Genomic DNA, 68657 nt, shown 5'->3' on the forward strand with positions numbered 1-68657 from the left:
ATAGACAGTAAACACCAGCTGATTGTCTCCAAATACTGCCTGCATTACTGCATGATTGCATTTCATCTCCCTCCAGTCCCTCATGATCACGTATTTGTCTACGTCTGAACCGAGTGCTGCGCGTCCGTGCGCGGATTGGCTGACAGCGTCATTAAAATTTCATGGGAGCCAGGCGACCAATGAGAGCACTTCAGAGCATATCAAATATTAATATGTAAGTACCCCGCGTTAAGTAATTAAGTCCCAGCGGCGTTTGTAGGGAGCGAAAATCAATGAGCCCCTCGGTTTAATTTTTCACTTAATTGCTTAGGTTTTTAGAGGGCCACACGGCCCGCTGCGCGTTATTTATGACCAAGCGTTCATTATAGCTGCAGCCATTTGGTCGCAGGATGGAAATCTCATTTGATATAAACAAGCTACACAAACAACAGCTATCTGCCGCATTCCTCAACAGGCTTGAAATCCCAGCCTTTACAGCCATTCACCCTGAACTAATCCGTTGGTTCCAATTCGGGAGAAAAGACACCAGAACAAAGCAAACCCACGTTTGCAGCCGTGTCATCCCTCTGAACATGAATTAATAATAGCGTCAGATCCGCAGCATTAAGAGCCGCTCATTTTTCATCTGCGCACCTTGGACCATTTTAGCCCATTAGGCCCTTTTATTGTGAAGGTACATGAAATCATATAAAATTGCTCCAAATGGTAGATTTTTAAACACACTATTTTACTGTAGCTTTACTGTTTGTTCAGTTGTTCGTATTTCTTCACCCATTGGGTTTATCAGCCTTCTGGGATAATTAGTTGTCCTTTCGGCTTCATAAAATGTTTATGCCAATCAAACTTTTTTCTTTCTTTCTTTCTTTCTTTCTTTCTTTCTTTCTTTCTTTCTTTCTTTCTTTCTTTCTTTCCTTTATGCACTTTATTCAACTTTTTATCAATTTGTCCGTGTGATATTGGGACCGACAGAAAGGTAAATATTCAGCCAATGTTGCCTTTTTCCAAATCCGTTGGAATGTAACTATTTCTTAGTGAAATCAGTATAGATTTTTTTTTTAAAAAGAAAGAAAAAAAAGCTGACCCATTACTCTTCCGTATTTATCAGAGGGCTGGGAGGCCTGAACATGGTGGGAATGCGAAGAAAAGGGGTTAAAAAAGAAACTTGGCAAGCTGAATGCCAACCCGACGAACTGAGGAAAAAAAGATTAAATGTAAATGAAAAAGGCTTGAAAAGTCACTTCGAACGAAAGAAAAATGTCAGACTATGACGGGAGGCGTTATTTACTAAAACTAATAGTGTTTAAAATGTCTTCTGTGTGTGTGTATGGGGGGGGGGGGGGGCGGTAATAGCTTGTGTGTTCAATTAAGGCTGTGAGCAGCTCCCTCTGACTTTGCAGGCCCTGCAGAGTGGGATGTTAATATTGCGCTCTCTCCTTGGCAGCTTGATTGATGAGCCGCACAGCGCAGGGTGGGCAGGCCACGGAGCGCACACAGAAAGACGCGCTCGGCGCTCCCCGCCGCCAGATAACGAGCGGCAGGTCCAGCAGAAGAAGCACGAAGGAGCCGAGGGAGCGCCGCGTGGAGGAGCATCGAGCGCCATGGATCACATCGGGATCCTGGGGGCGCACCTGCAGCAGCACGCTCACGTGGAGCCCATCAACTTCGGCATCGATCAGATCCTCAGCAACGTGGAACAGAGCTGCATGCTGGGCGCGAGGATGCACGAGCCGGACTACGGACTCCCGGCCTACGGCAACAACGTTGGAGGCGCGGGAGGCTTCGCGTGCGGCGGCGGCGGATACAACGGAGCCGCCGGCGGCTCGTGTGGAGTGGCATCGCTCGGTGGAGCTTATCACATGAACATGAGCGTGAACATGAACGGGACTAACATGAACTCTGCCGGGGTCATCCGCGTCCCCGCGCACCGGCCTCTCAGCGGAGGGAGCTCCGCGGGGCCGCCAGCCGCGAGCGGCGGTGTCGGCAACCTGAACACGCTCACCTTCCCGTGGATGGAGAGCAACCGGCGCTACACCAAAGACAGGTTCACAGGTATTATTATTATTATTATTATTATTATTATTATTATTATTATTATTATTATTATTATTATTATTATTATTATTATTATTATTATTGTTGTTGTTATTAATAATAATTTATTGTTCATTTATTCTTCTTCTTATTATTATTATTATTATTATTATTATTATTATTATTATTATTATTATTATTATTATTATTATCAGTAGTAGTACTTCAGGATGAATAAAGACAAGTCGCTGCAATAGCAGGCCGTCGTTCAACTTATTTTTAATTAGGAAAATTAAAATAATTGCAAGAGTTACTTTTAAAACACAAATGAGGAACATATTTTTTTATTAGTATTATGATATTATGATTCGACGATCTCACACTTTCATTTGTTTAAAAATATGTTCGCGCTATACAGTCCGCTATTATAGAAATGTTTACAGATGGGATTTTTTTAAGGTTATTTTTCAGATGACATGTAGTCGCTGTGCTTTCTTGGAGCTGCTGCTTCTGGGATCTTCTCTGTCCTGCTCCGTCTGCAGAGCCGCCTTTAGTTCCCAGCTGCTTGTAGGGCCGCAAAAACCCGAGAAAACGTCTGAGCCGGAACGGCCTTGGAGGGGATGACATCACTGGCTAATCTGAAATGAAATAAAAAAAAAAATACAGAAAAGTGTCCAAATCCCACCCAAAACACGGAGAATTTTTTTGGAAAGAAATAGGCCAATTTGGAGGAATTTGTGCAACACAGCGATGGACCAGCCTGTTGGCACAGGAGAAATAAAGGGGACGGAATCATTCCTAAACATGGGCTAGATTTTTATCAATATTAATACATGAAATAATTCAATAATTGAAATTTTACAATTTGAAGATACAAACAAATGAAACGTCAGCTAATTAAAAAATCCCACTCAGCTAAATAAAAAAAAAACACAGAAGAACCATTGGAATTAAATGTAAACTTTAAAAGTATGCCAATTAAGGCATAATAAATTCTTTTTAATCAATAAATTCTCCCTGTTGATGTTTCGTTGATCTCCTGGTTTCTAATCCTACTGCACAGGTACCTAAATTCTCCTCCACGCGCTTAGCTGGGATTAGGAACTAAACTGAAGAATCTGCCACTAAACGTCACTTTTCTAGCTTTGATGAATGGCTGAAGTTGAGCGCCTCCAGCATGTCTCTGTTTGTCCTGTCCAGCTCCTGCCGTGTCCGCTGCTGCTGCTCTCCGCTCACCCTGTCTTCACCCTCTCTCCATGCCCCGCTCTCCTGTCCATCCCGCCCTGTGCAGTCTCCCTCTCACCCCTCACTGTCACACGCCGTGTAGGTCACCCGTACCAGAACCGCACTCCGCCGAAGAAGAAGAAGCCCAGGACGTCGTTCAGCCGGCTGCAGATCTGCGAGCTGGAGAAGCGCTTCCACCGCCAGAAGTACCTGGCGTCGGCGGAGCGCGCCTCGCTGGCCAAGGCGCTCAAGATGACCGACGCTCAGGTCAAGACCTGGTTCCAGAACAGACGCACCAAGTGGAGGTGACTGCTCTTCCTCTCTTCTCTAAGATTTGCTCCAAACTCAAGCCCTTTTGAGGTTGCCGCATTCGGAGGCCATAAGACGGGTTAATGCTTTCCAAGCACATGGAACACAGTCTGGAGCGACTCTTATCTCCCCAGAACCGCCCCAGATAACCAGGACCCTGTAAACCAGGTGAAGCCTTTCCGGGGATGAGCTCAGATCAGAACCCAGCCTTTGTTTTCACACATTGGGCCAGAGTTTCCGTTTGGGCCCAGTCTCGGGATTTTCGGCCAGACGTCAAGATGCTTTCATCCCATTTCCTTTTTTAAAAAGGAAAAAAGCTATAAGGACAAAGAGTAACGTCCTGTTTTCAGTACCGAATGGTGCTGTTTACCGCTTCGGGCTGCGTTATTTCGTACCTGCCTAGCGGATGTTTCGTACAGGCTTTTACGGTCGATTATAAGCCTAATTTTAAATATTTGTATACAAATTTCTTTATTCATAATGTATTATAATATTAGCCTGTATAATAATATATTTTCTGCTGTAAGGACCTGGGGTCGTGTGGCTCTAATAAATGCAGCAGGAGGGGTTCCGATTATTTCAAAGGAAATAATCGGAATCATTTTCTAAAAAATTTACAAAATAGGGATCGGAAGCTAAACACGTGGGAGTAGTAGCCTAAATTACAAAAGTTTCGGAGAATAATCTAGGATTAAATGAAAAGTGATTTTTGCGCCATTTACGTGTATTAACAAGCCTTTAATTGATTTATTATTTTTAAAGTATGTCCTGCCGTTAGTTTAACATTAGAATTAGTGGAAAATAAATAATATCAGCTACAGGAGCTAATGCCATATCCTGAATGTAGACACAATAATTAAAATTTATAATAAATAAGCACATTAACACGTAGCAATTTTAATTGAATACATCATCTTACATACTTCCCCCTCTTCAAATGAAACGTCTTCATTTTAAAGTAAAATAGTAGGAAAAAATGCATTAGTGTTATTAAACAACACACTACAGTGCACTGATATGGTTTAGTTGAGAAATGAAAATAGGAAGAAATGAAATGGGAACGCTTAGGTGCAAAACTGAGTATTAATTTGTGAAGAGGGGAACTGAGCAGAGCATGTATGTTTAATTCTCTCACTATATTAAAAATTATAATTATTATAAATACTATGGGTATTCGTTTCAAACTCTTACTAACTTACCTTGGTTACATTATTTTGGTTCGGATCCTTATTAGGTCAGGTCAGCTCGGGGTCTATTCAAGCCAATGTTACAACATTTTCTCTCCACAAATAATCAATGACACTTTCAAGAGAAATAAGCTAACATGCAAAGATTTGATTTTACTATGGCAAGTGGTTCATTTGCAGAACTGGCAATATTTTTGTTCCATTCAGAAATAATAAAATGTATTCCTTACGGAATAGGAAAAAATATTTCCTTAAACAATGTTTTAATAATAATAGAAAGTTGCTTTTGTAAACTGTAAAAATGACTACTGTGATAGATACATTTTAAATTGTTTTAATTCTGAGTTTTCTTGGTTTTGTAATTATTATTTCCAAAGACAAAGCAGAGTTGTCTCTCAGCTCCAGTAGCTCCAAACGTCTGGACTGATCTTTGAGCAGAGTGGACAGTTCAGACCCGATCATTTATGTTTTCTAATACATTTCCAAATCATCATGTAATATATAGCAAAAACAAACAAACAAACAAACTTTATTTATTTGGAAGAGTCAAAATAACAAATCAACACAGAGTGTACATTTTAGCATCTGTTTTCTGCCTAACATTTTATTGCAACAGCTTGCAGGTTATGAACAGACCCAATATATTAAAGTTGCTGTCAATATTAACCCCACTTCTAAAGAACTAGTTAGCCGATCCCTCCTTTCTTCCTTTGCTCTGGGTTTTCCAGCGGTCCAGGTATCATCAGTGTTAAATCCCCCTCCGGTCTGTGGGCCCTGGCTTCCCACAGCGGTCTGCTCTCCCTCAGACTCTTTGCGCTCTCCTTGCAGGCGGCAGACGGCAGAGGAGCGTGAAGCGGAGCGGCAGCAGGCCAACCGGATTCTTATGCAGCTGCAGCAGGAGGCCTTCCAGAAAACCATCAACCAGCCGGTAGCCCCCGACCCACTGTGCCTGCAGAACAGCTCCCTGTATGCCCTGCAGAACCTCCAGCCCTGGAGTGAGAACACAGCAAAGATCAGCAGCGTGTCAGCCTGCGAGTAGACCTCAAAAGCTCTTGGTCCCAGCTGGGTTCTCCGTCAGGATCAAGTGACAGCTGCCGCTCAGAGGAGCCGACTGATGCCGGCTGCAGAGGTCCAGGTGTCGGACGCTGTTTCATGGCCTTGCTCTTTCTATCCCACAGACACCGGTGCTGTTGCTGATGGGCTCTCACAGCACTAGTCCCATCAAATGGGGCCAACCCAGTGACGTGTATTATTGTTATTAATATTATTTACCTCTGAGGGACTTTTAAAAAACATATTTTTATAAAAGTTTATATGTCTGGCTGAAGAGGACTTTGTCCCTGGGTACCATGAGTATTTATCAGCCTTGTTAATGGACTTTTTTAGTCGACCACAGAATAACAAAGCACTTGTTTGAACAATCTTTGAAAAAGAAAGTTATGAAATTAGATGAGCAGTCCAAGGAGATTTTCAGTCTAAACGAATGATGTGGTTCATTTACCAGCTCAGTCAAAACTCCAGCCTGGAAATGCTGTCACATTCACCCGAAACATGTCCCTCCGTGTCACCCTGTAGCTCAAGACTCTTAGCAATATAAACTGTGACCACAGTAACTTTCTCAGCATGTTTTAAAGTCAAGCCCTGCAGCAGCATCTTCACCAGCAGAGGCTGGATGGTTTCATGTGAGCCACTGATTTAATAACATGCAATCTGCCAGAAGCAGGAAAACAGGAGCCCACTGCAGCCTCCCGCAGCAGCCATGTTGGAGTTAGAGGTAGATGGATGTTTGAGTTCCCAGTCCAGAAAATCAGATGAAACCTCCACCAAAGTCAGCATTTTGACCTTGAAAATTGGAGCCCATCAAACCTGACCTTAAAATCCAACATTGCTGCTGTGTGTACAACATGGTGAGAGATCCAGAATGAAACTTTTTATTTGTACTTTTTATAGTTGCTAGCTCATCAAATTACTCACCATACCGGTATTGTAAAGCCCTAATTGTATGTTACTGCACTGGTTCATTTGAGTAAAAGCTTAGAATTTATTATCATAAGTAGCTAATAGCAGTTCTCTTGGTCACCGGCCTGAACAATTAGCAAATCCAACTGATTTTCTGACCTTTAGCTGGAACACAGTTACACTAGATGTGACCTCATTCCCCAATTTGAGTTTTAACTTCCAAGGTAACTGGAACGCCATCAGGAAATCTTAGACTTTCAATATCAACTTCAGGGGACATTCCAGTCGATTTTTCCAGATTAGATCATGGAAACTCCGGCTTCCCAAAACAAACAAAACATGTCATAGAAAGTAAAAAAAAAAATGTAAATGGTGAAAATGTAGCAAATTCCACTCTGGCTAAAAAATACATTCAAATGCAGGTTACCACCATCACTTAAAATTGTTTCTTTGCTTACCCTTCTGCTGTGTGTGTGTGTGTGTGTGTGTGTGTGCGTGTGCGTGTGTGTGGGGGGGGGGGGTGGCCTTTCATCTGCATCATTTGTTGGACACTTATTTACATACAGTGCCGTCAAAAAGTACCCCCCGCCCCCTGCAGAGTTTCTGTTTTTGCTTTTTTTCTCACATCTTAATGTTTCAGGTCATCAAAGAACATTTAATATCAGAAGTGCAGTTTTTGAAGTAATGACGTTGAAATCGATCCAAACCAGGCATGTGAAAAACAGAAAAAAATTAATGATCCAGTTGTTCAATCATGACTGAACTATATATATATATATATATATATATATATATATATATATATATATATATATATATATATATATATATATATATATATACACACATATATATACACACATATATACACACACACACATATATATATATATATATATATATAGTGTGTGTGTATGTATAAAGTGCCCCGGTCAGAGCCACTGATGAGACAAAAGTGGAACTTGTTGGAATGTGGTTGTCCTGTAACATCTGGTATAAACAGATATGACATGTTAATACCAAAGCAGAATATCACACATACAGTCAAGCATGGTGGTGGTGGTGAGATGGTTTGAGGCTGCTTTGCTGCGACAGGACCTGGGTTTGCAAATTGCTGTTATTGATGGAACTCTGACTTTCACAGAAAATTGTGAAGGAAAATGTCCAGCCATCAGTTTGTGACCTAAAGCTCAAACCTGTGGGTTCCGTGATCCAAAGAACTCCAGCAAGTGAAGCTCTAAATGGTTCACAAACAACTGAAGGTTTCAAAGTGGCCTAGTGAAAGTCTGGAGTTAAATCAGATTGAAAGGCTGCACAGTGACCTTCAGCAGGCTGGTGATGCTAGAAAACCCTTTGAGTGTCTGATTTAAAACAATTCAGCAAAGTAGAGTGGGTCTAAATTCCTCCGCAGTGATGTTAAAGTCTCTTTAGCAGTTATCACAAACAGTTGATGGCAGCTGCTGCTGCCAAGGGTTGAACGGCCAGCTACTGGGTTTAGGGAGTAATCACTCCATCATACAGCCACATTGGTTTGGATAGATTTCTTTCATTTAATAAATGATATCATTTGAAAACTGCTTTTTATATTTAGGTTATCTTTGTCTGATATTTCCATTAGTTTGAGCCAAAACATTTAACTGGGACAAAAAAACAAGAAAGCCGCAAATACTTCTCTACAGTGCTTTATGCCACATGCCATTTTTATTACGAGTATTCAAGTCACGGCATATTTGGTCATGACATCATTATTTTAAATTTGACCATGTGAACACATGTAAAAATGATGAGTGAGCCTTTCAGCACAGTCTTATAAAACCAAGGCTGGTTAAGGTGGACCAATGCATTCTTATGTCTAAATAAACAAGAGTTCTATGTGTTTCCATCCTGTAATCCTCAGTTGTAGTCTGGCTTGGTTTTGCCAGCTGTTACAGTGCCTCACAAAACTGTTTCTACCCTGTGAACTTCTCCACATTTTGTCAGGTTGCAACAACAAACCTTAAGACATTTTATTGGGATTTCATTTGATAGATCAACAGGATGTGGGTATCTGGAGTATAGCTTCACACTCTTTGGAAATATAAAGACCAAAGTTTCTTTGCATGATTGCTCTAGCTCAGTCCGATTAGATGGAGAGCATCCGTGCACATAAGTTTTCAAGTCTTGCAACAGATTTTCAAGAGGATTCAGGTGTGGACTTTAAACGCCTGAACATACTTTGACTGAAACCTTCCATCCAGCTGTGTCTGAAGTCTTATTCAGCCTCTCATCTTCAGATCGTCTCTGACCAGCTTCCCTGTGTCTGCTGAAGAAAAGCCTCCCCACAGCACGATGGTGCCACTGCCATGTTTCACCATGAGTCATGGTGTTTTCAGGGTGATGACGATTGGAAGTTTTTTGCTGCAACAACGTTTGGTACATAGGACAAAATGTTTCATTTGTCTCACCTGAACAGATCACCTTCTTCCACACGTTTACTGTGTCCTCTTGTGGCTTGACAGCAGATTCCTCCATCCATGGCTTTCAAATAGTCTGGCATTGACTGTCTGCTAAGCTTCAGTGTCTAAAGGCAGAGAAACGGGTGCAGGAGGATCTTGATTGCCACGGTGGTGGAGAACGACATGGAAGGCAAACAGCTGAACCAGAATCGTACCAAGTGGAGCAGTCAACAGATTTTCTTCCTGAGCTGTGGAGCTCTGAAGCTCCCCCAGAGTTTGTGTGGGCCTCGTGGCTGTTTCTCTGACTAATGCTCTCCTTGTCAGTAGGTGGACCTCCATGTCTTGGTAGATCTGCAGGTGGTCCGTCTTCTCTCCATGTCTCTCCATGTCTCAGTGGTGACAGAACAGCTGCTGTTAGGCTCTGGTTCTAGTCTGCACAGCTGGACTCTGGTTACTGATTAAGTTACTTCTGAATGGAAAATGTATTTAGGGATATGAGAGTGAAGGAGCCTAATTCAAATGCATGTCACACTTTTCAGTTTTTTATTTGTAAAAATAAGTTTGAAATCATTTCCCTTCCTACTCTTTGTGTTGGTCTGGCCAGAGCCAGCTCAAGCCATTTTACTGCTCTAGGTAAGATTATGGTTACACAGACTATGAAGATACAGCAAACAGAGAACTAGATGAGTTCAACATGACAAATGATCCAGTTGAAGTTATGGATTCATGAAATAAGAGGTTATGCCGCACGCAAATAGTTTCACATCAGCTACAGTATGTACATCTGCATTACTAGGCAACAAGGCCTTATTTTAATGAAGCTAGCCTTACAAACACACAACATGAAACCAGACCAGAGCTGCAGCATGTTTTACCTCCAAACAAGAGAAATGACCTGACAAAGATGGAGATGTTTCTGCCAAACAGCATTTAGAGCAGCTCAGTTCTTCACCAGCAATACAGACACAGTCCAGTCATTTCATTTCTCCAAAATATTTAAATTGGGTAAAAATGTTATATTAAACCAAGAACCTGACAAATCACAAGAGACTATTTGTGAAATATATGTAAGATAAAACAGATAAGAGAGAAGGGGAAAGGCTTCATCTTGACTATTTTATCCTTTCCAGTGCTTTAAAACTGTGATAGTGTTTCCATTTTAATGTGGCAGAATTATCTTTATGTAACTAACTGACATTTGAACTATAATCACATTCTCAATTCAGTTCAGAATTTAGAAAAAAGATCAAATATACAGGATGTTTTGGTTATTTCACAATTGTGTGTTTGATCCATAATTCTACTTTTGAGTCATAGTATTGATGTCGTCACTATTTATCTGCAATGTAGAAAGCCATAAACATAAGGAGAAGGCATCGAATGACAAAGGAGACTCCAAACTTTCGACTGGTAATGTATTTCAATGTGACCTGTTGATTTTTTTCTGGCAGTGTCCTGGAAGATAGGAAGGTTTCTCTTATGGCATCTCCATCCACCAGACGCACATTGGGCAAGAGCTGAGGAAGTCCACTAATATCTGTTGACTCAACAAGCTGCAATGCAAATATCCTATTGATGCAAATTTTTTTCAAAACAATACTTCCTTTACCTGAAGATGTCTGCCTATTGTGTTATCTGATCGGTGCGCTGCAACACTGACGGTGTGGGGAGCAGCGAGCCTCTTCTACCACTCTCTGTATCGCTGACAGCTGGACGACCAGCTACCTTAATAGCTCTCGCTGCGTGGAATCTTTTTTCTAAATCATGAAATGTTGAAACCGGGGACATTCTCGGGGACAGCACCCTGCCACTGACAACAGCATATGCCGTTTCCACAAACCCCCTGAATTTTTACTTATACAGGATAAGTATATGCCTTTGTTGTCAGACTGGCAGGCACTATGCAAATTTTAATTTCTCCTTATTGGTTGGAATATTATAAACTGACCACTAGAGCAAAACAAAAAACTGGTGCTTACCTGCCTAGGAGAAACTTTTTTAATTCTGCATCCGTTTTGAAATAAATTAGGTCTCTCAGTCTTCTCCATCTTTCAAACAAATGACATTTATTAATGCTTGTTTTAGCCCACCTCGGGTCGTTTGCCCTTTTTCAACGATGCCGAGGCTTCTTAGGTGTTGTTGAGACTATTTCTGGTCCACTTCTCTTTCTGGCTTCCATGTTTGCAGGCTGTTGCGCTTTTGCCAACATAAAATACAAAATGCTGCATTTTGTGTTGGCACCCCTGGGAATACTATGATTGGCTCAGGAACCAGGAAGTAAACAACTCTGAACCGATGTTGTTCTTAAATGTAGACAGGGGTTCTGCCTCACAGACTGAAACTGTAGCTCATCATGAGGCATTGCTGCAAAGTCAACAATGCTATCGACTCTCCGTTGTCACTACATCAGAATCAAAATAAATTTTATTCGGCAAGTTTGTGAGTACAAACATGAAATTTAACTCTGGATTCAAACACTCACATTGTGTAAAAAAAGTGGCAGACAAGTAACAGCAAGCAGAGCAGCAAACTACAATCTTTAACAGAAAAAATAATTATTCTGGGAAAAGGTGAGAACAGGCTTGTCTAGGAGGAGTGAATGCTGCAGAATGTCAGCGACTCGATGTAGTCTGCTGGGTTTCCGAAGATAGAAACCTTATAACCAAACTGACTTATTAACTTAACTCGACTGTGGTGGATCAACTGGAACGGATGAAACTGACTTGAAATCTGTAATCTGTCTAAACCCCTTAACCCTGAGCTGCTCCAACCTGATAGCAATAAAACCTGAAAACAGAGAGCGGCTGAGGCAGAGATTTTTTAGTGTCTGTTTTCATATCCTGGCTGGATATTAGCTTCATGTTCACCCCAACAGCCCTGGGTTTCATGCTGTATAAATATATATAGTATTTTTCAGACCATAAGGTACACCGGATTATAAGGCGCACTAAATATCCCTCCAAGTGTGTAATATCACTTCATGTACACAGCTCTCTCCTGAGAGAGAGTTATCGTCTCTGTCAGAAGACAGAGTAGTTAGACTACACTGCCCTGTTTCTAACATTAGGCCAAAATAAATGTAACCTTTATATTAAATTAACTTACTAGGTTTATTGCTGCTAGCGCGTACTCTGGGTGTAGGCTGCCTAAAGGCTCTCACATACTCTGGCATACTGTCTGCGTACTGTGAGCTTGGTGGACTTAGCGCAGACTGTCCGCAGACGTTTTACCCTTCATAGTCCAGCGTACTGTTGCCTACATTTTTCTCGTAGCAGATTACTACAAATTCAGCAGAACAGATGGTAAAATGTGTGATTATCTAGCTGAGCACCCAGAGCCGTTTCTTTTCCACCGCACACCTGTCAGTGAGAACAGAGAGGGACTGTGATGCTGCGCGTCTTTGTGACCGCCTGCTTGGAGCAGCTCAGTGTATCAAGCTCAGCGTCACATATAAAACTGTTTAGATGTAAAGAATTCTTGCCTCTGAGAAGTTTATAGTCTGACACGTACCTGAATGTGCGGAGTCCTGCACAGAGTACACCTCAAGTATGTGTGGACCTCCACAGAGTGAACTAAACCTAAGTATATGGGGGCCTTTACATGAATGCACTTCTAGTTTAGACATTACTGTCAGGCAGTCTTGTAGACAGCTCAGGGGTCTGATCAGGTAGTGACACAGTGTACCGTAATGCTCAAAATATCCATTGAGTGGAGCGGCTTCATTGCCAACCAAAGTCATACTTACACATTTTAACACATTTTGAGCACATTGTAATCAGTAATTACATATAAGGCACATCGGATTATAAGGCACACCATCAATTTTTGAGAAGATTTAAGGATTTTAAGTGTGCCTTATAGTCCGGAAAATACGGTACAGAGATTGCTTATGTAATGAATGTGCTGGGGCCCAACAAAGTTGAAAAATATTCTAGACGATCCAGAATCCTGGATCCGCTCTTCTCCTCTGCTTAGCATAAGGGTTTTCTGCAGGATTTGGGTCTATAGAAAAATATACTGTCATGGAAGAAGGTTGATTTCCTGTCTGGTGAACCATTGCTTATTTGGCCATTTTCTTAAGATTGTTATTCTGCTGCCTTCAAATGAAAACCAGTTGTGATCTCAAGATGTTCATTAACTTTGTCACATGTTTCAGCCTCTGTGACCACATTAGCATCCTTCTTGGATTGTTGATCATGAGACTTCAGTTCTGGTTCAGAACAGATCTCTGATGGCATTTAAAGCTGAGCTGCTTGCAGCAGCTTCCCTCACTTTGGCAATTTTATTTCTCAGGCCAAAGGTCTGATTGGATGAAAATGCTTCAGAATCAATGTTGGAGTCAGTTAAATGTCCAGTATAGTGTTTACTAAAGCCAGCAAATTAGCCATAAGTTTGCTTCTTTATGTCAACCCTATTTATTTCCAATTCATCTGGCTTTTCTGACAAAAATACATATTTTGGTGAAACCTGCTTTGAAAAACCATAATTTTTCTGATAGAAGCTGGTCAGTTGTTGAAAAGTGTCTGGCCTCTTATTTAAAAAAAAAACCCACACTGATATAAATTCAGTGGTCAAATGCGTTTTTTTCCCGCTTTATCAAAAATAAAGCCTATTGTCTCTAAATGCAATTTTGAGACGGTAAACCATGTTGTTATTTCTCTTTTGGAAACAACCAGACTGCAATCACTTCTTTAGACATGTGTGTGAGGAAGTCCAGGAGGCTTCAGAGTAGCTTCACTCTATCAGTCCGGGGCTGACAGTTCTGAGTGGATGTTGAAACTCTCCTTCAAATGCCCCCCACCACACACACACACACACACACACACACACACATACGCCAAACACCCACCACCAACACACAAACACATCCTTCTTTTAAATACTTACTGAGGAGCTTGTCTTGACTTCCATTGACTTTCAATCGTTTTCAACTCTTTCTATGGCATTACCCTGACCCTAACCCTACGTCTAACCTTTACCAGAATATACCTAACCCTAACCTAAAAACAATTGGCACCTTACTCCTAAACCTAACCCCTAGCCCAGAGAAAAACAGAAAGAGGTCCTCACGTTACATCGAAGTCCTCACTTTATTAGTAAAATGTGCAGAATTGTTCTCACTCAGCTGCAAGTACAAGTATTCAATTCAATTTTATTTATATAGCGCCAAATCATGAAACATGTCATCTCAAGGCACTTTACAAAATCAAGTTCAATCATATTATACAGATTGGGTCAGATTATACAGATTGGTCAAAAATGTCCTATATAAGGAAACCAGTTGATTGCATCAAAGTCCCGACAAGCAGCATTCACTCCTGGGGAACCGTAGAGCCACAGGGAGAGTCGTCTGCATTGTACATGGCTTTGCTGCAATCCCTCATACCGAGCAAGCATGAAGTGACAGTGGGAAGAAAAACTCCCCATTAACAGGAAGGAAAACCTCCAGCAGAACCGGGCTCAGTATGAACGGCCATCTGCCTCGACTGACTGGGGGTTAGAGAAGACAGAACAGAGACACAACAAGAGAGACAAAAAAACACAGAAGCACACATTGATCCAGTAATCTGTTCTACATTAGATGGTAGTAGCGGGTGAGCCGTCTTCTCTGGATGATGTCACAGTTAACAGAACGCCAGACCAGGTGTACCTACTGGTACACACACACACACACACACACACACACACACACACACACACACACACACACACACACACACACACACACACACACACACACACACACACACACACCTCATGATGGAGAGATATTGGAAACCAGAAGTTATTACTTAAGGAAACTATTATCTCATAGCACAGTGACTGTGCAGCTGTTAAATATTACTGCTGTTATCGTGAATGTCACATGTTTTCAGACCTGAACATATGCAGATCACTGCATAGCTCCTGCGACAGGATTCACATAAGGCACCTGCAGAACTCTGGTCAACCTGATCAGTCACAAAAACTAAATTGGAACATTTTCAAGTCCAACAAGCTCTAAAAACCATAACAAGACAATTTTATTCATTTTTCATCACATTTATTCCAATGGGTTGGTTAGATTTAGGATTTTTTATAAATATCCTGTAAATGTTAAATAATTAAACTTGTACATTTTAAGCAAAAGGACCTAAAAAGAACAACCTTCATCCTTTGTTAGTTTGTACAGATCAGGATCTAAAAAACTTAGCCTGGTCTTCAGCAGGTCTTTAAATATTTCAATGAAAACAGACACACCATGTAAGAAAACCTTAACCAAAACACAGAATCAGTGAAAAACAATCATGTGTGCAGCAAGAGAACTGTGAGCAACATATTCATCATCCCTTACAAACAATCAGCAGAAATGAAATAATGATGCTAGAACTGCCAAACACTTTGCATTCAAACACTTTAGCCCTCTCAGCTTCACTCTGAATCATCTTGTTATTGAGAAGTGCTATCTAAATAAACTTGCCTTGCCTCTTAAACAGTTTTGTGCAGCAGCATATGATCAGCACAGGGAGGTCATATCTGGGGAAAACCCACAGATCAGGTATGGATAGTCGACAACGATGTAGTTCTGGTTACAAAAATATATATGCAATCCTTGCATGATCATGATCATCATCATCATCATCATCATCATCATCATCACATTAGTGTTTACTCAATCGTTCATATCACTGTCACCTCTCTGGAGTGCTGTGTATAGTAAAGACTGAATAGATTGGTTGATTGACTGATTAATTAATTGATTGAAAACTACATTAAAAACCGTCATCTTGAAAAGAGTGGTATGATAACAGTAAGGCGTACACGCATAATGAATGAATGCATGATGAATGAAAAGGCATTTTACACTGAAATATAGTATTTAGAATTCATGACAATAATAATGATCGGAAAATAGATTCTAGTAAAATTTGTCCTCTGCACTTAACCCATCCCTTAGGTAGCAGCTGGCTACCATTGTGCGGCAGCAGGCCGGGGAGCATTCTGGGGCTGAGGGCCTTGCTTCGGGACCCAGAGTGTCAGTGGGAGTCAAACCTATAACCCTTGCTGCCTCTCCAGGGCAAAAGCGCCCAGCTCTCTAACCACTAGCTCACCAGTCCTCCTGGGATATCAACGTATGCCATATCTTAAAGATAATTTTTACTCTTTTTGTTTCATTTGTTTGTATCGCAATCGTTTCTTTCCTGTTTTGTTTTTGTGAGTCCCCAGCAGGGGGCTTTGTCGCCCCCTGCTGGGGGCTCACAAACATCGCACCAAGTCGTCGCATTTTGATGACCGGGCGGCTATACGTAGAAATCGCGCTCCGACACAAACACAACAGTTGTGTAAGAGTCCTCCGAGCAGTCTCACTGGAAGGTTGGTTGTGGTTCGGTTCGGTTCGGTTCTGTCGTCTAACATGTCATTCCTGAGGTTATGCGTGTCAGCGAGTACACGGCTCGTGTCTCGGACCGCGGCGGTGGACTCAGTGTTTCCAGGTTGGTAATGGGTCCGGGTCCCTGGCTGGGGAGCCTTTTCATGCCAGCAGAAGGTTCGGGTGGTTCTGCTGTGAACATGCTGTCTTTGTCCAGGCTCTGCGCGGTCAGCCAGCGGAGCCCTGAAGGACCAGGAGCCGCTGAGGAAGCCCAAAACCCCGCAGGGCCGGTTTGACCTTCCGGAGGAGAAGAACAAAGATGTTCTAGAGAGTAAGAAACCGACCGGAACCGCTCGTTCTGCAGAATAACAGCAGACAGAGATCATTGGCTCAATAAGATGCTTACCATGCAGCAGGAAGATAAAAAGCATCAGTAAAATGTTATAACAACATATTCTTATTGATTAATTATTAAATCGGTGTGTATATATATATTTTTTCCTTTTTTGTTTACTTAAAATTGTTTAGCAGTTGAAACACTGATATAAACCCAGGCCATATTTTATACATTGATCATTTGTATCATATTTGTTGGCAGAGTACCTATTTTATTGAGGGATTTCTGTATTTATTCTGCTGATGTTGACAATTCTGTCCTCCATTTAATACAAACCCAACATTAAGTCAGTCAGTCAGTCAGAAAATTAGAACATTACATCAGAACATTAGAAATATGTGTAGTCCAGACATGTGGACCTGCTGTTCAGTATCTGGACTCAGTACTGGTTCTCGGTTATTTCTGCATGAATCCAAGCAGCATGAAGGAGTTCAGCCTGTGGCTCTGTGGCCTGTGGTTCTGCTGGGGTCTTCAGGAAGCCCAGGGTGTTTTAATTATCTGCATTTTTGGTTCTGGTGTCTCCTCTTCTTCCTCTTGACAACATCCCACAGATTCTCTAAAGCAGTGTTTGTCAGTCCTGGTCCTCATCACTGTCTGTGGGAACGTCTCTCTGGACTTCAGGCAACCCGGATTCTGGGCCTCTCCATGCTTCCTCCAGACTCCAAATAAAATGCGAACGCTGCTTTCATCTTAAAGCAAACCACATCTGGTCCAGGAGGGGTTTAACACGCGGACTGTGACAGTTGTTGTCTGTGTTCTGGATCTGTCTATGTGATGGATCTTGAAGTTCTGATTTCAGCTGCTGTCCACTCTCTGTGGATCTCCGTAAAACTTTAATGGCTTTGGCCTCATAATCCACTCAGTTCTGCAGTCGTCCCTGTTGCTTGTGTTCCTTTTTCTTCCACTCAACTTTCTTTTGTTATGTGTGGATTCAGCAGTCTTTGAGCTGCGTCCTTAGCAACAGCTTTACGGGTGCCTTCCTCTTTTCGTGGAGGTTGATGGTGACTGTTAGCTGAACAACCGCCCGGTCAGCAGTGGTCTCCGTGGTTGTTTAGCCCAGCACAGAAGCTGTCTGTATTAAAAAGACTTTTTATTGGTCTAATCTCATATTCTAATGTTCTCGGAAACTGAGTGTTGCATTTTTTTTTAATTAGGTGTTAGCCAGAATCACCTCTTTGTTTCTAATGAAAACATTGTACCTTCTCTATTTGTTCATTTAAACAGCTAATTTAATAATAAAAAAAAAAGATCTTTGTAGCCTATGAAAACTAAAGAAAAGATCAGGTCCTAAGAATGAGTAACAAAAGCACGACATGAATGGAAGAGATCTTTACTGGCTTCTTGTTTTTCTGCAGAGTTTCCTGACAACATAAACCCTGTAACCAAGGAGAAAGGTGGTCCTCGGGGTCCAGAGCCCACCAGATATGGAGACTGGGAGAGGAAGGGCCGCTGTGTGGACTTCTAGTGAAGTCCTGCTTTTTTCCCACATGGCGTGTGATCCTGTGCAGCGGCGTCAGAGAAGACACTGATTATCGCATCAGAAGATGAGACTGAGACAGTGTGTAGCTGTGTAAATATTTACTGTATATGTGTACATTCAGAAGAGTGAACTAACATGAGGAAACTGGTGTCCCACATGTAACTAAAGGATGATTCTGTCCAAACTTCACCTGCTTCAAGCATTTGTTCTGACTCTGGCTCATGTTAACAGTATAATCTGTGGTTAGAAGCAAGTCTACAGCACGACAGTGACATGATTCAACTTTATTACCTGCGATGAACAGTTCATTTTAGCCTTCCAATCCATTTAAGCTCATTTATTTTCATTAAGACCCAGGAAGTTACCATCACACCTTTTAACTAAGATAAGGCGAAGCCATGACCAAGCTGAGGTCTTGGTGAGCTAAAAGTAGAAATCAAATGGGGGTTCTTCAAAAATCACAAATTTCCTATAGTAGATATTTATCAACAAATTTAAATTGTTTTTTTTTTCAAAAGGTCATGTAAAATTTGAGTTTTTATTTAGCTAGACTGGGTAAAAGTGGCTCTTTGGATTGTAGCGGTTGCTGACCCCAGAAAAAGCAAGAAGGACAGCTGCTCTGGTGAGTTCAAATGAGAAACTGGTTTCTATGGGTTATGCAAATTAACAAATGTCCCAAAATTACAAAAAAAAAAGTTAACAGAAAACAATCCTTCCAGCTTCCCAGCATCCAACACCAGAAGAGAAAGTCTTCAAAAATTATATATCTAAAAAAAAATAATCATGGAAACAAAGCTACTACTCCAACATGCAGCCACCACGAGCAGCTCAGTTCTAGAATTATACTGCTTAATGGTCTGATGTGCTCCAACTCAAAGATAAAGGTCAGCTAAAGGTTTTGTATAATAATGGCGTTCTGATCCAGGAGAGAGTGAGTCCTGGTGTCCTTTATCATCATCCCGTCCTGTCAGCCCTCATGAAGAAGACTAGAGGTTTTACCAGGGTCAAGGTCTGGATAAGTTATTTCATGCACTAAATGTTTTCCTTATATTACATTTTTATATCCAGTTTGCACTAAGACGCCTGCATGGATTCACTGATAATCCTAGAAATGTGTCTGGCTGTGTGGAGCACATAGAACAACAGCTCTGCCCCTCCCTCAGCTGCTGCTGCACACTGCCGGTCAGCTGACACAAAGAAGTCTATTAAACCTTTCTTTGGCTGACAGGAAACTACAAATTCAGCTGAAAAACGTGGACAGACAGCTTTTAGTTTATCACTCTTCTAATTCCCATTGTTGGACATTCTCTACATTCCTTGTTTTGTCCACAGGGGGGGAGTAAAGAGTCGGGGCTCCTTGATAAGAATCTAAAAGTGCATTTTGTTTTCCCGTCAGTTAAAATGACACTAGCTCTAGCTGCCAGGGCCGTTCCCTCCATCTAATGTATCTGATCGAAAGGAAAAGTTTTTCATTTAGTCTCCGCGGTAGTGTTGTGAAGAGAAGGCTGCTGGAGAAAAAGGCGGGTGTGTAGGCGGACAGCGGCAGCAGACAGAGAGAGACGGAAGCTCAGACACGGAGCTGTGGTCGGACTGGAGGAAGGAGGCTGAGCGCCGACATCTACCGGGAAGAAGAGCGCAGCAGCCGGACGCCACAGCAGGTAAAGAGCCGGGCTGGCTGCTGGCTAATTAAACATGGCTGCTCCTCCAGCTGCACTTTCTCCTCTCCGGCTTCTTCTTTGTCCACTTCTCTGTGCGCTAACAGAGGACATGATGAGACTTCCGCTGGACGCCTGCCGCCGACACCGCAGCGTCAGATAACTAACTTCTAAGCTCAGATGGGACCCAGATGAATGGACTTGCCGGGTTTATCCAGACCGAGACACGGATAAATGTCCAGTCTTTGTGTTAGCGGTGTCGCTTGGTACCGTGGTCCCGTCTCCACAGGGTGGGTTTGTGGACAGGAACAAAGCCACAGTTGGTTCTGCAGATGCATGAAGGCGGACTGGTTTAGACAACAGACATGTCCTCGTCTTCTAACAAGCTTCTGTCTTCACTTTCTACCCTCTAGATTGGATGTGATGGAGTCTGTCAGAGAGTGCAGCATAAAAACAAATGGTTTAAGACTTTTTTTTTATTTTTACAAACAGAAATCTGAAAAGTGTGGCATGAGTGAATTCAGGCCCCCTTTAATACCTCTGAGTTGAAGCTGTAGTTGGTTATCCTCGTGACACCATCCTGATCTCGCGAGCTTTCAAGGTTTCACTCGCAGATCAGTCTGGCTACTTTCCGTTAAAGAAAATTTGGAGCCGTTCACCAAACGAACGTCCAATCAGCGTTGGCTTTGAGGCGGGTTGAGGTGTGACGCAACGAGAAGCGCGACAGTTCAGTCTAAAGAACATGGCGGCTTCAGCCGATGAAACTAGCGTTAGCGTGGCTATCGAGCAAGTTTTATCGGAATTACAGAGTATTTCTTTGCTGAGCTAATGAGCCTTTACCTGCAGCAGCAAGAGTAGCTTGGCTTGTGGTTGTGTTTTCGTTGTCGCTCGTAACAGAGCGACGACGAATCTGATTGGTTTATTTGGCCCGTCTATCACCAACATAGGCCAATCAGCTAACCAGCATTTTCGCCCCTTCCCAAAATTACTTCAACGGAAGGTTTCCAGATGGATATGCGGAGCAAATACATCTGGCGGAGTCAGGTAAGTAGTTGGTGGTCCTGTTTAGAAACACTGTTTATTATGCTGGATAAAATGGCCTTTCATCCTAAAAGTAGTTAATACATTATGTATTCACAAAAAGGAGGTGAAAACTGTTCTCTGTGGGAGCTGCAAACCTGTAAAGACTAACCAATCTCTGCCGTTCTGTCCAAAGTACATGAATTTGTCAGTTTTGTTCCTGTTCTCACCCATATACGTTATATACTCCCCCCCCCCCTGTCCCTTATGTGTCAGGGGAATCACCTTGTCCATTGGTTGTCCCTCATGCCAATCATTCTGACGTGCTCACGTCACACCATTGTCCGTGCTCTTTCCTTCTGAGTGTCCGCTTGCTGGCTGTGCATGCACACTTCTGATGTTTATGTATCCAGTTAGCTTAGCGGCTAGGCTAGCAGTTAGCCGTTGATTGTAGCTCTGCTGCTCTCACCGTATACTTTGAACATGGCTGAGAGTCACAAGAAGCGATCGATATATAGTGTTATTAAATTATCGCCCAGCAAAGTGTGCGCTCTCTGCTCTCTGGCCATTTTTGTTAATTTCCATGAGGTGGGCTTTGCTTATACGTCATGTCACACAAAGGATTGTGGGATTGCTTATACCTCCTTAGACATAGCAAGGGACATCGCAAGGTTCTTATGCTAAAGGAGCAATGAGAGGAAGCATACAGGCTCCTTTTCCTACCTCCTTCCTTACTAACTGCACTATTCGGACAACACTGATCATGGCAAGTGTTGACACACTTCCGTTTTGGCTAGAGTCCTTGCCCAAAAGACATATTCGGATGGAGCCGGTTCTTCTCCGAGGTGGATCCCAAAGCGTGTGGTTCATGTGGTTCTCTGATGAGCAGTAGATTCAGCTGTAACAGCCATAGCAAAGCCAACATTTGCCTTAGCATTAACACAACACAGAACGGCACCATGTTTGTTATTTGTGGGAGTGAGGCGCATGCAGGTTCAAGAGAGGATGGCGACACTACAACGTCATCGCCTCAGAAGACACGTGGCTCGCATTGACACACAAAGACATGAAACCAATGCCTTGAAAGTTTTCCACTCAAAAATGATTGTTCATAAACTCCTTGTACACCGGATCCATGTGGATTACAGCAAAATAACTTTGCATATACACCTCATCTGGTCTCCGTGTGGACGGGGCCCAACCAGGATGCTGGCAAACGCACCGCAACAAGGTTCCTGCTTTTCTGCAGTGCTTCTGCGTTTTAGTGCCAAACCTAAACAATCGTTCCCGCTTCTGGGCATACCTCTGTGTCCTTCATCAGCTGAACCAGTTATCTAGTTAGTGTCTGGCGCCACCTTCTGACTGAAAGTATTATTGTCCATGCCAACGTAGCCCCAAGATGCAGGGCTGCATCCACAGAGACCCTAAGCAGATCTCTGGCTACAGATGGCAGCACCCATGTCACACAGGCTTTGTGGGCGAGCAGACGGAAGAGAGGAACGCAATATTTAGCCCTGAAATGGAGCGGTCCAGAGTTTCACGGTACGAACTGGAATAGAATGCTGTCTACGACAAGCCATGGCCCCTTGGTCACCTTTCCCAGAGTACTTCAGATCTGGTCTGAGCTTCTTTGTTTTTGGTGATCGGTGAGCTTGAATGGTGAAAGGCTAGGCTCAGATTGATGGTGGGATTATGTACAAGTAGGTAGTTCTGAAGAGGAGGAAGCCTTTAGGTCAGGGGTCTTTTAATCATTCACCACAGGCATTGCTGGGGGTCGGTTCTGTTTACTCTGACACAAAAGATCCCAAATACTTTTAAAACGCCCCCCACTGGGCGTCCTCCAATGCTGCAGGAGTAGTGAGCATGACCCATGTACACATCAGTCCTCGACACGGCTGACCTGGGTTCGATTCCAGCCTGAGGTCCTTTACCTCATGTTTTCCGCCCTTTCTCAAACCCCCTTTCCTGTCAGCCTACTTTGAAAAAATAGTTTAAAAAAACGTACTTGTATCTATAAGAAAATTGGCAAATATTAAGAAATTAACAGAACATAGTCTGACAGGAAGATGAGCTAACCTTGACCAAATAAGGCAGGAAACAAAAGGGAAGAGGAATGGAAACCAGCCTGAATTTTATGAGAGGAGGGGGCACCAAACCCATGTACCAAACAGCAGTTTCATACATCTGGATGGTGTGTGCTTACTGCCATTTAAACGTACATGAGGTCTCTCCATGTTTGGCCATGTGGTGTCCGTGGTTCTGAGCATCCTGCGGCTGCTAGAACATGCCCTGGGCAAACATTAGTCTTCCTGGGTGGTGCAGTGAACACAGTGGCTTCTACGCATGCACTTTTAATGAGACTAGTCAGGTGAGCAGCAACATATCATTACAGCGCCTGGACCTGCCAGGAGGCTCCACAGGCTTGCTGCTTAGTGACCCAACAGAAACAAAGACGCTCGAGGACTCACTGAGCCACCAGACAATTCTGACTGCAGTTTATATCCCAGCTGTGTTTGAAACATGGAGGCACCACATCCTAACCTCTGTAGGATCTCCGGCTGCCAGCTTGGATGCAGATAAAATCAGTGGCCCTCAGGGAGCCATGGGAGTCCGCCATGAGATGGAATAGAAGGGGCCCCTGTGATGGACTGGACCCTAATCAGGGTATACCCGGCTCTCGGCCAACGGCCCCTGCAGACAGGCAGCAGCACCCATAGAATGCTCAGTGTCCTCAAAAACAAACCATCAAACAATATCGTGTAGCATTTTTCAGATTTTCTACTGCTGACCAAAGCTCTTTTTGCATTGGCTACAGGAGCCCCCCCCTCCATTTCTGCTCTCGGATGAAAATAGCCAGGGATGGAGGATGCGTCTCTCAGCATTTAAGCACAGCAGCAGATTCTTAAGTTTGACTGCAGAAGCCGATGGGACGGACACAGCTGAGGCAAGAGGCGATGGGCAGCGCAGTAAAAACGTGACGATAGCCGCCAGGAGCCGCTGTCTGACGGACAGACGTTACGTGGAGAGGAAGCCGCTGTTCACCGAGGAGAGCCATGGGTCCATTTTAAAGAGCCGGCCCCAGAAGCTTCCAGAGAAGGTGAGAGAGAGAAAGGGCTGTTTGTTTTTGTTCCTCTACGGGTCATCACCGTCTTTGAGTTGGAAACACTTTTAGGGTCAGTCTTTTCAGTTTGATGTCCCACCAAGGTCCCCCGACTGAAAACACTGTTTCCTGAGATTTTTTTTCCAGGGTACGCTTTTTGAGAATCCTCTAGAACGGTAGAGACAGCGAAGGTAAGACGCAGGGAAACCGCGAGCCCCAGCCTTCCATCTGATTCCTGACTTCCAGCCTGCACAAACGCCTGAAAAAGTCCATTAACCCGATGTTAGACTTTAACTTGACGCTTTGTTGGGGAAAAAATTTGAATCAGAAACAACTTTATTGGCCAGGTTTGTGAACACAAACAAGGAATTTGACTCAGGTTCCACTTTGCTGTCAATGAAGGCATTTAAATGTAAATAATGGAACAATCTTTGGGAAATAAAAAGTTTTTTTTCCTTGTTAAAATCTATATAAACAGTACTGTGGGATCTTAGAGATGCTGCAAAGGTTGCCGGTTATAAATCCGGTCCGTCCTGAGCAGGACCCCTGGCCACAGATTGCTCCCCATGTCGGTAGCACGCTGCTCCACGAGGGATGAGTTAAACACAGAGACAGGTTTCCCCTCTGTGGGGCTAGAAAGGGAAAGAAATGAGGAAGAAATGGGTGCAACTAAGCAGGGCATTGCAGAAATCTTTGCTGCCTTTTTCTGACTCTAGACCTGTATGGAGGGTAGGTCCTTGGACCTGTCCTGTTTTGCGACGAACAAAAGCACACAGTGATAGACGAACACCAGACAGCCTAAAGATGGCCGTGTAGAAGATGAGCGGCCGCTCGCGTGGAAGGTTGGATTCTCAGGCTGCCGCAGGAAGTCCAGTCTTGGCCGCTCTTTTCAACTTTTCTCTTGACTTTCGCAGACATTAGTGTTAGTCATTCTTGTGCAGAGGTTCTGCTGTGCCTGGAAACAGCATCCTGCTGCCCCAATCATCACCTCTACACCAGCTAGCTTCCCAGCTGCTATGAGGCGTCGATGCTGAGTTCTCCAAACATGGAGCTTTTCTACAGTATCTCCACGGCAGTCTGGGAAACCTCCTGGTTTGTTCTGAAAAAGAGAACATCAGCCATGAAGGATGCTGCCAGGTGCTGTTGTGCTTGTTTTTTGTTTTAAATGGGCTCAGCCCACAGAATAATCCGGTCCTGGTGATGTCCCAGGACAGGTGCTCAAAGCTGGAGGCAATGAACTGGCTGATGTTCTTTAAGCTTTAACGTCTCACACAGTTAGGCCATCATTCCCAGACGCTTCAAAAGCTCTAATATTATTCTGTTGACAACAAAATGTGTGATGGCTTAATCAGATAATTAGTTAATCACGTAAATCCAACAGAACATCTCTGGGACATCATGTTAGGTTATACTTTGTGACGCCTCTGCGTTGTTTTTCCTGCCCTTTAGGAGGAGCCTTCAGGAGAAGACGCCAACATGAGGCACCAGCTCCAACCAGCGCAGACTCTGCTCCCAGAGAGCCATGGCCTCTCTCTAAGTGACCTTTCACCTCCCACAGCCTCTGGAGAAGAACCCAGCTCACCCTTGACTGTTCCAGAACTTCAGGCCCGGCTGTGCCACAGAAAGCCCACTACAGGATCGCCTTTTCAATGCAGATCAGCTCAGCGAAGCTTCTCAAGTTCGGTTCTTGAGGTCCAGAGTATAAATCCTCCTCTGAGGCCACGGCTGACCTCCACAGTCCTTCATCCGACCTACACTCCACGCTCACGGCACCCCAGACCGAGCCAGACCCACTTCAGACCCAGTGAAGGGAGTGGTGTGGAAGGGGCAACGCCAAGTTCTCCCGGGGGGAACTCTAAGCAGAACGCTGGGTGCTCCTTCCAGGTAGACTACTGGGCCTGTGCCATTCCTAAAGCCCTGCCTCCTTCTCCAGACAGGAAGTCCGCTGCTTGGAATCCAAACAAAGAGTATGAAGCGCTGCTGGACTACACGTACCCTCTGAGGCCGGGACACGTCACCAGTGAGTGGAACCGCTCCGAGCTACAAGCAGACTCTCTTCTAAGGAGTGACCCGAACACGAAGGACTCAGGGATTGAATTGGACCACTTCTGGAGTTCTGCCAGCCTGTCAGGGTTGGACGCTTCTGACAGCGGAGAAGGAGTGAGCCGAGACAGAAGCTCCCTGTGTGCCGAGTACAGGACACCAGACCGGCAGCTTCACCCCAGAACCTCAGATGTTCCACCCTGCAGTACACCACTCTCCCTTTCCAATGGCATCAGTTTGTCCCTGGACAGTTTGGACTGCAGGACGGACAGAGCTGGGACCAGGGATGGCTATGATCATCAGCACCATGCAGTGGCCTCTTCCTTTTCCACCGCTTTCACCCCTTCCACCACCCTTTTCCCACGGCCCAGATGGGTTGGTGGAGACGTGGATGAGGATTTCTGGCCTCTTCCGGAGCAGCTGGATGAGCTGCAGCAGCTGTCCAGACAGGTGGGTGCAGCGGATAGTCACGTGTACCGCTGTCCTGTGGGATGATCGGGAGACTGAGCAGTTCTGGTTGTTAAGGAGTTAAACTTCATACATCCACCATGCTGCCAGAACGTATCTGCCCTCTTACTCACCTCTTCCGTTTTATGTCCCGCTTTTAGATAATCAAACAAGTGTTAATATGAGACAAAGATAACCCGAGTAATTACCAAATGCTAGTTTCAGATGTCATTTGTTAAGGTGAAAAACTATTTAGAGGTAGAGGGCACGACCCATGTCCGGAGGCCTCAGTCCTCGACGTGGTCATGCCGGGTTCCAGACCGTTACCACATGTCTGGTACATCTTTCTCATCCCCACTTCTTCATTTACTTTCAAAGTGCACCAGTGCCACAAAAAAGCAAAAAAAAAAACTATACGAACCAAACTGAAAGTAATTACTTCCCCATCCCTGTTCTTGATTTTCCAATGTCTAGATATACACTTCCTTCCTTCCTTCCTTCCTTCCTTCCTTCCTTCCTTCCTTCCTTCCTTCCTTCCTTCCTTCCTTCCTTCCTTCCTTCCTTCCTTCCTTCCTTCCTTCCTTCCTTATTTCCTTTTCTGTCTCTCCTTTCTGATGTTCTGTAGTTCCTTGTTTCCTTCCTCTGTCCTACATTCATTTGTTGCTTCTGTCCTTGTTTCTTTATGTCCTTCCTGCCTTCCCTGTCTCCTACCTATATTCATGATATTTTTTTTCTTTGCTTACATAACTCACCAGGCTGGCCTACAGACAAAGACACAGGGGGGTAACTTATATACGGGTTTGTTGAAACTATTTACGCACAATATCAGTACTAACTTGGCACAAAATAACCCAACTAACCAAACCCTCGGTCCTGCTGGGCTGTTTACAAAATCCTCCGCCCTTGGCCACGCCCTTTTTGTCCAGACAGGAAGCAGCCAACTTCCAAACCAGATGGCTCAAAAAAGGAGAAGCATAATTATTATAATAAAATACGTTTTATAAGCCGCACAGTGCTATTGTGTTCATGTGTTATAATAACATTGTTAGGTTTAATTAATAAATTGATTAATTCAATTACTTGTGCAGATCCATCACTGTGGGATATACATCGAACAATCAGGTCTGCAGGGGGGAACATTAACCTTCCTACCATCCAGGATTTGCTTAGTTAGGAAAATAGCATGTGATACACACTGGGCCCTAGTGGTAACTTTGTCCAAAGTGATCATTTCTAGGAAAAGCTTGGGCCCTCGATGGGAGACAGTTATAAAATCTCTGTGCTAACACTGGGCCAAAAGAACAAAGCTAAAAGGATCAGAAACAGTAATACATAATTAAATCTACAAGCTGTACACTGTGAGGCGCAACCAGCCACAGAGATACCGGCCACTAAGTGTAACTCACCCCCATGTAAAACGATAATCCCGCCCCTAGGCACATTTTAGAAAATGCCACTAAGTGGCATTTTCCCCCTCAGAGTTTGCTAAGAAACTCTGAGGGGGGGATGGGGGGGTCTAGGCTCAGGACGATGGGAAAGTGACCTGTTGAAACATGAAGGGACCAGGGTGACACTGGTTCTGAAGTCATTACACTGGCTCTCTGTATCTCAGAGAATAGACTTCAAAATCCTTCTGTTATTCTATAAATCCCTAAATGGCTTAGCACCTAAATACATCACAGACTTGTTATCAGTGTATCAACCCTCCAGACCACTCAGGTCTTCTGGCTCCAGTCTACTCCACATACCTAGAACCAGAACTAAACACAGAGAAGCAGCATTTAGTTCCTATGCTCCACTTATTTGGAACAAACTTCCAGAAAACTGTAAAAGTGTGGAAAGCCTGAGTTCCTTTAAATCAGGATTAAAAACATTTTTGTTTAGATTTGCCTCTTAATGTTCTTCTTAAACTGTTAACTCAAACACCATTAGTTAAAGTTGTAGTCCAACTTTTCCTTACCTGCTTTTATTGTGCCACCTCAATGTACTTTCTCTGTTTTTCTTTTCTTATGTTCTGTTCATGCACAGCACTTTGACTTGTCTTGTCTCTGAAATGTGCTACAAGTAAACTCACCTCGCCTTACCTTGGGAGCAGGTCAGGGAGGTGACGGCCCAGCTAAGCCCACCCAGCTGGACATCTCTGAACCGGGACACCTCCTCCATCCTGTCCTCCGTCACCTTTCCCCAGAAACCTGGTGCAGGAGGGCAGACTAAAGAGGTGGTGCAGGACAAACAGGATTCAAATGAGAGTGTGCAGAGAAGTGCCGCTCACATAGGTATTTATGTACTTTCAATAACTGGCTACACACATGCTTCTTATCATCGCCCATCCGTTCTCCTTGTTTTGCTTTTGTTTCTCAGCAGCAGGCGGGGTGAGGGACTCTGAGACTTTGAGGAACAGTGTTGGTGCCGGTCTGGACCGTGAAGGAGGAGGACTGTGTCTGGCTGGACTCAGGGAGTGTTTGGTGAAGCAGCTGTCCGGCCCCACCCTGCCTGGCAGCCAGGAGCAGAATGACTCCCTGATGAAACACATCCAGGTAGCTGCAGTTCCCCAGCCTCCCTTTGATTCACTGAGCAATGATGTACAGCCGCGCTAGGAAGTCTGTGGACCTTCTCCAATAAGTCTTTAACTGTGGGACAGCATTTAAAATAATTGGGCCTAAAGGAGTCTGGAGAAAAAGCCAATAGATTTGAACTCTTTTGGTTTATAATCTTCATTGTATATATGATAGAAAGTGTGCAGTGAATGCTGTGTATGTTCCAGGTGTTCTGTTCACAGCTGGAGCTGCTCATCCAGCAGCTGTATGCCCTCTCAAAGAGCATGGAGGAGATTGCGGCTCCTGCTGGGGACATAGACAGTGTGAAGTCCTCTCTGGCTGACTATCAGGTAACTATTGAGCATTCAGGAAACGGTTAAAAACATACCTATACATCATTGGAATGTTGAAGAGGGGAATATTTCAGTCTGTACGAGGTAGTGTGGTTCTGCAACGTTCTATGTGGGATTTAGGGACAAAACGGTTCCTCATAGAGTTGGGTTTTCTCATCCAACGCTTTACATGAGTTGTTCTTTGGGGTTTGAAAGTATGACGTAACAACCGCACTGCATTTTGGGATACCTGGGCATCGGCAAACAGGCTTCTGTTTGTTTACACAGCCATCATCCATGACGCTGTGTGTATTTTCTGTTCTTTTGTTTTAAAAAAGTTAAAAACATGGTGCAAACATTCTGTAATTAAAGGCCGCTACATAAAACAGACAATTTGTCTCACTCGCGCAGCAAATTATATCATTTTGTTCTCTTAGTCCTGTCTTTGAGGTGTCTCCCTACTTGTTCTCGACACAATGTCTGGGCAGAACGTTTTCTCAAACCGACTACTGTACTGTGATTGGACAGGATTTAGATGGCCGCGTTTAGATTGGAAAAGCGGAGATGTGTCATGCATTTGTGGAACCCCAGTCCTGCAGTTCAGTTCAGCTCAGCTCTGGTGGTTTAAGCGGTCGAACGTTTTTGTAAAATCACGTGACGAAGCAGGGCGGAGAACAACACCTTCCTCCTCCAGAGGAGACGCTCTTGTAAACTTCAGATCTTCAGCATTTGGACTAAACAGTTGTTCTGTTAAAGCTACAGGGATGTGGAACTCCTTACCATTGACTATTGGAGAGAGACTCACTCTGCCACAGTTTACATTTTTGCTAAGAAATGGTTGAAGGATGGCCAGAATTGTGTTAATTGATAAACAATATTGTTAGTTACCAGTTTAATGAGTCAACAAGGTTCACAGATGTAGAAGCTAATAAAAAAAATATATATATTTCTAAAACATGTTTGTGGCTCCTTGAGGCTGGAGGAGAGTGAAAGATCCCGAGGCTTTCAGCTGATAACAGGAAGGCTGAACAGAAGTACGGCAAAGATGCTCGGGTTTTCCTTTTGATGTTTCAGCCTCTAGGCTATAGAACATGCTTCATTTGGAAAGGAAATACACAACGGAGTCTGCCTATTAAGTAACGCTAGCCATGCTAACTATGCTAACATACTTAAAGCCAACATAAGATACTGAAGACAGTTTAAAAACTCTACTCAGTAATTGTGTGTTTTAAGAAGATGGTAGAACCTTGTTTTATAGCATCTGCTCTCTCATAGATGCAGTAACGCCTCCTCTGAGCCTAATACAACTAATAATTGGCCGCTGACAGCAGGAAGGCTCAGAAAAAAAATCATTTGAATGTCGTTCTTTTTCATTTCCTCATAATGTGGTTCTTAAGGACAAATGGGAATTAGCCAAAATTAGCACTGGCTGGTTAAATCTTTACAAATAACAGTAAGCGAAAATTGGCCACTAAGTTCTGATCTGGTCCATCTCTAGTAAAAAACCCAAATAAGAAGGATCTCACTTTGCAGAATTATGCCAGCAACCCCAAGTTCCAGTTTCATGCGGTTTCCCAATGTGTTTTTAGAGCTTTCAGAAGGAGGTGAGCAGCCATCAGCCCCTGACCGCCTGTGTTCTGCATGCTGGACAGCATCTTCTCAGCTGCATCAACGGCACCTCTCCCTGTGAGTGCTGTACACACAGTCTTTTCAACTACCCCTGAAATAAAAAGTGTTTTAATTAAAGGGTTCCTGCAGCGTGTGACTGGCTGGTCTTCTTTCTTTCCTTGCAGTTTTAAGAGACACACTGCTGCTCATTGAGAGGCAGTCTGGAGCTCTGCAGACACACTCAGACCACCTCTTCTCCTCCATCCTGTCAGCTATGGACACCCTGGACCTGTCCACTCACCACAGTTCTGTTCAGTCGGGAGAAGAGCAGAACTCTGCTGGAACCTAAGAACTCCGGTTTGAGGACAGACCTTGAAAGGGACAACTTTACCTGTTTTCTGACTTGTTTCCAACAGTTCTAATTGTTCTCTACAACATGCTTTCAAAGGCACAAGTGACATTTTTATAATTCAGGAATCAGGACCGATACACGGCCCTAATTACTCCTAAAGGACTGTTTGTTTTTTAAGAATTAATCTGAAAAACGGGGCCTCATGGGAATGCATTTTTAAACTTAAGGAATATGCCTGCATAACCCCCCTCCCCCAATGTCTCCATGGACAAGCCTAGAACACCTCAGGAGGCATTCTAATCAAATGACCCTGAACCACCTCATCTGATTAAACAGCTTTACTGTTAACTAGATTTCCTTATATCATTTCATCACGTGGTATTGTAAGATATGTTATAATATTTTTTTTTAAGATGGTTCATTTATATTTTGAAAGAGAAATAGCCCACAGCCTCACAGATCCTCCACCACACCTAACAGTGGGCATACGGAGCTTTTCCACATATTTATAGTTTATTTCACACCAAACTCAGCTGGAGTCTTTGTTACTGAAGGTCTTCTTTGACCAAAGCTCCCAGTTCCAGGTAAAGTCTTTAAAAAAAACAAACGACATGTTTCCACCTGGGTTGGTAGGACAGAAAAGGCTATAGGCAGTCCTAAACAACGGGTTGTCATGGAAATAGTCTAATGGTTGTCATGGAGACTCCAAAATGCTGCTCCTTGCTGCAGTTCAGCAACAGTGATCTGCTCACTGAGCTCAGTGGAGGATAAATATGAGTCCTTGTTCAGCCCAGTGGTCAGTGGCTTACAAGAATCCAGATTCACTTCGATTCACTTCGATTCACTTTAATTATATGGCGTCAATTAATACAAAGTGATTCAACAGACCTCTGTGTACCCTCATATATGTACCCCAGGGAAACAGGCAGTTATGAAATACTATCCAGAGGCTCCTAGAAACCCTGATCATTTAAAAAAGTAAAGGATGGATTTAAAATGCTTTGGTTTCATTTATTTTAAGAGAATTGCTTGATGTATAAATAATTGCTCCATCACTGATTTTATTAAAAGCGCTTATTTAACATGGAATTTTCCCCACTGACCAGATGTCCTGAAATAAAAGCCAGGGTTTTTCTTTTCCTGTTCAGAGTGAGATTATGTTTCTGCAATAAAATACACATTTATTTGAATCTTTCTTTACAACATTTTAGTTTTAGCCATAGGTGGAAGACATGCGTTGCTGTAAAAATGTTTTCCCCCTTCCTGATTTTGTCTGGTTTTGCCTTTTTAAGCATGTTTTCAATCATCAAATGAATCTTAATATTGGACAAAGATAAATCAACCAAATATTACTCCAGGAGCTCAACAATCGATTGATCCAGGAGGTCACAGAAGAACCTAGAACATCTACAGCGATGCAGGCCTATTCAACAATAACAAGACAAACTGGTGTAAGTGTAAAAATGGCCTTCATGGGAGAGACCAGAACCTTTGCTGACCCAAAAGAACAAAAAGGCCCAAAAACATCTTAGCCTGTTGGTTACATATTTGGTGGACTGATGAAACAAAAGTGGACCTTTAGAAGAAGTGTGTCCCGTTACATCGGGAGGAAAACTAACAGCGTTTCAGAAAAACATCTTCCTGGCATCCAAACGTGGTGGTGTTAGGGTGATGGTCTGGGATTGGATGACTTGATGCAACCCTAAATTCTGATCTCTAACTGAAAATCCTGAAGGAGCATGACCAACCATCACTTTGTGACCTTAAGCTAAAGCTCACTTCTGCCGCAAAGCGATGACCCAAAGCACACGAGTAAGCCCATCTTGACTGGTGAAAAACCCCATATGAATTCTGGACTGGCCGATTTAAAGTCCAGACCTAAATCTAAGTTACTGGGGTGTAACCCTAATCAGGCGGCTCATGCCAGTAGACCTAATGTGCTCGAATGAAATCAATTTAGTAAAGCAGAGCAGGTCTAAATCCCTCCACAGTGATGTTAAAGATTCATCAGTTATCATGAACACTTCATGGCAGGTGCTGCCATGAGTGGAGCAGCCTGTTATTGGGTGTGTGGTACTGATCAGTTGAAGAATGGTACAAATTTGGCTCTCCAGCAAATGCAGGTATATGGATCTTTTGTGTATCTTTCTAAGGATTGGCTGTTTTAACGACAAATGTGTTAACTGAGTTTAACTTTTAGGTATGTTTTTTTTTCCTCTTTCTTTTTATGCTCTTATTTTAATAAGTAAGTAAGGCCACAATCCACACATTAGTGCACTGACTCATTAAACTTAAAAAAAATAAAGATAATAATAAAGATAAAAAAAATTATCATTTATGGCCTCTGAGGACTTTCAACTTGGTGATTTTGGCCAAGGTGCACAAGGTTTGGACACCCCTGGCTTAGGGAGTGATTACTTTTCCACAGGTTGATTTGGATAGCTCTTTTTCCCTAATAATTGAAAAGACCATTTGAAATCGCATTGTTCCATTTAATCAGGTTGTCTTTGTCTGATTGTTAAGATTGGTCTGATGATCTAAAATATTCAACTGTGAGGGGGGGGAAGAAATGTGTTTAGGGGTAAATACTTTTCCACAGCCCTGTATGGTGGATGTCAGACATGTATCGCCGCAGGGATCCAGCAGAACGTGTTTAATGTGAAACAGGCCGTCAGAGTGGAAGCTTGCGTGAACCCGTCCACGGACCCGCGGGTCAGCGTGACTACAAGTCGGTGGAGTTTGACCGAAGGGTGGACTCCTCAATAAAAGCGCTCATTTAGTCTTTTATCGGGCAGGAAGAGCAGCTCGTCGGGGTTTAGGTTGAAGTCCAGGACCGGAAGTAGTGTAAGAGGTGCAGTTTGCCTCTGCGTTGCCACGTTTCACTAAATGATGTCATCTCTCCGGTCAGACCCGGGGCTGAGCTGAGCTCGACCCTCCGCTGCTGCAGTAAGATCGGAAGCTGAACCGGGCCAGCACGCGACTCATCTCCTCCCAGCCGCGGCTTCCTTCAGCCGAACCACCCCGCCAAACAACCACCGACACGTCTGCGCGACACACCTCGAACCAGATCAGGCATTTGGCTCTGTCTACCCTCCTCCTCCTCCCCGAACAGCTGGCTGATGTTAGCCGTTTCCTGGTTCAAGCTGCGGCCATTTTGGATTTTTCTCTGAGAAAACAGGCAGCCGGATCGCGCTTCGGGGAGCGGTACAAAGCTGGTCGTCGCCCCCGTTTTTTCTCCCCAAGTAGACAGCGCTGGTTGTGTGCGGACGGCGACGCTACGAGTCGACCATGAATCCTGAATAGTAAGTACGCCCCGCGAAGCGCTGCTAGCCGGGCTAGCTCGGCGCTGGCCGGGTAGCTCGGGATGAGGCTGGGGAATGCGTGAGGAGCGCGGGGGGGGGGGGGGGGGGGGAGGACGTGGACCGTCAGCTGACCGCGGCCTCCGCGGACAACACGGCTGGTTCCCGGTGGTCCTGTGTCTGCTGTCCGCTACGAGCGGCTGCAGGCTGCCCCTGGTTCTCTCCTAGGGCTAAATGCCGAACCAGAGCTCCTCCAGGCTGGAGTCGTGTGGTAGGAGCAGCTGGCGTCTCTGCTGGGTTTGATCAGTTTTATCAAACCGCAGCACAGGAGTGTGAGGGGAGGGAGCCTCCGATCGGGCTCCTATGTGAACCTGAAGCCCCTCGATCAGCCCTGCCGCAGCAGCTAGCCTAGCCTAGCATGATCAGACCTGGACCGGAGGGGCGCTCACTCGGAACAGGTTCCTAGAAAACAAAGTTTCTGGTTTCATCAGCTGGAGGTGGGAGTCAGCTGAACCTCCGGGGATCCTCTTCGATCGATCAGTGACCTAAAAGTCAGGCGTGTAGATCCAAAGTAAGATCTCCTGCACCGGCTTCCGGTGTGTGGTTGGCTGAGCCAGCAGCAGGTACTGTGAGCTGGCTGGAGACGCGGTGGGATGCTCTTAGTGTCTCTTTCCCGTGACCCAGTCCCCGAGAAGTTAACCTGGAGCCGAGCGGCCGGGAAGAACCGCATCGGTGCTGTTCTAGTGAAACCCCAGAGAACATTTTCAAATGTTAGCCAACCTTTACAGGTCAGGTGACGGTTGGAAACCTGAGCTGCCAACCTGCCCAGACTGGACCGGATCGTGTTTGTGGTTCCACACTCTTTAAGTGAAATGGGCTGAGCTGTGTGAGTTTTTCAGGGAACTCCGGTCTCCCTTAACATCCCCGGGCCTTGGACCGGTCAAACCTGTACCGGATTGTTTTGAAACTAAAGCTGGATCCTTTAAAACTGTGAGATAATCCAGTTCAGGTTCAGCCTGTAACTGGATCACAGTCTGATCTAGTCAGGTCCAGGTTACAAAGCTAAGCTCAGGTTCTGTAGGGTTCTAGTTGCCTGGGCCGGTTGTTGATGGGGGACGCTCATGTCAGTGCTTTCCTTACGCCCCTTTGGTCCGGTCCAGCAGGTTTTGTAGCAGCAGTGCGGCGTTTACACCAGGATTACTGGTTCTAAGCTGTGTGTGGTGTTGTAAAGTGATCCGTGCTCTGCCAGCACTCAGGCAGCCTCTCCTCAGCCTCCAGTCATGTGTGGGTCACATGTCACAGGACAGGCCCTGGATTTCCTCACAGCAGTGTTGAGTAACCGCTCGGTTCAGCTTCCTGTTTCTCTGGGCTGCCATTCATAAAGGTTCTGGATGGACGGAGAAGTCCAAAACACGTGACCTCAGCAACTCTTCTGCTGACGGTCTGCCTGCTTTTACCCCACGTGTTTGAAGATCTGGTCCAGGATGGTTCTGAGGCCGAATTAGACGAGAACTGACGCCGAGCAGAGAGCGACGGCACGCACAGAGAAGGCGTATAAAAGAAAGTCTGGGTCCAGTTTAAACCCAGATTCCCCTCAGTCTGCTGTATTTGCTCTTTGTGGCTTGGTTCCTAAGGTTCTGTAGAACAGTGAGTGGTCAGTACTGCATAGGAGCAGCCATCTTTCCCAGGTGATGGGCTCCCAGGAGAAATGGGCTTAGTAGCAGGCCTTCAGCTGAACCGTGTGCTGTTCAGGTCCGTTTGGTGCGTCCCCGCTCATCCTCCGCTTCACTGGAACAGAAAGAGGAAACCAGCAGGTTCTACAGTTGCACGTCTGGCATAAAGTCGGTATTAGGAAAGAGCCGCTTCCTGTGTGGTCCCGCTGGTAAACGGCTGTTGGCTGCAGGGCCTTGCTGAGCCGGGACGGGGCCTTGGGCGGCCGGGTGGAGCGGGAGCGGTGGTCATGTCGACCCCAGGACGGCAAGATGTGAGAAAATGTTAGGGAGACATCAACGGTTGCCCTTTACCCGTGTTTTCCTCACTCCTCTGCTTCTGTTGCCGATCAGAATCAGGACAGACCCGAGGAAAAATTAAGACTGGATCGATCAGGAAACGTCTCCTGTTTTAGCGTCCAGGTGACTAAAGTCTAGTCCGGGCGTGGGCTTGCAGGGCCGTATGGGTCCCTGCAGCGGCTCGGGGCTTTATTGGCATGCGGGGAATGCACGGCACTGGGAGTGTTGTGACGTGTCGGCGCTGCACGCCATGACTGTACGACAACCTTTGGCTGCATTGTGACGCCCAGCCTGTCCACTGACAGGCGGAGCTGCTGGAGCGGTTCTGCTGAGAACGTTCAGGGCTCCTTTGAGTCAGCAGGCTGTGAACGGTACCAGTGGGTACTGGACAGGCTTGGGTGTTCAGGGCTGCTGGTCTCACTGGGATGGGTCACAGAACCGCTGTAACTGTACGGTCACATGACCCCAGTAAACAGGACCAGAGGCGGATCCAAAGCGGGCTGCTTCTGTCTCGGCTGCCCCGGTTCTTTCTGTTGTACGGTCCGCTTTACTGGACCTGCTCTGGAAAGGGGTCATGGCTCCGTAGAGTTCAGCTGCAGGGGAGGTTCTGTTTCCCCGGGTCAGCCGCTCTGGGAGCTGACCTGGAAATGAAAGGGTGGGTGTGTGACTTTAAGAAGAATGGCTTCAGAGGCTGCTGGCAGCAGCAGGTAATGTTTAACTAGCCCAGCCAACACTTTGGGAGGATCTGCTAACCGCTTCTTTGTCCCCTCCCTCACAGTGACTATTTATTCAAACTGCTCCTGATCGGTGACTCTGGTGTTGGGAAGTCTTGCCTCCTCCTCCGATTTGCGGTGAGTTTTCCACCATCCCACCTTCAGAGCATGTTTGGAGACTGAGAGCAGGAAGCAGGATGTGTGAACCGTGTGACTGATCCCCTGTCTCTCTGCAGGATGACACATACACAGAAAGCTACATTAGCACTATCGGTGTGGACTTCAAAATCCGAACCATAGAACTAGATGGGAAGACCATCAAACTTCAGATCGTAAGTAGCCTCCCGCTTTCCTCTGGATGTGATTGGCTAGTTCCTGTAGCTCATCCTTTCTTCTGTTTAGCTGGAGGCGGCCATGGAGGAGTTTTCCACGATTCTACACAATTTCAGATGGTCTCAACAGGAACTTTGCCGTATTTACGTCACAGGCCGTTTCCATGGTGACCAGTGTACCGTTTCTCTCTCGTCAGGAACATGTTCAGTTTTTAGCCAATTACAAAAGGCCCCAGAACGTTTACGATCCCACGCTGTGGCCAATCAGAGCGTCTGTCTTTGGCAGAACTGTAAAGAGAAGAACGTGACGTTCCACCTCCTTCCCAAAGCCAGAACATGGATTTAATGACAGCAAGTCCAGCTTCCCCTATAGAGAAGCAGTAGGGGTTGCCACAAGTGACCAAGCTAACTCCAGTTAGCATTGCAAGCTAACAGCAGCAACGTGTTCCTCTGCCTTTAATGCATCCAAACCCTAAAGGAACCGGTTCAGGAACAGGTTGGACCAACCAGCAGAGCTGCAAGTCAACCCTGTGTTGCTGCTGTTGAGGAATTTCTGATGTCTGTACGCTGATGACTGATGCAATTGGGTTCAAAATGACCCGCACCGTTGGCCTATTTCCATTTAACATCAGTTTCTTTTAACGGTGAAGCTGAGTATGAGACGAGCGTCTCTCAATACATACAAATGTAATACGACGGAAGTATCTGTTTTAAAAAAAATTAAAATAAGTTGCCTGCCTCATTGAACCATCAGCTTGTAGAAGCAGAGCAGCTGTCCCACCGAGGACCCGGTTAGCAGGCCTGCAGGCCGGGGTTAGCTGTCAGCTAAAAGCCGGCAGATGTTCCCGGTTAAAGGCTCCCAGCAGTACATGCTCACGCATAACTCTTCCTAAGTGCTTCTTTCATTTCATCTCAGTTGAAAAGATTAGATATCTATTGCTCGTGATGAATTGCGTGTGTGTGGGGGTGTAAGGGTGAAAATATGATTAAACTGATGAAAGATCATAACAGAAGTAGCAATGTAGAATATTCTGCTGAGTCATTAATCTTGCTAACTCCGCTGTTCAGTAATTACACTTTGGACTCAAACTGTTTGTGTCGTTTCTGCTCATTTTTGAAAACATGGTTCTAAATAATCTCGTTTAATTAGAATTTTATCATGTAGGAATCTAAAGGCTTGGCGTGGGCGTGTTGAAACATTTTATTGACGCATTATGTGAAAGGCTTTCCGTGTGAAGTGGAGAAGAAAAGCGCCTGCTAATGTTCCCTGTGCTTATCTCCATGTCTGTCACTCCACAGTGGGACACGGCGGGACAGGAGCGGTTTCGCACCATCACATCCAGCTACTACAGAGGCGCTCATGGCATCATTGTGGTCTACGACGTCACAGACCAGGTGAGTCCAACACCACACCACCAGCACATCCCCGGCTTGGACGGCTGCAGCAGAGGGTGGCGTGGCAGCTGTCCCAGCTGGACGTTCAAGAGGAAGGGGCCCTTGTTGAGTAGTGGACTGCTGTCAGAAACCCGGTTATGTCTCTGGCCTCAGAGGTTGCTTGGAGAACATTAGAGAACAACCGGCGTCATGAAACCAAGGAACCTAAGAGACAGGAAAACAACACGGATAGAATATGGCAGCTCGAGACCTGTAGGGGGCGCAGCAAACAGTAGACCAGCGGTCTCAAACTCGCACCCTCCAGGGCCGGTGTCCTGCAACTTTAAGACATGCCCCTTGCCCTACACACCTGAATGCCATGGTTAAACTAGCTCACTAGCGTCCAGTCAAGCTCTGCTGCAGAGCTCATGTTGGAGCCAGGTGTGTTGAAGGAAGCAGAGGCGCATCTAAATGTCACAGGACACCGGCCCTCAACCACTGCTGTAGGCTGTTGGAGGCTGCAGAAGACCCGAGACTGGGGCGGAGGGTCTCCATCCTAAACATGCAGTCAGAGATATTATGGGATGCTTTAGATGGAAGCAGAGTCAGCAGTTAGAGTGGCCTAGTCAAAGTCAAGACCAACAGTCCAAACGAGAATCTGGAAAGACCAGATGTTCCTCCACTGTGACTGAGCTTCTTAAGAGAGAAAGGACACCAATGTCCGTCTGTAGGAGTTCAAAGCCGCCCTGGTAGAGAACCTGCAGCCAAAGGTGGTTCTACAGCGGCCTGACTCAGGGGGCTATGTTCACCTCACTTTACAGTTAAATGTATATAAAACAGAAGAGTAAAGCTTCCCTTCTCTTCTACTTGGCAGTTATGAGTCACAAGATCCAGATTAAAATCCAGCGCAGTTTGGGATTGTGAAATACCAAAATGAAGGGAAAAATATACCAGGGGTGTGAATACTTTTGTCCAGCGTACTGAGCGATGGGATCAGACTGTACGCTGTTGATACTCCCGCGCCGCCCAGACAGGCCTGTGTTGAGGCACTCCCGGCTTCCTGTTTGCGCCTAAAGCGGTGTGCCGGGTGTCGCTGCAGGGGTGTGAGCAGCTTCTCTACAGCCGTGTCTCTGCTGGGCCGGTGCTAACCTTCGTCTGCTCCCTGTCTCAGGAGTCCTTCAACAATGTCAAGCAGTGGCTACAGGAGATTGACCGCTACGCCAGTGAAAATGTCAACAAGTTGCTGGTTGGGAACAAGTGCGACCTGACAACGAAGAAGGTGGTGGATTACACAACAGCCAAGGTTGGTACCTCAGGCTTGGAGCTTTCCACGTCTGCTCAGAGATTTGGACATTTAACCCTAACATCTAACCCAAGGGCTGTGCCATAGATGTACATAAATGAAAATACATCACAACCACCATTTGCATCAGATTTAAATGAACTCTTCCCTTTATAGTTGTGAGAGACTCAATCCACCTACTCCATTTTTCCTCAAATCTGTCTTGTCGTGATCTGATATTAAATGTTATTCTCTCTAGCTTGACTATATCATATATGATATCAAGCCACTCATTTAGCGTTGGTATCTGGGGGCTGGAGATTTGGAAATTTTTAAATCTCCTCCTCATGGACGAGCTCCAAAGGCAGAGTGTCTGACAGAAGGACAAACCAGTTTAGATTGGTACATTTTGCTGGTTTTATTGACCTTTTATTCCAGACTGACAAGTTAAAAGGACATTGCAGAAGTAGTTCCATGAGATTGTAGTGGAATCTGATGTGGTGATGGTGCAGAGCAGGGGACCCCTGTCTGATTTTTCAGCTGCTTCCAGCCACCGCTGCTGGTTTACACAGCAGGAAAAGGACTCGTCACAATATTCAGTTCAGTTTCTTTCTATCGCGCCAACTCACAACACGTCATCTCACGGCCTTTTACAAAGTCAAATCTGTCAAATCATCCAGACTAATTTGTTACAGCGTTTCTAAGGAAAGCCAGCAGATTGCATGGAGTCAATGAGAGGCCTGGTTTAAATCCTGCAGACCACCACTCTGGGTCCCTAGGCAGGACCTTTAGTTCCACAATGCTCCCCCGGTGCTGCCCGGTGCCAGCCCTCTCCTCTATAAGGAATGGGTTAACTGCAAACATTTCATTAGAATGTACAGAAGTTGCAATGTCAAATAAAGGTGATTGTTAAACGTTAGGTTGCCTAGAAACTGGAAGTCTGTAAGGGCCGTTCCACCCTCTGACAAAAAAAGCTCAGCTCTGATTTGGATAGAATTTGGTGGACTTGCAGACTATCGATGCAAATGAAATGATCCCAGGTGCTGGAACGTCTAGTACAAGCACCTGAGGAGATAACCGGTAGCATCAAGTGGAGCAATGGAGGGTTCTGGAAAAGAGTGAAGAAGTTTGGAATTTGGTTTAAATGTTTACCAGGTCTGGGTGAGCATGGAATCCAGCCGCTCTGAAGTTAAAGGGTCTAAAGACTTGGATGAAAGTCTGTAGGTTAAGAAAATGGATGAAAGTTGTGACCAGCACATTTGTGTCCTCCCTCCTCATGGTCTGCACATCGTGGGTGAGAAGGTCTTCTGAGTTGGAGCAGTTTTCGCGTTAAGGAGGTTTTATGACACCCTGTGCTTAGCTGTGGGTTGCTTTTGGCTAAAGCGTCCTTTAGAAGTGTGAGGTGTCTGTTTCATGTTTCTCTCATCTGTTCCTGGTTTGCCGTTTTTGTCTCGCTCTCCTTTCTCCCTGCACACAGACAGGAGAGCAGAGCAGAAGCTAAACCCAGCTCTCTGTGTTTCAGGAGTTTGCAGACTCTCTGGTAATCCCCTTCTTGGAAACCAGCGCCAAAAACGCCACCAACGTGGAGCAGGCCTTTATGACCATGGCCGCTGAGATCAAGAAGAGGATGGGCCCTGGAGCCACGGCCGGAGGGGGCGATAAGCCCAACTTGAACCTGGGTCCAGGAACTACTGTTAAGCCTTCTTCAGGAGGCTGCTGCTGAGACACGAACCACCAGTCCCTGTCTCCACCCTCCCCCCTTAACTCTGCAGGGCCCCTCCAAACCCCACTGTGTCCCCCAAAAGCCCCACTACAGCAGACAGGACAGGGAAGACTTGATTTGTGTGTGTGAGAGAGAACAAGAAGTTTATACTGTACATACTGCAGCCACTCTACCAAAAACACCAGAAGAATCTGTCTCGTCTGACCATCCTGTTGCTGCTAGGCGATGATTCGACCGACGCCCGTCTCGGACCCGTCAGAGACTCTCTCACTCGGCCCTGTGGATCCAGCTTCATGAGAACACTGTGTGCATGTGTCTGAGTGTGTGTGCGTGAGCGTGGGTGTGTGGTTGTTTGTGCATTCCTGCAGCAGGGTTGCTAAACCAATCGCTTTCATTAAGGTTTCTCTTCGTTCTTTTTTCTGTGATCCTTTGCTGTCGTTTCTTTCTCTTTTTTTTTTTCTTTTCTTTTTTTTTTCAGCATGTCTCTGTCTGTCTCCGTCTGAAGGTGGTTTTTACTTTTTCACATCAACCTCTGCAGCAGCGTCATCTCAGATCTTCTAAAGTCCAGTGCAACAACAGTATATGTACATAAGCATTATGTATATATATGTATAATTGAGTCGGCCGGTTCTCTTGTGTTCCATGCATTGCTGAACCGGTCTTTATCTCTGCATTCAATTTGTGGCTGAAGACAACTGTACGTTTCTTGCTCAACATGTAACACTTAAACAGAAAATAAATATTGTACTACCATACTGTACCGCACGGCTGATTCTTCCTGGCAGACGCAGGGTTCCCACGCACTCAGGAAAGACGTGGAGTTTAACGAGGAACAACCAGCTGCACTCAAACACGATTATTCTCCATCCCGTTATGCAAAGGTTCTCTGATTTATTAAATTGTATTTATAGTGCCAACTCACAACCGCATTTTACAAAGTTAGATTCAATCAAATCCTCCAGACAGGTTGGTTAAAACAGTTTTCTGTGTAAGGAAACCCAGCAGATTGGATCAAGTCATTGACCTGAATACTGAGTATGCATGTAGCGACAGTGGAGAGGAAAACAACAAGAAACCTCGAGCAGAACCAGGCTCAGTGTGAACGGCCATCTGCCACGACCAGCCGGGGCTATGAGAAGAAAGGCAGAGAGAAAAGAACACAGAAGCACCGATGCAGGAAACTTTCCACGTTCTATTCACCCCTCTTGTCCTTTCATCCCCAGTTTATTCCTCCATGTCCACCCATCCCTGTATCCATTTGCCTATCCATCCACATGTCCATCAGTCTCCTCTTTCTCCATTGATCTGTTCATTTGTTAAATTTCAGAGTGGCTTTTCTGCAGCTTTAATTTCTAAAGCCTGACCACTGTAGAGATATGTCATTAAAACTATCAAACAGTGTTTATGCTTTTTCAAATCTGGCCCTAGAGAATTGTGTTTTGTCGTGGACACAAATGTGTAAAAATCTACGTATGCAGAAAAACCTCTTTGTATTTCTAGCATAAATGCATCCTCTCTCTGAGCAGAAGGCATGCTGGATGTGACCTTCGTTTATCTCAGAGTATGGAGCAGTAGAAGGTTTGGTATGTGCTGCATGGATAACGATGTTAGGACAATGCTCCATTGTCCAACGCGATGGCAGAGTCCGCACGCATCAGCTCATGAACCTCAAACCGACAGTGCTGCAGCGAGTTTCTTTTCAACAAAAATCCTAGGCCTTTGCTGTGTGGAGCTTCCAGGCAGAGGAAGAACAGCAGCTCAGAGAAGATGCACCCATTCTCATGTGATCTGACTTTTCAGATCACATGAGAATCAGAGAGAATATCCCACTAGAGTCCAGCTGGTCACTGTCCTGAACTCAAGCACTGGGAAGAAGAGAGTGGGAGACAGAAACCAGACTGAAACTACTAGGAACACAAGTCTAACACGTCAATCTTTATGTTGTACCAAAGATTATCAAATCCGTGTTGCAGTCTCATGGAGTAGTCTTATAATGTTGTTAAAATCGCACAGTGTAAGAAGGCCATTAGATACTGTGTGTTACCAGGGTAGGCCTATGTGGGTGTTTGTAACATTTATTTGTGGTATTTTTGTACATCTAATTGTGTGCTTATTTATTGAGCATTTCTCTCTTTCTGTATTGTCAGAGTTGTTCCTCAATGCAGGAAGAAGAGGAAGTGGTGATTTTGAACTAAGCTGTTGGTATTTGGCCTTTCCTGGTCTTTAGTGACCTCTGCAGGCATTCATCTGAAACTGCGGCACTGGGTTGGTGAATGGGTGAAAGTAGATGATAGAAATTAGCCTTTCTTTAACACTCACTGGTTTATGTCTGGATACTCTATACTAAGTTCCTTTAGTTGTGGGTCGACATGTCAGTGACACAGGCCATACCGACGTCAGACACTGTGGTAACAGTTCACATTGATAGCTTGCCATACCGAGTGGTCAGATGCAAATGAAGTAAACAGGCTGTTCAGGTGAAGCTGCGAATCAGTCTAATCAGTACACTGATCGCTGTTAAATGGACAGATAAGCTTAAAAACTAACTCTTGTGTTACAAAGGCTTAACTTCAATAAACATGTGCTGCCCTCACCAGTTTGCCTCAAAACGGAAACAAGCAGTTGATGTTCAGCATTCATTGATGAGTAAACAGAAAAAGTTTTAATTTCTTTTGAAAACATCTTCTATTGTTCTCTAAAACCAAATATCCAGGTAATGCATTCCATGCAACCATGGCTCTTAAAAAAACAGCTCTGGTCCACAATAATTTAGAGTCCACTATTACTCCTAACAACTTTGCTTGTTCTTCTTGTTCAATTGCAATATTTCCTAGAGTCAGATGATAGATTTTATTGATAGGAAACGTTTGAGCCAACTAACATATATTTTGTTTTTCCAGTATTAATAACTAATTTGTTGGATCCAATCCATTGTATCACTAAGGCCAATTCCTCATTTACATTTTAATCCAATTGACATACTGTTTGTACAGATGCAAATAATGTGGTGTCTGTGGTGTATATAGCCCTCGTTGTTTGTTTTAACACCAGGGGCAAATCATTAGTATAAATAGAAAACAAAAGAGGTCCCAAACAGCTGCCCTGGGGCACTCCACAATCCGTCTGTCCAATCTGAAAATAACTACCATTTATCTAAACTTTACACTCTCGATTATTGAGGTAACTCTATCCACTTTAATGCCGATAACTGAAATCCATAAAAATTTAACTTTTCTAAAGTGTCAAAAGCTGGACTTAAATCTAAAAATATTGTACTAACCAGCATTTTGTTATTAATTTCCTCTAACCAATGATCAATAATCTGAGTAAGTGTTGTAGTTGTGGAATTACCCATTTTATAAGCATGCTGATAAAGTATATCCAAGTCACGGACTGCAAAAATATTCTTGTATTTATTTGATCATATGCTATTTTTTCCATAATTTCACTTAGTGCAGGTAACAAGATTATTGGTCGGCTATTTTGACTTGAGAATTGTTCTTCATTGGTCTTAACCAAAGGGATAATTTTGGTATCTTTCATTGTGATGGAAAGGTGCTTTTCAGGAGTCCTGTGACAAGGCATGGGGTAAAGAGGTCACCTCTGTTAGAGGAAAATTAAGAACAGACTGAAACGCTTCCAGCATGGAGCCCTGTGTCACAAGGGGAAGTTATAAAGTGCTTCAAAGATGAGAACATTGATATTTTGGAACAGTGGTCTGGAACCAATTAATAATGTTAGAACGCCTGGAAAACTGGGTCGGCCTCTCTGGTACAGCTCTCCACTGGTTTAAATCCTACTTAAAGGACAGGGACTTTTTTGTGTCAGTAGGTAACTTTACATCAGAGATGACAAAAATCACATGTGGGGTTCCCCAAGGGTCCATCATGGGTCCCGTCCTCTTCAATATCTACATGCTCCCTCTAGCTCAGATCATAGAAAACAACAACATCAGCTACCATAACTATGCAGATGACACACAGCTCTACATCACCATGTCACCAGGTGACTATGAACCAGTTCAAGCACTGAGTAAATGCCTAGAAGAAATCAATACGTGGATGTGCCCAAACTTTATTCAACTGAATAAAAACAACACTGAAGTAATACATATTTACTGCAACAGTGTTTTCACAGGTCTGCCTAAAAAGTGGATCAGACAGCTGCAGCTGATCCAGAATGCTGCTGCCCGCGTCATCACTAAGACTAAGAAAGTAGAGCACATCACCCCAGTTCTAAAGTCATTACACTGGCTCCCTGTATCTCAGAGAATAGACTTTAAAATACTTCTGTTAGTCTATAAATCCCTGAATGGCTTAGCACCTAAATACATCACAGACTTGTTATCAGCGTATAAACCCTCCAGACCACTAAGGTCATCTGGCTCCAGCCTGCTCTGCATACCTAGAACCAGAACCAGAACCACACACGGAGAAGCAGTATTTAGTTCCTATGCTCCACTTATCTGGAACAAACTTCCAGAAAACTGTAAAAGTGTGGAGAGCCTGAGTTCCTTTAAATCAAGATTAAAAACACATTTGTTTAGGATTGCCTTCGACTGTTCTAGTTAAACTGTTTTACTGAAACATCATTCAACTTTGTAGTCCAACTGTTTTTAATGTTTGCTTTTAGTTTCTATTTTCCCATGTTCTATTTTGTTTCTACATTTTATTCATACTTGCTTTTATTCTGTTTTATTTTCCTATATTTTAATCATGTAAAGCACTTTGCATTGTCTCTGTACTGAAATGTGTTATACAAATAAATGTGCCTTGCCTTGCCTTACCAATTTTGAGCCAGTCCTGACCTTTCTTCCTACTCATGATGTAATTCTCCATTGCTAACAAAATATTTTAACGTGTTTTTTCCTCGGTTTATAACAGCCATGGTTAAACTCTCTTAAACACGCCAGGGCCAAAAACACCTTTATTTCTCTGGGAAACATTTAACCAGGCGTGTAGTGTAATATCCTGGCTGTTTTTCTTACATCCATCAGTTTTTCTTCCTAAATTTCTTTCTTTTTTTTTTCTTTTTCTTTTTTTTTTTACTTTGCTCTGAGCATTTCACCTACACAACCATTATATTATATTATGTATTTGCCAGCCCGCATACCCTTTGATATGGTGCATTCGCGGGAAACTCGAGGCAGGGCTCTGGCATTTTCCCGAAAGAGGTGGGGCTCCTCTTTTAAACTATTTCATAATGTCGTTAGGTTATGTTCTACCTAGAATTATATGAGATTCTTTTTCCTTAGTTATTGTCTACGTTTTAGTTTAATTATCTGCAAGTATTATTTGGGAGCTTTCCAATGTTGTCCAATGGCAACAAGAGGTTTTATCCCCCGATTTAAGAAATAATGGTTTAGTCTCAACCGGCGGGAAAGGCAGAAGCCCCGCGTTTTGGAAGCTTCTGCGGCTGCATCAAGTTACGCATATTTAAAGGAAAACGAAATTTTTGATCCTCTACAATAAAAGCTGGTATTGGCTCACTTGGCCAGTTCTTCACTGCGGGGGCCATGTAATGGTTTTTATTTTGAAACACAGTAACCGGATGTCTCGTGCATGCATGTTGCTGTCGCGTGACGCGTCCTGTGTTTGCCTCAGACCAAGCGGCGTGGTCGACATACCGGACGGGTTTTATCCAGCTGGACCGCGTTTCACAGTCCCTCTGGTTGAGCTGAGTTAGTCCTGCAGGTCGAGGAGGCAGGTTAGCACTACAGTACAGCTGGTTTAAGACATAAGCAATATGGCCGCTTAAATAACTTGCTTGGGTAACCGGTTGTTGCTGAGCGGAAACTATCAAAGTTGTCGAAATTACAGAATTCTTTGAAACCGAGGCGTCTTTCTTCGTCGTGCACAACAATGAGCAGGTAAGTGGATACATTGGTGGCGGGGTCAGCTGTAATGGAAGCAGTTGCGTTCACATTGCAAAGGAATGCAGAGTTTCACCATTAAGCTGAATAGTTAGACTTTAAATGTTGGAGGCTAACTGGTTAAAGCTCAGGTGGGCTTTTTGAGAAGGTCGCCATGTTGGCACCCTCGGGTGGAGGGCTGCGTTGGCCTTATCTAAAGACTGGAGACTTAAGTGAGCCGTGTCTGTGGTTCCTCCAGCTGCACACATCCTCTGATGTTTGAGCAGCTCAGACTGGAGAACATGTGAGGCAGCCCAGTTATTCACTTTAGTCCCAGGCTGAAAAGGTTTGCTTAGCTGTCAGTGATCCATCACCGTTTTCCAGAGGTGGGACCAAGTCTCTAGTCCTTATTCCCAAGTGCCAAGTAAGTCTGAAGTACGGACAGCCAAGTCCGAGTCAGGTCTCTGGTTAAAACAGGTATTTCTCAAGTCAAGTCTGAAACTTCTCATTTCAAGTGGTTTCGAGTCTTTAACAACGTTGACATATATGTTAATTGTAAAGAATAGAGCATGTGTTCTTTTTAAATCAGTATTTATCTCAAAACGTGATAAAAACCAGTACATCTGACCTTACAAACAGTAAAATTAATTAATGATGTTACAGGAAAACTTCATATTCAGACCCAAACGAAATCACTAATGGGAGCATTTTTATCCATAGCTTTTTTTTTCCCTTTAAAAAAAAAAAAATCTGGTTAATTTGATAGGCTGTCCTGCATCTCACAGACACATATGACCAGAGGGGGTAAGAGAGAGAGAGAGAGAGAGAGAGAGCGTTTGGAGATGCCGTTTTAAGTGACAGATGTCTTAAACTTTAGATCTTGGGTAAAATATCAGGTCTATTCAAGCAAACGGGTTCAAGTCCAATTTAAGTCTCGAGTCATTGGTGTTAAAGTCCAAGTCAAGTGACAAGTTTCTGAACACTTTAGCAAGTTGAGTCTAAAGTCCTAAAATCAACGACTGGAGTCCACCCCTCTGCTGTTCACCAGCGGCGTTGTAGCCTGACGCTGTCACACACCAGCAGAGTTCTGTCTAAACATGAAACCATGCGGATGTTTCCCCATGCAGAACTCAGCTGGACTAAAATACGCTGAAATCTGACAGGAAGGTCCCATCCAAGATAGCAGAAGGGACCTCACCGTCAGGGTTTCCACCGTTTAACCCCTGCAGTGACTCTAAGTGTGTGTGGGGATCAGCCCCGTCCCCTCACCACACATCTGATATGTTCTTTTTCTGTCTGCCAGCATCAAGGAGGAAACTCGAAGTGCATCCCCTCAGTGCCCCAAGCCGGATGAGTCCGAGGAGCCCCTCGGTACGGCCATGGAGACCGCCGGGGGTCAGTCACTAAAACCCTTTTGACTTTTAAGAAAGCAGACTGGAAGTCTGACTCAGCGAGTCGGTTTAACTCTGAAGAAATGAGTGTTTGCTGCGATGTTCTGCTTCATCCAATGCGATTAATTTGCTCTATCCAGACGGGAGCGTGAAGTCAGAGAACATTCCTGCGGTGGTGATTACCAAGGAAATGGAGGAGGAAGAGAAGCAGCTGATGGAGGAAGGGGAGCGAAAGGAGAAGGAGATGATGAAAAAGGTGCAGAGCCTCCTGCTGGCGGCAGGGCTCCCTTCTGTTTGCCCTGTGAACCGCCACAAAACAGCCGAGCTGCTGTTGTGTTCGCAGAGAACAGCTGAGCTGTTGGAAACGTTGTGGTCCACGATCTGCCGTTAACTGTTCTGATTTCTCCCACAAGGCCCAGGAGTCATGGGAGAGGGACTCACAGGACATGCGCTTCAAAAGGCTGCAGCATCTGCTCCAGAAGAGCAACATCTACTCTAAATTCCTGCTGACCAAGATGGAGCAGCAGCAGAATGAGGTGTGTGGATTAGAGACGGCCCATATTTGTGTTTTTTTTGTCCTGCATTGGCGGATACCTGCGTGCGTTCGCTGATCCATCATCTAAACCCACCGTCTGATCTGCAGCTGGCCAGCTGCCACTGCTGTCCTGTGTTCGTGTGAAAACAAGTACCAGTCACTACGCGTACGGCGTCTTTCCATAGAATAATGTCCACACCCTGCAGCGGTGCTCAGTGTGTTTTCTCCTCCTTCTCACCACTGAACTAAAGAAGCTGTTCCCTCGCTGTGACGCGTTCACTAAGGGCGAGCAAAGCGCTGCCGTCAGCGTGGTGATGCGGTGTTTTTCAGAGCAACTTTTAAGCTACGGTCTGAAGCTGATTGTTAATATTAGCTGTTTAAACACAAGTTTGAGACCTGTGTAACATTTATTATTTTTTTCATTTATATCATCTAAATGGAGGAAGAAAAATCAACATCAACTTTAAGAATTGGCCCCAGAAATTGGGCAGCGAATATGGGGGATCGGCTAGACTCATGTCATAATAATGCGCATCGGCCGATCTGTAGCGTGGATGCTAACGCCTGACTCTGTTGCAGGAGAAACTCAGGAAGGAGCGGTTGGAAAAGAAGGTGGTGAAGGTGAGCTAGGGGTGAGCAGGAATCTACCTTAGCTTAGTGGTGACACGCTCGCCTCATCATGATGTTTGTGTGTCCTGTAGGAGGGCAGCAGTGCAGAGACCCAGAAAGGTGAGTCCAGCCTCTGTCTGCTCACACATGATCAGAGGAAATGAAGAGAAGGTACCGCTGATGATGCAGTCTCCGTGGTTTCTCATAGTGAACCTCGTTCCTCTCCATCTAGATGCAAAGAAGAGGAGGAGGAGAGATGAAGACTATAAAATATCTGATGTCATGACTAAAGAAGTATGTGGTTTTGATTCCTTGGTTAATTAGTGTTGTGCTTTTTTTCCATGTTGACTCTTTATCAGACCGAGCTTGACTTTGTTTTTCTTTGTCTGCAGGAGATCATGTCACAGGCGAAGAGATCAAAGGTGGAGGACGTGGTAATGCGTCTTTTACTCTCGCTACTCTTTCTAGATGTAGGACACGATTGTCTTTGAGACTTTCTGCAGCAAAAGTGGAAATAAAAGTGGGGTCCTGCTTTGGGGTGGCGCCTGAAGGTCAGTCTGGCAGCTAGAAATGCGGCTGTTAGCTTGTTAGCTTGTTAGCTGGTTAATGACAGGAGCTTGTTTACCTGCGCAACATAACCCTGACTGGGTTAAAATGTGTTTGCATTAAAAGGAAAGAAAGTATTGCTAATGCACCGTTTCTATGGGCTCAAGATCAAATAATCCAATCACGACGTGCGTTTACTTGCACCAAGCTTTATTCAAGTTAGAAACCGTCTCTTTAGCGGAGTTGTTGAATTTCTATAAAACAACGGCAGAAGTTTTGTACTTCTTCATGCGGAAAAAGCAACAGCCAACGCAGAGGTGTGTTGGTTGTGACTGTTCTGAGCGCACAGAGTGGACCTGCAGCAGGTTCTGAGACGGAGAACTGCTGCTGCTGAGAGAGCAGGAGCCCAAAATGTTCTGTGCTGCACATGCATGTAGAGAACCACATGCATGTAGAGAACCACATGCATGTAGAGAACCACATGCATGTAGAGAACCACATGCATGTAGAGAACCACATGCATGTAGAGAACCACATGCATGTAGAGAACCACATGGAGGCGCTGTAAGTTCATGAGTTAATCAGAACAAGTGTTTAGATGGAGGCTGATCAGGTTATGGATCATAGAGCAGTTCTCTACAATTTCATTCTGATGGTAATAATTTGTTGATTAAGTTTTAATTTGCTGACAAAGTGTGAGTGAAGGTTCTGTATGGAAGAAAGGAGACGGGCTCTGAACTAACTTTAAGAATCAAGAGCCTTTATAATGACATTTTGGTCAGAATCATAAGCGGCAGACCCAAATTAAAAACACCAGACTTAAGCATCCCCAAAGGACATCCTCAAAAATGTAAACCCTCAGAAGAAATAAAAAGTATTAAATATGTAACATTCTTTTTGACTAAGAAAAACTTGTAGAATAAACGTCCTTGGAAGAAAAATGTGTAGAAGGACAAACGTAGCGTGTAGTATTTAGATAAATGCAGCGTGTGCTGAAACAGTGTGAAATGAGCTGGTGGTTTATGTGATTATCAGACGTTGTTTTTGCTCTGCTCTCATTGTTAAGCCCAATTATTTATTATATATAACGAGGAGGACGTTCAACCAAACCACAACAGTTTTACAGCTTCACTTCTGTTGCTAAATCGCTGTTCATATAGACAACATTGACTATTAAATGATTAATATGATTTATGTTTTATGACTAGATTTAGTCAACATAAACTTCTTTAGTTGAAGCAAAAATATTTATTACCTATTATTGTAACAGTACACCTAAGTAGCAACTTGTTTTTTTGTGCGCTTATTTGCTCAATCGAAACTGTCTATTTAAAAAAAAAGTGGAAATAAAGCTTTTTTTTTTTTTGGTCCAATTTATCGATTAATTGTAAAAATAATCGACTGATTAATCGGTCATTAAAATCATCGTTAGTTGCAGCCCTACTCCTAACAGAGCGACCAGTGCTGTCTACTGGCTCTAAGAATGCGTCCGTCTGCTTTTCCAGAAGGGTGGGGCAGCAGCTCAGAAGAAACTGGACGCAGAGGACATCGAGAAGATGAGCGATTCCAACGAGGACATCAAGAACCGGCTGGCGGAGACGGTTCGAGAAAACGCCAAACATCTCCTGCATCCCCACAGGAAGGTGGACGGGCAGCCCGTCCCGGTGCAGCAGCCGGAGCTGTTCACCGGTGGAGTCATGAGGTGGTACCAGATCGAGGGCATCGAGTGGCTGAGGGTGAGCGACCAGGTGGCTCTGAGTGTTCTGTTAGGTCTCAGGTCAGAGATGAGGCAGTTTCCTGAAGAGCAGCCTGTGTTCTCTCTGTGCTGCAGATGCTGTGGGAGAACGGCATCAACGGCATCCTGGCCGATGAGATGGGACTGGGGAAGACCATCCAGTGCATCGCCCACATCGCCATGATGCTGGAAAAGAAGGTGATGGGCCCCTTCCTGGTGGTGGTTCCCCTCTCCACGCTGCCAAACTGGGTCAGCGAGTTCAAGCGCTTCACACCAGAGGTAATGAGACGCATGACCAGAACCGCTCTGACCTCACCGCTGGCGCTGTCTGATGGCTGTGGCGCGTTTCTCCCAGGTATCTGTGATGATTTATCACGGCACTCCGCCAGAGAGGACCAAGCTGCTGAAGCAGATCCGCAGGTCTCAGGGGCCGCTCAGCATGTTTCCCGTTGTCATCACTTCCTTCGAGATCTCCATGAACGACAGAAAGTTTCTACAGGTGAGAAACGCCCGCTGAACGTTGGGTCAGCCGGCCGAGGCTGGACCCGGCCGTCGCCGCCACCTGACCTTCTCACACTCCTGCTCCGCCTCCAGCAAGTTCACTGGAAGTACCTGATCGTGGACGAGGGCCACAGGATCAAAAACCTGGACTGTCGGCTGGTGCGGGAGCTGAAGAGGATTCCCACCGACAACAAGCTGCTGCTGACGGGCACGCCGCTGCAGAACAACCTGGCCGAGCTCTGGTCCCTCCTCAACTTCCTCCTCCCAGAGGTGTTCGACGACCTCAAGAGGTGAGGACACAGGTGGGCGTGGCGTCGGCTGGAGATGAGAGTCAGCGTGAACATCCTGTTTCTCTGTCTGCTGCCAGCTTCGAGTCGTGGTTCGACATCAGCTCCCTCGGTGAGGGGGATGATGTGGTGGTGGCAGAACGCGAGCACAACATCCTCAGCATGCTGCACCAGGTCAGTCCTCCACCAGGCAGAAAGCATGTATCTGCATGCTTCTCTCCCCTCTCTGTTCTCCTCACCTGCAGCCATACAGCTGGCCGCCTGGCTCATCTGCTTTGTTGCTGCATGACAGGAACCTTCATCAGTCCTACTCTCTTTGCTTTGGAACCCATTTTAAAATCTTAATGTTTGTTTCTAAAGCCTTAAATGGACTAGCCCCACCCCGTTTACCTGAACTTTTTAGTCTTCCTGTACATGGGAGATCTTTGAAGTCATCAGGTTGATGTTCCTAGAACTAGGTTAGAGCGGGCCTTTTCAGTGGCAGCACCCTGACTTTGGAACTTTAGATCTTTAGCTTCTGAGCAGAGACAGGCTTAATGCCATGTAGTGGAACGGCATTTACTTATTTTATTGTTGTTCTTGTGCATTTCTTTTTCTGTAAATGCTAAATAAATCATTCATCTTCATGTTTGCTGTCGTCTCAGATTCTGACTCCATTCCTGCTGAGGAGGCTAAAATCAGACGTGGCCCTGGAGGTTCCTCCAAAAAAAGAGATCATTGTTTACGCCCCCCTGACCTCCAAGCAGGAGACCCTTTACAGCGCAGTGGTCAACAACACCATCGTGAAGGTGCTGGGCCAGGAGAAGGTAAGCCTTGTCCTCAGTCTGCTGACAAGTTACGTGTTCCCCACATAAAAGCTTCTGCCTCATTAAGGATTCAGAAGAATTTCAGCAAGTCTGTTTATCTGGTTAGAAAGAGGCTCCTGTGGCGCTGACGTCCCACGGCAGGCCCAAGCGCCGCAGTCGGAGGTTGGTGGACTACTGCGAAACGGAGGACGACACCATGGGGTCTCTGATGAAATACCTGGAGAGAGTCCGCAAGGAGGCCGACATAAGGTCAGCACCCAACGCCAACGTCCTGAAGTAACTTTCAAAATGCAGACAGTATGTTAAGTGTCCTACATGAGATAAAAACACAGATCCGTGTTGTCAAAGCTGAATCCTCTGACCTGAATGCTCAATTCATACGTCAGTGTCGGAGGACATGTGCTTGACACCAATAAAACGTGTTTCCCTTCTGGTCGGAGGAAGCTGCGTAGAAACGCTGAGCGTGGCTGCAGCCGTGGGGACAGGCTCAGTGAGAGCTGGCCAGGATCAAGCTGACAGGAGACCAGAGCAGCTAGCTTTTCACCTAACAGCCCTGCTGCAGCTTGGATCGTGTTGACCAACATCGCTGCCTGCAGGAGCCAGGAGGGACCATAGGGCAGCGTAGAAGCAACATGGTGGATGACCAGCTTTAGTCTGCGTCCAGCAGGCGGTGGGCTGAGGAAGACAGGCTGCATACACAGACACCATCTTCATCTTAATTGTCTTGTTGCTGCAGGGCTGAAATGCTTCAGCTCATCATCTTAACCTGCTGGGTTCCCAGCATGCCGCACTGACCACTGTGGCCTCTTTCCCATCATTTTGTTTCAACATCTTAATGTGCCTGACACATTAATCACCGCTGGTCATCAAATCCCTCTAGAGACTTGTGTTGAAGCATCTGAAGGAGATCAAAGCCCTCAGCTGGACCCTGTTTGCTTCCCAGGCAAACGACAGTTTCTGCAGAAGTGCAGCCTTGTTCCCCAGGAGCTGCTGGTCATCTTCTCCACGCCATCCTCCAGCCTGTCCTGTGCTCCTCTGTCACTACGTGGTTTGGCTATAATGAATAATGCGCTCTGTAAGGCGGGCCTGAAGTGCTGCTCAGGGTTCCTGTTGTCTGACCTAGGATTTAGGTGTGGGTGGGTGTAGAACGGGTCTTTCTGGGCTCTGCTTCCGTTTCTGACCTTCACCTGCTGTTCCACCTCAGCCCCCAACCGCCGGTGCTGGACATTTCGGCCCCGCTGGACGCCGAGATCACCTTGAAGCTGCAGAACGTGCTGATGCTGCTGAAGAGGTGCTGTAACCACCCGTACCTGGTGGAGTACCCGCTGGACCCGGCCACGCAGCAGTTTAAGGTAACCTGGGCGTGACGACGCTGGGCCTGAACCCTCTACAGATGGAGGCGGTCCTCTGACGTGCTGCTGCTGTTTGCAGATCGACGAGCAGCTGGTCCAGACCTCAGGGAAACTTCTCATCCTGGACAGGCTGCTGCCGGCTCTCAAACAAAGAGGACATAAGGTAAGACCAGAACCCTCTGAGCTTACTGTGAGCCTGGGCCTCACAGTAAGCAGGTTATCTACCAGCATGTGGAGGTAGACTAGGCCCTGCAGCAGCATCTATGTCTCTAGTAATCAGTGCATGGTTAGCCTCTCCATCTAGCTAGCTTCCTTCAGGTCTCTGTGGTTCTGATCCGTCTGCTTGCTCACTGTATGCCAGGTTCTGATCTTCAGCCAGATGACCTCCATCTTGGATATTTTGATGGACTATTGCTACCTTCGGGGCTTCCTGTACAGCCGATTGGACGGCACCATGTCCTACACTGAAAGAGACCAGAACGTAAGTTTGAAATCATGGAGGAGCCGCGTTTTACTTCAGAAGCTGGGTCCGGGCTTCACAGGGGCCGCATCCCAGTAATGAGCAAAATTATTCACACTCCTGAAATGAATGTAGTTCTGTGGCCGACCAATCCAAAGCAGAGCAGGCTGAATATCTAAGAAGAAGGGGCACCTTTCCAAGTACAGAGCTGAAGTTGTCCCATTGATTCTCTGATTAATGCTCTCCTGTCAGTCCAGGTGGACCTCCAGGTCAGCAGCAGGTCAGCAGCAGGTCCATCCTCTCTCCAGGTCTCCAGATGGATTGATCAGAGCTCTGGGAGACGTTCAGAGCTTAGGATGTTGTTGTAGAGCCTGGCCCAGCTTTAAACTGGACCAGAACCTTCTCCCTGACTCGTCTGCCGGGTTCCTGGGTCTGATGTTCTGAGGCCAGAGCCAGAAGAGCTGCAGTCACTGATTAAACAGCGATGCAGTGGCTTCTGATGGCCGCTGTTATACAGGCGCTTCAGCGGAGTCTTAGTGACGGTAGCCTGAGAGACAATTATCACATTTATATTTCTAAGAAGCTTAAAACCATCTCTGCTTTCCTCCAGAACTTAGTCCATCACATAGAGCCAATAAAACACTTAAGTGCTTAACACAGCTCCACTCTGTTCACCAGGTAGGTCCTCTGAAGGCAACCGGTGGCGCTGGTCTTTATTTAGCGGTACCAGAGTAATGGGGGCAGAAGACACCTTCACTCCCTTTCTCATTGTCTCCCAGCAGACTACAAGCTTGTGATTGTGAGGCAGAATGAGGAGAACCTGCTGATTAAATGTCAGCGTTAAGGAACATGTGTGCTGCTGCTGCTGCTGCTGCTCTCCATCACAGCTGCTGAACGGTGAAAATGAAGTTTAATTTTAGCTGGTTGTCGTCTTCCAGATCCAGCAGTTTTTCAAGGATCCAGAGGTGTTCATCTTCCTGCTGAGCACCAGGGCAGGAGGACTTGGAATCAACCTGACAGCAGCGGACACGGTCATCATCTTCGACAGTGATTGGGTGGGTTTCCTCTTTGCTCCTTTGTCACGTAGGAGAACACTCTGCTGATGGTGAATGGCTTTGCAGGCCAAACGAGAGCGGGCGCCGCATGCACAGCCCATAACTACTATGAATATATATGTATTATTTTTAAAAAACTGTCGCACATTGAATAGAATGAATATTCCAGAAACAATATTATATGTCAAATACACATTACACACTATTGCAGGCATGTTCTGAGCTTGTTTACATGATGCACAATATTAAAACATTAAATGCACGTTTGCAAACAACTTTAGTTCAAATAAAGTGTGAAGTGTTTTAACCTCTGCAGGACGGTCACCGCGGCAACGTTTTATTAATGGGTAGAAAGGATGAAAAACAGTTTGACCACCAACTGGTTCAACCTGAGACCACCAGCCGGTCAGGAATCCTCCCGAACCTCCCTGGCCACCCGCGCCTTGGTGTGACCCACTTTAGCCACTAACTCTGTCAGACAGCTGCCCTGTAGAGTGGATCAGCCCCGCCGCCCGGTCCATTTGGGAGACCAGGAGGTGAACTGCTCCTCAGTGACTGTCCTCGTCTCTTTTAGCCTCCAGCCTGTCCACCTCTGTGCTGTGCAGGGCTGCAGCATCTTCTCACAGCAGGCAGGGCGCCTGCAGCTGCTAGAGGCACCGACTCCTCACAGTGATGTGACAGATAACAGAAACCTGCCTTTTGGCCGCAGATTATTTTGAATTCTTCTTTTTTTTTTTTTTTTTTTTACTGCTTATGTCACCCCCTGTGAGTCACTGAAAAAAGTGCCGCCTTAGTCGTTACTGTTTGCATATTTATTGTTTTATCTTTGAGGGGGCGTGGCCCCAGTGCTCCCCCTTGTGGTCCTGAAGAACCAAAGTGCTTTACCTTCAGTCATTTGTTCACATGCTGATGGTGGAGAGTTAGATCATTGCCACAGCTGCCATGGGGCGCCAGACCATCAGCACCACCGTGTCCTCTGACCACCAGCAGGCAAAGCGGCTGGAGGACTCAACCACTGAGGCAGTCGGAGCAGGGGGGGTCTCAGGTTGAACTCCATAGCCCTTGAGCCACTGTTGTAGAAAAAGGCCCAAAAGAACGGTACCAGAACTGTCAATATTCCACCACTAAGCCTGGCTTACCCGACTCCCTTTGCTTCCCTCTTAGAACCCCCAGTCAGACCTGCAGGCTCAGGACCGCTGTCACCGCATTGGGCAAACCAAACCCGTGGTGGTGTACCGCCTAGTAACCGCCAACACTATTGACCAGAAGATCCTGGAGAGGGCCTCGGTCAAGAGGAAGCTGGAGCAGATGGTTATCCACAAGAGTGAGTGACATCTAGCAGGGGTGTCCATCTGGACCGCCGCTTGGTGAATCTGGTACCACATGGAGGCTTTAATGTGACGTCATGTTGTGTTGCTCTCACCCACAGAAAAGTTCAAAGGTGGGAAGGCGGAGCTGAATCAAAGCAAGAGCTGCATTGATCTGGATGAGCTGCGGGAGCTGCTGCAGGCCAGAGGCCCTGAGAAGTAAGACGTGAGCCTCCACGGCAGCAGAGCGTCTGCATCCACAGCAGCTGGCCGCGCTAACCCAGAAACACTTGTCTGTTCTCACCAGGGAGGTGAAATCCTCACAAGGGAAGGTGATCAGCGACAAGGATCTGGAGATTCTGCTGGATCGCAGCGACCTACTGGGTGAGGAGCCACCTTGCTGTGCTTTTTAGGATGAGTCGGGTTTGAAAGGACACACGTACTCTAATGGGAATCTGTCGTAAAGATGGCTGTAGAATAAAAGCACTTTTAAACATAAGAACCATTACTGCTGCAGTGATGCTGTTGTCAGTCAGTCCCACCGCGGTTTCCAGGCAACCTTAGACCTCTGCTCGCCTACAGGCAGGATGGAGGTTTCTTTAACTGCATCTTGTCGTTTCCAGACAAAGACAGGGGGAGCATGAAGGAGAAGGTGGGCGTCTTCCGGGTGGTGGAAGCCAAGGAGTCCTCCGAGATCGCATTGGCCTGAAAACACAGCAGCCCTGAACCCGAAGCTTCCAAGCTGCTGTCACTTCCAGGAAGACCACCGTACCGTTCAGATGATGCTGACGCTGCTGTTTTTGTTCCTATTGTCCAGTTGACATGGTGTAAAAATGCTTGTTTTTGTTATTAAAATGTCATTTTAAGATGGGACCAAAGTGGTGTTTAATTGTAAAAAGACATTCACTGTGGCATTAAGGTGGAAGAGGACATATGAAAGAGCTTCCTTCACGTTTGGACTATTATCATGTGGGACCCTGGTATGAATCCCCCATGTGGAAATTTAGCCAAACCAATCCCTACCAGGTTTCCAGCTGGAGATATGAAAATACAAAGCCTACATTAATAGAAAATCTGCTGCAGGGTCAGAGGTCAGCCCCATTGTGCAGACTCTCCAATCTGACTCTGGTGGCCCCTGGACGTGGATGATTCAAATGGAATTGTAATTTTGATGACTATGGCTCACAGATAATAAAATCTCCAAATTCACTGTCTGAGGCCATGAGAGGGTTGTCGAGGAATATTCATTGGAGAATTTGGTGGAGCTGCAGCTCCAGACGAATCCCACACATTAGCTAAGTGTTGAGCAACTCCTGAGCCAGAGATGTCAGCAGGGTCTTACCTTGGCGGGGATGTGAAGAACTGGACTGGAGCTCAGATTCCTCCTTTCAGATGAAAGTAAAGTTGGAGCGTTGGCTTCCAAATGAAATGCAACGTCTGGAGGAAGAGAGGAGACGCCCAGAACCCAAGCTGCAAACTCCCTGAGCGTTCACCTGACCTCTGAGCAGTATTGCACTGAGGCTACATTAGGGCTGTTCAAAACTTGAGATTGTAGCAAGCTACATGGTTTACTAAAAGAATCAAGTTACAATTTCTTTTAGATTCCTATGTTTAGACAAAACTGATTCAGTCCGATCACATGAAAAAGATTTTTTTTTTTTAAGAGCTGTATAGTGTGTTTTATGTCAGAGTAGGGGTCCTGCTAAAGAAGGCCTGAGAGATATGTACATCTTTCACAGTTAAAGTTTTATTAACATTAAATTATTCACGTTTTCTGCAGTGAGATTTAGCTGAAGTATGTGGTGCTATGCGGCCTGTCAGTCTGCTCCAGGGCAGCTGTGGCTACTGACACAGCTCACCACCATCAGGGTGTGAATGGGTGAATGACTGACCAGTGTAAAGCGCTTTGGGGTCGTCAGATCATTTATTTCAATATTCTCAGCTCACACTCAGCTTTTATTTATATAATGTATGAATTTCCAGTTTTATTTAAACTATCTGAAATTGCTATACATATTTGACAAATTATTAATTTGCTGGATTGTGAGCTGAACTCTGGTCCTTTGGATCAGAACTGTGTCTCTTCTGCCACCTAGCGGTTGTTAAGTCCCGAGCCAGACTTCTACGATTACATTGGGCATGCGCACTTCATTAAGCATTGTGGGTAATGAAGTACATGAACAAAATATTTTATAAATGTAACTTTTATTTATAAACTTTAGAATTTCATTATATAACTGAAATATTCAAGAGAGATGAGATCTTTAGAAATATAAGATTGAGTTCATGAAAGTTCTCAGCTCCCTCTTTAACAGGTTTATTAAACTCAGTAAAATAAAAAGTAGCCAAACTGGCATTACCTAGAAATATATTGTTTAAACCATAATAAAGTTTACTCTGTTTTCTGCTCTCTGTCATTTTGTACACAGCATGTTCAATTGGAATGTTTAGCATCAAAGTGTACTATGACATCACAGCTGATGACATCACAGCTGATGTCATAGTACACTGATGTCACTCTGACACATCAACGGAATCTTAACTACAATTGAGCCGGTTTTTCATTTACTGTTCCCGACCTTCATCGCGACAGTACACTTTTGAGAGAGCACGTTCGAATCTCAGCTAAACAGCAAGAATTCGATCTCAGATATCAGACGCCTTTTAGAGAAGCGACTATATCTGATTTACAGAAAGTTAGACATGGAGCAAACGCTTTCATGGGTAGACATGGTTGACCTCAACATCCAAGTCGACTACGATGCAATTATCTTCCCGATCGAAGATGGCAGTGACGGTACCAGAGAGCTGCATCTCACCCAGCTAGAAGATGGTACAGAGATCCAAGGGGAATCTGGTTCCTCAGCTGAATCTGAGACTCCTCCTTCAGAGGATGGTCAGCAGGATTCATCTTCCTCTGGTGGCTCTGGGTCTCTCAACTCAGAAGTAATCCAGCAAGCTTGTCAGCCATCTCCAAGGTCAGAAAAACCAAAGAAAGACCTCAGTGCCTTTACTTCCTCTCAGGCACCTCACTCATACCACCAATCTAAGCATTTCCAGGGCCGATGCCAACAAGCAGAGCGGGCGCACATCCAGGCCCCAGTTTACTACGTGGCTTCCAACTCACAAGACCACAAGAGAAAACCAAGGCATTCCCAGGCCACTGGAAGCTCTGAGGCTCGTCACCCCCAGTACTATAAGAGGGGCAAGATGCCCCAACACGCCTCAGCTGTTACGGTGATCCCTCCCTCGTTGGACATTGAACAGGCAATCAAACGTATCAGTGATCTCACGCAGCAGGTGGACAATCTTAAACAGGAGCTGCAAGGTAAGGTTTTTGATCTTCACCAGGAGAGAGAACAAAGAATCAAATTTCAGGTTGATTGCAAAGCACAGCTGGAACAGATCCAAGAACTGCAAAAAAGTTTAGAACATGAACATCACATGAGATTCAAATGTGAAGAGAAGGCAGAGAAGCAGGAAACATTTGCTGCACTGCAGACTGCAGGTGCATCAAGATTTCCACGCATTGCCAAAGTTACAGTTCATGAGAGCGTTCTGAATGAGCTTCAGTTTTTTAGGAGGCAGGTGGAAAAAAATGCCTTGAACAGTGAGAAGTTAGCAAAGGCTTTGGTAGCAGAACAGCAGCTGAGAGTCAAATGTGAGGATCAGCTGAGGAGTTTCAAAGAACAGCAGGAAACAATCAATTCTCTGAAGAGTCAGGTTGGACAACTGACCGTAGAGTTGAACCTTGCTTTGAAAAATGAACATCCTGAAGTTTCCTCGCAAACAGAGGCATCCACACAAACTGACGTCTCTCATCACACAGAGGCCGCCACACAAACTAAAGCCTCCATGAAAACTGAGGTCTCCAAACAAACAGAGGCCCCCAGGCAAACAGGGCCTCAAAGAAAGAGGGCTGTTCATGATGTTAGACGCCCCCAGCATGAATACAGGAGACAGAATACTAACAGAGGCTTCAATGCAAACCCAGGCCTGTACCCACATGCAGGCCACCATCCAAATTCAGGCCTGTACGTTAACCCAGGCCTCTATGCAAAGCCAGGCCTCTACACACATGCAGCTCCCCATAAAAACGGAGAGTCACTCGCAAATAGGAGACGTCCCCCTTATAGAGGCCAGTAGGCAAACAGGCCTCCAGGCTATCAGAAGCACTTGATCAAATTTCTGACTCCAAGTGTGTTCTCATGTAAATATGTAAATAGATGTCACATTCTGTAAATAAAACAAATACAAGGAAATCTAGAAAACAGAAAACAAGAAAACAAAAAAATAACTCTAAAAAATAACAATGAAAAACACATGATTTTGTATTTAGTTTTGTGCTTTTATTTGAATTTTTGTACTTTTTATAATTACTAGTTTAGCTAACTAACACACTAATGCAGCCTCAAAGGGGGCCACAGTGTCCTGTGTCCTTTTTGGGCCGGTCCCAAGCCCGGATAAATGCAGAGGGTTGTGTCAGAAAGAGCATCTGCACAAAACCTTTGCTAATAGAGCTGTTTTCAGACCATAATAAAGGGACCACTGACCAACATATTTGATGTGTTTTGATGTTTTCACTTGATACAATTGAATATTTGGTACTGATCTCAGAAACTGTGACTGCTTAAATGTGTTTATGATGTTTTTATGTTTCCATGATGTAAAGCGCTTTGAACCGCCTTGCTGCTGAAATGTGCTATACAAATAAAAGTGACATGACTTAATTTTATATGACAAGATAAGATATGAAATTCCTTTATTGTCCCAAAATGGGGAAATTGTGGGATAATACAATTAATAACAATGCAAGTTACTAATATATATACCAGATTGGTCAGGACTCAGGTCTTGACCAATCTGGTGACCAACGGGGTACTGGTGAAAACTGGGCTAGTGTTGGTCAGCAAAGAAGAAGAGGAGGAAGACATGTCCATAGGCAGAGAAAGAAGAGGAAGAGCAAGAGTCTAGGAGTGAGAGTAGGAACTTGTGACAGGAAAAGTTAGAGAGTTTGCATGATGCAGAGGAGGGAAGGTGGACATACTGTGTGCTCAGGAGACCAGTTGGAAAGGTAAGGCTAGAAGCTTAGGAGCAGGGCTCAAGCTGTGTGTAGACGGGAAGAGAAATGGTGAAGGTGAAGTGAGAAGGAAAGGGTGTTTAGCAGATTAGAATGATCAGGAATTGAGATGGAAATGTACTTACAGGTGCAACAAGTGTGATAGTAAGGGGGAAGAGTTGATGATTGAGAAAAATGAGAAAGAATGATGAGTAGAAGAAGTGACCATTGTAATTCAGAAAGCAGCAAAGATTAATAAGGATTTAGTCAGTGAGGCTTTGAAATGGATGAAGAGTAAAAAGGCAGTTGGTCCTGATGATATACCTGTGGAGAAATGAAAGTGTCTAGGATAGAGAGTAGTGGAGAATTTCACTAAACTGTTCAGTGAGATTTCTAGCAGAATTGTGGGGATTCTGCTAGAAACATGTTTATGGTATGTTGAAATTATTGCAGATAAATTCAAATGATTAACTCTGCACAGCTACTGATTCTCCCAAAGATTTATTCTTTGGGAGGCTACCACAACACAACGTTTGGGACAAGGCTCACCAAGGCTGTGCAGAATTAGTAAATTTTTACTGCCACTTCAAACTTTATATAGGAAGCTTACTAAACATTTCAGAAACCTGTTTGGATCCCAGTTATAGAATAGACATGTCCAAATGAAATAATGTGCGTATATTATTTCACTCATAATGAGTAATAAAAAAAACATTTTGTGATGTACTAGTTATTGCATTCAAACAAATTCTACATCTGTCCATTAATACAAAATGTAGTTATTGATACTGCTGCTAAACCTTTCTGTGAAACACATTTTAATGTTCAGTAGTCTGATTATACTGTTTTCTTTTAAGGTCCACCAAAAAGAAAGGTCGGAGGAGGCAACAGGAGGAGCCCACAGAGTTTGAGAGATGTTGGTGGTGCTGAAGAACAGAGAACCAGTATCAGCACTCTGCTCTAATCAACATTTCCTTCCCTCTCTGCTTCCTCTCCTGCAAAATGTGTCACCTCAGTCAAAAGACTTTTTCAAATTTAAAATTCACTTAATGAAAATAGCACTGTTATGCTTAATTTGGAGCCACTGCAGACTACAGAGTAATTTTTTTTTATTAAAAGAGAAGGCATCTTTTGCTGGAGAGGAAACATACTCCCTCCTCCACCAAACTTCCTCCAAGCAAGGTGCTTTCTATTCCTGTTGGACAACTTGTAAATAGTTTTGAAATGTGTTTCTTTGGTTTTCAGTTGTGTTTTTATTTGTAATAAAATCATTTGTTAAATCTTTTTTTTTTTCTAAAAATTTGGTCAGCTACTTCTAGCACACCATACTTATGTTTCACATAATGTCAGTTGGTTCAAGAGTTAACTACAGTGACTGTAAATATTAAACTTTTATCAAATATTTCCTTATTCATGGAAGAAAAAACTATATACCACAAAGGAAGCATAGTCAAAAAAGTTGTTGGCAGTGTGTTTGCTTAATTACACCCTATCCTAGAATTAAAGCCAAGCTTGAATGTATATGTAGTTAACTTGTGGTTAACCTGAAACCAGAGGCAGCATCAGAAAGTCATTTTCTGCAAACGAATGGGAAACATTTAAAAAGCATAAAAACCCTGTGTTTTTAAAGCCCGTAATGCTCTTCTGGTGGTTCCCCGGCCCACATGGCCTGTTCTGGTCTGTCATAACATGCATCTTCTGTTCTCCTGCTCTTCCTTGCTGGTTTGCACCATCCGCCATTATTCAATTTGTCAAATCTGGTTCTGCTTGCCTGTCTCAGCTGTCACTACTCATCCTCACAATAAACCTTTTAAAAACATAACTCTGTTTCTGGCTGAATATTGGGTTGACCAGCGTCATCCATTACAAAAAATATATATATACAAATGCTGCTATCCAAACTGGCTCCCATGCAATCTTAATTTCTCCTGGATGTTATTTAAACACTATGACCTGGACAGAGCTACTGAACTGCTTAATTAACGTTCCATCACTATGAGACTAACTGCGAAAGCTTTCTGCCACATTTTGCAGACTAACACACACACACACACACACACACACACACACACACACACACACACACACACACACACACACACACACACACCGCCTCTACTTTGCTTTCTTCCCTATCTCTGCTGCTTTCTGTTTTTGCTGTAGTGTCACAAAGGTCAGTTCAGAGACCTCAAGCTTTAGCTTTGTGAGTATAAACAATAAAGCTTTGAATTTTTAGCGATGAAACTCATTCTAGTGAAACAATGAAACAAAAGAAGTTATTCTATTTGTAGCTTTGGAAAGGTTGGACAAAATTACTTTAGATCACAAATTCCGAAGAATATACTTAGTTTATTTCTTTCTGTATGTTTGTTAATGCATGAAAAAAGTCTAGTCAAGGATTTACTAAGCTTATTCCTTGGTGTTTATTTTCCTATGTTTGTGATGTTTTTCTGTTTATGTACAGCACTTTGAATCATCTTTTTACTGAAAAGTGCTATATAAATAAACTTGCCATGCCTATATTTTATTCCATTTTGTAATCCAAGGTGGATTAAATTTGCAATGTGGAAACGGAGTGGCTCTCCTCTTTGCTCTCTTTAAGGTTGCTCTATGCTTCACACATGTGCGTTCTGCATGGAAATGCTCTACAAAGTCTGCAGCATTTATGCCCCATGCTGCTCTTGCCCCTCCAGTTATTCAAATTTCCACATTCCCAGATCTGTGGGAAGAGGAGGAGGAGTGGCAACTATCTTTCAGTCTGATTTATTAATTAGTCCCAGGCCAACTAATAATTACAGTTCTTTTGAACATTTAACCCTCAGTTTCCCTCATCCAAACAGCAAAGCAATAAAACCACTTCTGTTTGTTGTTTTGTATCGTCCACCAGGCCCTTACACTCAGTTTTTGGATCAGTTGTCAGATTTCCTATCTGATTTAGTGTTAAATACTGATAAGGTTATTATAGTGGGTGATTTTAACATCCATGTTGACACTGAATGTGATAACCTTAGTGTAGCCTTTAAAACTATCCTAGATTCAATTGGTTTTGCTCAAAATGTGCATAAACCGACGCACTCTCGGCTCCATACTTTAGACCTTGTTCTGACATATGGCATTGATTGTGAAGAATTAACAGTATTCTCTCACAACCCTGTCCTGTCTGATCATTTTTTAATAACATTTGAGTTTAATCTAATTGAGTTCTCCACCCCCAAAAGAGGGTTCCATTGTAGTAGATCTTTATCGGATAATGCCGTATCAAAACTTAAAGAGTCTGTCCCCTTTTTAATATCCTCAGTATTGCAGAAATGCCCTGTAGATGGCAGCAATGCTGTTTCTTCCCATTCACAAATCAATACCTTTGCTAACAATGTGACTTCCTCATTGCGTTCTGCATTAGACAATGTAGCTCCCTTGAAAAAGAAGCTGGCTCCCTGGTTTAATTCAGAGCTGCGTTCCTTGAAGCACAATGTTAGGAAATTGGAGAGAAAATGGCGCTCTACACACCAAGAGGAATCCTACTTAATCTGGAGGGACAGTCTATTGTTGTATAACAAGACCCTTCGCAGAGTTAGAGCAGCATATTTTTCATCATTAATTGAAGAGAATAAAAATAATCCTAGATTTCTCTTTAGTACAGTTGCCAAACTTACCCAGAGCCACAGCTCTGTTGAGCCATCCATTCCCTTAGCTCTTAGTAGTAATGATTTTATGGGATTCTTCATAAATAAAATTGATGCCATTAAAAATAAAATAATTGGCATCCTCCCAAACATGATTACCTCGTCCTCAGTAAGTGAGGCAGCATTGGAGGAATCTTTAGAACCTGCACAGTGTTTGAACTGTTTAGAAGCAGTAGAGCTTTCTGAGCTATCTAAAATTTTAGCTTCATCTAAACCTTCTACCTGTATGTTAGACCCAATCCCAACCAAGTTGTTTAAGGACATATTCCCTTTGATCAGTGGCACTATTTTAGACATGATTAATCTATCCTTAGTAAATGGATATGTATCACAGGTTTATATAGTAGCTGTTATTAAACCTTTACCTAAGAAACCTTCTCTTGATCAAGATGAGTTAGTAAACTACAGACCTATATCTAATCTTCTTTTCTTATCTAAAATTCTTGAGAAAGTAGTTGCTAATCAACTTTGTGAACATTTACAAAGCAATGACCTACTTGAGGAGTTTCAGTCAGGCTTCAGCGCTCATCATAGCACTGAAGCAGCTCTGGTGAAGGTCACTAATGATATTCTCATGGCCTCAGATAATGGACTTGTGTCTGTACTTGTCCTGTTAGATCTCAGTGCTGCATTTGATACAGTTGATCACAATATTCTCCTAGAAAGACTTGAACATACTGTAGGAATTAAGGGGAAAGCATTAGGCTGGTTTAAATCTTATCTGTCGGACAGATTCCAGTTTGTTCATGTTAATAATAAATCTTCCTCAAACTCTAGGGTCACCTGCGGAGTACCACAGGGTTCAGTCCTTGGACCAATTCTATTTACTATATATATGCTTCCGATCGGCAAAATTATCAGACAGCATGGGATTAATTTCCACTGTTATGCTGATGATACTCAGCTATATTTATCCATAAATCCTGATGAATCCAATCAATTACTTCTACTGCAGTCATGTCTTGATGACATCAAAAGCTGGATGACTTTAAATTTCCTGCATCTAAATTCTGACAAGACCGAAGTTGTAATCTTTGGGCCAGAGTCCTCAAAAAATAAACTTCTTAACCAATCACTTAATCTGGGTGGCATCAACTTGGCCTCTGGTAATAAAGTAAAAAATCTTGGTGTTATTTTTGGGAGGCAGATCCTTTAGCTATCAGGCTCCTCTCCTGTGGAACCAACTCCCAGTTTTGGTCCGTGAGGCAGACACCCTGTCTACTTTTAAGACTAATCTTAAAACTTTCCTTTTTGACAAAGCTTATAACTAGAGTGGCTCATGTT

At 44.5% G+C, this 68657-nt stretch overlaps 6 protein-coding genes across 12 annotated transcripts; all 6 read left to right on the top strand.

Annotated features, from left to right (window-relative positions):
* Positions 1–1418: 1418 nt before the first annotated feature.
* Positions 1419–7212, top strand: tlx1 (T cell leukemia homeobox 1). Of its 2 annotated transcripts, none has more exons than XM_012852071.3 (3): positions 1419–2049; positions 3323–3560; positions 5580–7212. In XM_012852071.3, exons 1-3 carry the CDS (start codon positions 1599–1601, stop codon positions 5788–5790), a joined length of 900 nt encoding a protein of 299 aa, XP_012707525.2. In that variant the 5' UTR covers positions 1419–1598; the 3' UTR covers positions 5791–7212. The 2 variants fall into 2 exon arrangements, with proteins under 2 accessions (XP_012707525.2, XP_021166009.2); XM_021310334.2 differs by having other exon boundaries at positions 3359–3560.
* A 9200-nt stretch (positions 7213–16412) lies between these two features.
* Positions 16413–18559, top strand: sdhaf4 (succinate dehydrogenase complex assembly factor 4). Its single transcript, XM_012852072.3, has 3 exons — positions 16413–16617; positions 16711–16824; positions 18246–18559. Exons 1-3 carry the CDS (start codon positions 16539–16541, stop codon positions 18353–18355), a joined length of 303 nt encoding a protein of 100 aa, XP_012707526.2. The 5' UTR covers positions 16413–16538; the 3' UTR covers positions 18356–18559.
* Positions 18560–19609: 1050 nt separating this feature from the next.
* On the top strand, positions 19610–32629 carry cep68 (centrosomal protein 68). 4 transcript variants are annotated; one of them, XM_021310329.2, is made up of 9 exons: positions 19610–20028; positions 20133–20315; positions 23861–24142; positions 25595–26638; positions 28731–28911; positions 28997–29172; positions 29400–29522; positions 31094–31190; positions 31298–32629. In XM_021310329.2, exons 3-9 carry the CDS (start codon positions 23912–23914, stop codon positions 31459–31461), a joined length of 2016 nt encoding a protein of 671 aa, XP_021166004.2. In that variant the 5' UTR covers positions 19610–20028; positions 20133–20315; positions 23861–23911; the 3' UTR covers positions 31462–32629. The 4 variants fall into 4 exon arrangements, with proteins under 4 accessions (XP_021166004.2, XP_021166003.2, XP_021166005.2 ...); XM_021310328.2 differs by lacking the exon at positions 20133–20315 and having other exon boundaries at positions 19611–20028; XM_021310330.2 differs by lacking the exon at positions 20133–20315 and having other exon boundaries at positions 19612–20028; positions 29000–29172.
* A 1683-nt stretch (positions 32630–34312) lies between these two features.
* On the top strand, positions 34313–42956 carry LOC105917311 (ras-related protein ORAB-1). Its single transcript, XM_012852081.3, has 6 exons — positions 34313–34766; positions 37551–37623; positions 37722–37817; positions 39117–39212; positions 40363–40494; positions 41996–42956. Exons 1-6 carry the CDS (start codon positions 34753–34755, stop codon positions 42194–42196), a joined length of 612 nt encoding a protein of 203 aa, XP_012707535.2. The 5' UTR covers positions 34313–34752; the 3' UTR covers positions 42197–42956.
* Positions 42957–47784: 4828 nt separating this feature from the next.
* On the top strand, positions 47785–59504 carry hells (helicase, lymphoid specific). 3 transcript variants are annotated; one of them, XM_036130667.1, is made up of 23 exons: positions 47785–48065; positions 49351–49442; positions 49579–49694; positions 49852–49974; positions 50553–50594; positions 50675–50702; positions 50791–50876; positions 50975–51016; positions 52634–52864; positions 52960–53142; positions 53219–53362; positions 53458–53654; positions 53732–53825; positions 54296–54457; positions 54564–54706; positions 55662–55809; positions 55889–55972; positions 56171–56290; positions 57208–57324; positions 58489–58648; positions 58754–58850; positions 58939–59015; positions 59255–59504. In XM_036130667.1, exons 1-23 carry the CDS (start codon positions 48058–48060, stop codon positions 59338–59340), a joined length of 2580 nt encoding a protein of 859 aa, XP_035986560.1. In that variant the 5' UTR covers positions 47785–48057; the 3' UTR covers positions 59341–59504. The 3 variants fall into 3 exon arrangements, with proteins under 3 accessions (XP_035986560.1, XP_012707533.2, XP_021166008.2); XM_012852079.3 differs by having other exon boundaries at positions 50815–50876; XM_021310333.2 differs by having other exon boundaries at positions 47793–47902.
* A 1695-nt stretch (positions 59505–61199) lies between these two features.
* Positions 61200–62943, top strand: LOC110366847. The gene is made up of 2 exons (XM_036130692.1): positions 61200–61720; positions 61751–62943. Exons 1-2 carry the CDS (start codon positions 61335–61337, stop codon positions 62775–62777), a joined length of 1413 nt encoding a protein of 470 aa, XP_035986585.1. The 5' UTR covers positions 61200–61334; the 3' UTR covers positions 62778–62943.
* Positions 62944–68657: the final 5714 nt, after the last annotated feature.

This window comes from Fundulus heteroclitus, unplaced genomic scaffold, assembly GCF_011125445.2.
Source record: "Fundulus heteroclitus isolate FHET01 unplaced genomic scaffold, MU-UCD_Fhet_4.1 scaffold_37, whole genome shotgun sequence".
NCBI lineage: Eukaryota > Metazoa > Chordata > Actinopteri > Cyprinodontiformes > Fundulidae > Fundulus > Fundulus heteroclitus.

Excerpts from the sequence above, each read along its gene's own strand:
- LOC105917311 (XM_012852081.3), top strand. Across the intron at positions 37,624-37,721 it reads GCCTCCTCCTCCGATTTGCG|GATGACACATACACAGAAAG; the intron begins GTGAGTTTTCCA and ends GTCTCTCTGCAG. Across the intron at positions 40,495-41,995 it reads TGGATTACACAACAGCCAAG|GAGTTTGCAGACTCTCTGGT; the intron begins GTTGGTACCTCA and ends TCTGTGTTTCAG.
- cep68 (XM_021310329.2), top strand. The coding sequence starts at position 23,912 with ATGCGTCTCTCAGCATTTAAGCACAGCAGCAGATTCTTAAGTTTGACT. Across the intron at positions 24,143-25,594 it reads CCCAGAAGCTTCCAGAGAAG|GAGGAGCCTTCAGGAGAAGA; the intron begins GTGAGAGAGAGA and ends CCTGCCCTTTAG. Across the intron at positions 28,912-28,996 it reads GAGAAGTGCCGCTCACATAG|CAGCAGGCGGGGTGAGGGAC; the intron begins GTATTTATGTAC and ends TTTGTTTCTCAG.
- sdhaf4 (XM_012852072.3), top strand. The coding sequence starts at position 16,539 with ATGTCATTCCTGAGGTTATGCGTGTCAGCGAGTACACGGCTCGTGTCT. Across the intron at positions 16,618-16,710 it reads GGTGGACTCAGTGTTTCCAG|GCTCTGCGCGGTCAGCCAGC; the intron begins GTTGGTAATGGG and ends GTCTTTGTCCAG. Across the intron at positions 16,825-18,245 it reads GAACAAAGATGTTCTAGAGA|AGTTTCCTGACAACATAAAC; the intron begins GTAAGAAACCGA and ends GTTTTTCTGCAG.
- tlx1 (XM_012852071.3), top strand. The coding sequence starts at position 1,599 with ATGGATCACATCGGGATCCTGGGGGCGCACCTGCAGCAGCACGCTCAC. Across the intron at positions 2,050-3,322 it reads CACCAAAGACAGGTTCACAG|TCTCCCTCTCACCCCTCACT; the intron begins GTATTATTATTA and ends CGCCCTGTGCAG. Across the intron at positions 3,561-5,579 it reads AACAGACGCACCAAGTGGAG|GCGGCAGACGGCAGAGGAGC; the intron begins GTGACTGCTCTT and ends CTCTCCTTGCAG.
- LOC110366847 (XM_036130692.1), top strand. The coding sequence starts at position 61,335 with ATGGAGCAAACGCTTTCATGGGTAGACATGGTTGACCTCAACATCCAA. Across the intron at positions 61,721-61,750 it reads CAACAAGCAGAGCGGGCGCA|CAACTCACAAGACCACAAGA; the intron begins CATCCAGGCCCC and ends CTACGTGGCTTC.
- hells (XM_036130667.1), top strand. Across the intron at positions 53,143-53,218 it reads TCAAGCGCTTCACACCAGAG|GTATCTGTGATGATTTATCA; the intron begins GTAATGAGACGC and ends CGTTTCTCCCAG. Across the intron at positions 57,325-58,488 it reads TCATCTTCGACAGTGATTGG|AACCCCCAGTCAGACCTGCA; the intron begins GTGGGTTTCCTC and ends CTTCCCTCTTAG.